At 42.4% G+C, this 72,089-nt stretch overlaps 1 protein-coding gene across 1 annotated transcript; it reads right to left on the bottom strand.

Moving 5' to 3' along the window:
• Positions 1–47,912: 47,912 nt before the first annotated feature.
• Positions 47,913–71,794, bottom strand: LOC129704049 (pancreatic triacylglycerol lipase-like). Its single transcript, XM_055646918.1, has 13 exons — positions 71,741–71,794; positions 71,612–71,660; positions 64,614–64,768; positions 60,053–60,175; positions 58,624–58,758; positions 58,423–58,531; positions 57,199–57,318; positions 56,994–57,113; positions 56,731–56,849; positions 50,845–50,974; positions 50,637–50,748; positions 49,472–49,639; positions 47,913–48,069 (listed from the first exon to the last, which is right to left on the bottom strand). Exons 2-13 carry the CDS (start codon positions 71,658–71,660, stop codon positions 47,997–47,999), a joined length of 1,413 nt encoding a protein of 470 aa, XP_055502893.1. The 5' UTR covers positions 71,741–71,794; the 3' UTR covers positions 47,913–47,996.
• Positions 71,795–72,089: the final 295 nt, after the last annotated feature.

The raw sequence follows: 72,089 nt of genomic DNA, 5'->3' as shown, positions 1-72,089 counted from the left end.
GTTCCCCCCCTGACCTGCGTGGGTTTTCTCCAAGATCCTCCCACACTCCAAAGACGTACAGGTTTGTAGGTTAATTGGCTTGGTGAATGTAAAAATGACCATAGTGGGTGTAGGATCGTGTTAGTGTGCGGGGATCACTGGTCGGCGCGGACCCGGTGGTCCGAAAGGGCCTGTTTCCGCTCTGTAGCTCTAAACTAAACTAAAACTAACAGGAGAGAACACTGGACCTTCTTGGTCAGTTTATTATTTTACACTTAAATACATTACACAGATCACAGAGTGTAAAATAAAGCTGGCAAGCCGAGGTCATACAAGAAACGGAGGAAAACGGGAGACAATTTTATTCAGCAACTCCGTTCTGGCAGAACATCTATCCTGTGTTAAGAAACCTAACTTTCAGGGGATTTAAATCTTGAGTTCAACTTCTACCTGAATTTAATCGTAAGGCAGCAACTCTACCGCTGTGCCGCCTAATTGCAAAGGGGGAAAAAAAGGGAGAAAAGGGAGAGAAAGGTGGAGAAAAAAAGCAAGAAGAAAATTTAGAGACAAAGTCTGAGGCAGGGGTAGATACTGAAACACAGAAATAACTACCGGAGCATTGGCAGCAATGAGTGGTCATAGATTATATATACCCCCCCCCCCCCCCCCCCCCCCCCCCAAATGGAACAAGAAGTGTTCCCATGAGAGTTTAATTTATAGTTCCTTTTCTAAGTTAGCTTTTATTTAAATACTGTAGGAATTTACCACAAAGGCATCGGCAATATTTTGTTTCAGCTCTATTAGTCTCAGGACTTGTTAGCAGACTGAGAAACCTATACAAAATGTAAAAACCTCTCTTTTTACAGACAAATTGTTTGCATCTTTAACTCCTATTCACCTGCGTCATGGCTACACAGTTTTCAAGGCTCCCTGATAAAGTATTTATAATAGTTGGTACAATACATTAATGGAATAATGCCTGGGTTTACAATTATAGATACAAGAGAGGAATGCTGAGTGAAAGAACTTGCTCTTGCACAAATTCCCCTCTTTTAACAGTATCTACAATAATCCCAGGAGCAAATAACCTTTAAGAGAGCTGTAACAATGTTAAACTGTGACATGGAAATGTTCATCACATTGCCAACCCGATGCAATCCACCAAGATTTATTCTTTTCCCATTTTGAATGGGAGCACAAAAGCTTGCTGTTGGCTGCAAAAATATTCAAAGCAATATCGAGTTGGCAGGCAAATGAAGTGAAGAGCATAAAGGATGCAGTTGCATAATTGGCGCAGGCTGAGCATGTATCAGGACAATATTCTTGCCATTTTGCATTCTGTGGTTTGATGAGCTGAACAGGCAGGAGAATGAGTTTGTATAATTGCAGCACTCGGAGGACGATCAGAAAAAAATAGCAGAAGCCACTTCATGTTGGACAATAACGCAGAATTGAACAACTGCGACATGGAATATGCATTATTGCTCATTTAGTGCTAGCGTCTGTTTAGCTTAGAGATACAGCACGGAAACAGACCCTTCAGCACACCAAGTTTGATTGATTGATACTTTATTGTCACATGTGCCCTGGTGCTGTAAAATTCTTTGTTTTGCATTCAATACACAAGTACGTATAGGGCACCAACAAAGTTACAAAAGTATTCAATATAGTCCCGGGTCCCTCTTTGTTCTCGCCGGCACGTGCTCAACCGACCGACAGTCTGTGTCAACCAGCGATCCCCGTACATTAGCACTACCCTAGCACTACCCCACATCTTTGGAATGTGGGAGGAAACTGGAGCACCCGGAGAAAACCCATGCGGTCACGGGGAGAACATAAAACTCCGTAAATGGTTTCTGCCGCTCTACCACTGCGTTACAGTGCCGTCCCAAGGTCGTAAGGCTGAGTCCTCCTCCATTAGCAAAATCAAAACACCACATCCAACCTAACTTTGCAAATCACAATTATATACAAATATGCGAACATGTGACCCAAACTCAGGAAACCCTTTCATACATCCTCCACCCATTCAATAAGATCATGGCTGATCAGATTGTAACCTCATCATATTCCAGTCTGACCACAATAGCCTTTCACCTCTTTGCTTATCAAGAATGTATTGAATTAATTCCTAACATTATTCATTATCTCTGCTTCCATTATTCCATAAAATTTAGTAATAACATAGGGAATAGGAATCAGCGCAAGCCCTATGATCTTTTGAGTCTTTGCCATTCAATGTCATGCCTGATATGAAGAGTCTTAGCATAAAAGCATTGACTGCAAATGTCAAAGACTAGAGGGCATTACTTTAAGGCAAAAGGGGCAAAGTTTAAGGTAAGTTTATTTACACCGGGGATACTGAGTGCCTGGAACATGCAGCCAGGAGTGGTGGTGGAGGCAGAGATGAAAGTGGCATTTAAGAGGCTTTTAGATAAACAAATGAATATGCAGGAGGATGTGGATCACATGCAGGCAAAGAAGATTAGTTTACTTTAGCATCATATTCAGCACACACGTTGTGGGCCAAATGGCCTGTTCTTGTGCCGTACCATTCTAGGTTCTATGTTATGCCCATTTCCATCCACGGACACTGCCTGAACTGCTGAGTTCCACCAGCAATTTGTTTTTGGTTCAAGATTCCAGCATCTTGTGTCTCAATAGCTTGTCTGATCTTGGCCTCAGCTCCATTTTCCTCTGCATTGATTAAGGAGACTGGCCCCAGTCTGTCACCACTCCAACATCTCAGCAGTGGACAATTATTTTACAGGTTTAATAAGTTTTCATTATTTCTCTGACGTGGTTCATACCTGAGGGAAGAATTATTTCAACGATACCAGGTTTTATCATTAAGTTTTACCAACGTTTCAAGGAGAAAGGAACCGAAGAAGGATCTTGATCTGAAACATCCATGTCCACCAGAGTTGTTGCCTAAATCCCTGAATTACTGCAACACTGTCGAATGCACTGGATTCCAGCATCTGCCCTAACTTATGTCATCATTTGACTGAGGAAATGCAAGTGAGATGAAGTGAATCTCAGGCTTCCTTTTTAACTTCTCCTCTCTATATGGGCGCAGATCTTATGCTCCAACCAGTGTCTGGCGGAGAATAAGTCAGAGACATGCACAGGTGTTTCACTCCAGAGTTAAAACACTTTTGATTGTTGGTCTCCCACAGAAAGCAGACCTGAGTTGTAATGGAGATTTATCGAAAGGGAATAGACTGGTATAATTACACCTCTCTGATGTTAACTTCTTCCTCACCCAGTGGAAGAGAATTTCAACCCCTCCTCCTGTAGCAGGATCTTCAGTAGGATCCGAGACGGTCAGGGATTGAGGGTTAAGGGCACACAGAAGGTAGAGATGAAGCAATGGGAGTGGAAATGCAAGCTAAATAGTAGGTGTCAGGACTCGGGATCTTATGGGCTGTGGTCCTATTTCCAGTCAGAGCAGAAGCCTGCATGGTGTAATTGTTCTCAGCACTTCCATCCATGTGATGCAGGCTCACATTGAGACAGGCAGATGCGCCAAGTGCTGTTAGTTGCTCACTTGACCTCACTATTTAGATAGGTGAGGTGGGGTGGTAGGAGGGGTGGGGGGTGGTGGGGAATGTGAGGGAGAGGGGACAAGTGGAAACTTACCAAATAATGAAAGACCTGGAGAAAGTAATGGAGATTTATTTCTCCATAATGAGCCAGTTCCATTAATGAGCCAGTCTTTGGAAAGTGAACCAAAATGTCACACACGTGACCAGATTGCATCACATAAATACATTAAAACAAATCTTGTAAGAGATTTATCTTATTCATTCCAATTATGAATCATATATACAGTACAAAACAATATACCTGTAATGCTTTAAGAATTAGAAATGTATTCCATAATTTTTCATATTTTTGGTCACACACGTAACGAAGAATGCGCCTAATGGGAGAGTCTAGGACGAGAGGGCGCAGCCTCAGAATAGGACGTACATTTAGAATAGTGATGAGGAGGAATTTCTTCTGCCAGAGAGTGGTGAATGTGTGGAATTCATTGCCACAGATGGCCTTGGATGGATATTTTTAAAGCAGAGATTGAAGGTGTGAGTCTGAAGAAGGGTCCCAACCCAAAACGTCACCCATGCTTTTCATCCAGTGATGCTGCCTGATTCACTGGTTACTCTTGCATTTTACCTCTATCTTTGGTGTATACCAGAATCTGTAGTTCCTTTTCCATCCAAAATTGTGATGCTTGCCAGTGATCCACTGAGTTACTCTTTTGCATTTGTTTGCCTCTATCTTTCAGTGTATACCAGTCAATCTGTAGTATCCTTTCAGCACGGAAACAAAATCTGAGTGAATGAACAAATTTTTTTCAACAGTAAAGATGCACTCATACCATAAGCCAGGTCACTTTGTTTCTCATCCATGTTGTTTCCCAATTTATTTTTAAATGTCACCTGAGTTTTGTTATGCACGGGTACAGTAAAACCTCATTTTAACAGACCTCTTTATAATGGATTTCATCTATAGCGGACGGCTGCCCACACCACCGCCGGCTCGCATCACCTCCCCACCCGCTTCCAAGCCGTGCCTTCTGCCACCACCACCATCACCACAATGACCCTTACCAGCATTCAGGCCACCTGCGGGCCATGTTCATTGACTTTGCCAATCCTCGTCTCTCCCTCGGCTGCCAGCAGGCCGGTGAGGTTAATTCACCCAGCTTGTGACCAAAAACCAAGTAGTGACCCAACCAAAAATGTCACCTATCCATGCTCTCCAGAGATGTTGCCTGACCGTTACTCCAGCACTTTGTACCCTTATGTGTATCAACCAATAACCGCAGCAGTTGGTTTCTATTACTTATAAAATGATAATCTCTTATAACCTCTTACTCAGTTATGGAGGACGATTGGCAATAACGGACACCACCCCCCCCCCCCCCCCCCCCCCCCCACACCCCACACACCTCCCCCCCCCCCCGGCTTCTTGTTTCCACTATAACATGGGTTAACCGTACATTTTGTTTGCTGAGGAGTTGTGAAAGGAAAGGAACATTGTGCAGTCATCACCAAACATATCCACTTCGGATCTTATGGTAAAAGGAAGATCATTGCTTGGAACTAATGACCTGGAGTAAGAATTATTAACCTCCAGCAATTACTACCCTTCCAAGTATGGCGCAGCCATTTTTTTTTTACAAATACTTTATTTAAAAAACAAGATCAACATACAAAGTAGTATATTATTCATATCAAATACTGCCTGTATCGGCAGTTTACAAACAAAGACAAAAAATTCAAATTAAAATCCTGCCATCCTTATCTATAATACAATCGACCTCCCGCGGCGAATAGCGTTCGTGAAAAGCCTCCAGCGTCCCCGTGGACACAGCGTGTTCCCTCTCCAGGCACACGCGGGCACTGACGTAACCCCGGAAAAGGGGCAACAATCGACCCCTGTGTGGCCGTCGACTGCCCGCTGCCTGGACCCGTGAATGGCCATCTTGGCCAGGCCCTGGAGCAGACCGACAGGGAGACCCCCTCCTTCCTCCCGACCCTCCCCCCTCTGCACCGGGTGCCCAAAAATCAATAGTGTCAGACTGAAGTGGAGCCAAAACTTGAGGAGCAGCCCCTTCAGATACTCGAACAGGGGCGGCAACCTCTCACACTGCATGTACAAATGGTGCACAGACTCCTCGTCCCCACAGAAGTGACAGGCGGCGGACAAGTCCGTGAACCGGCTCAAGTACCTGTTACAGGCCACGGCTTTGTGCAACACTCTCCACCCCAGGTCCCCGGTGTAAAGGGGGAGGACTCCCTTATAGAGAGACCTCCACTGGGGACTGCTCCCATTGTCAGGTGGTAACACGGACCGCCAGGGCGTGTCCGGATGGAAGACGAGGGCGAGGAAGTGGAGATTGTGCTGGAGCAGCCTGTACAACTCGCGTATCTCCGCATCGCAGAACGGCACCCTGGGCATCTCGGAGAGGCGGCTCATGTTACGTGGGGCCTGCTCTCGGAGAAGGACCCGGGCCATGGGTCCTATGAACAATTCCGACGGAGCGAGGGTAAGCCCAGCCGGAATTGCTCGACACCCACCGTGACAGGGTGAGGACCGGTCACCCTCGCAGCCACAACACCCCCCTCCCCCTGAGGAGCAGCGCCCTGGCTGAAGGCGACCAAATTCCTGGAGGTCGCGGTAAAAGCCAGGCAACTCCCGTCTAGCACGTCGGCTCATACCCGCTGCCGTGAGCCCTCCTGAAGGCAAATCAAGGAGCCATGGGAGCCCTTTGATGTCCATTGACCAGTTTCACCAGGGTGCCTTGATTCCGCACTTCGTCAAATATTGTCTTGGTTTTAAAGACACTCAACCTCACCTCCCTATAGAACGTCTAGCCCAAGACTGTGAAGAGACCTGAAACTAAGTGGTCTTGGCAAAACTCATTCTAGGCATCTATTATCAATGAGTAAGTGCTGCTTATAGTACTGTCAATGGCAGCATCCATCACTTTACTAATGATTCATAGCATTACTCAATGTTTATTAAACTTAAAGTATTTTGATCCAAATTAAATGACTAACAGATTACCATCACCGTTTAGTTTCCAGGTAATGAAATTGCTGTTCTTCCGAGCAAAGAATGCCAGTACTGTTTGCGATTATGTAAATGCATAGGTCACATTATTTTATCTCACTCTCCGTATCTGTCTGTGCATTACTTTTATAGGACCTGATTAACTGTCTGCTCTATCGAACCAGAAAAAAATATCACATGCTGTTGGCAACTAGCTCCCTATCTCAATATGATAATTATCAGGAGTAAAATATGGTTGTACAAATCTGAATGTTCTTGACATAAATAACTTGAAGACACCACCTTGTATTTAAATATGTCCGAAATTGATATATTTAAATTGTCAAGGTAATACATAACAGTGGAAGTTGATCAAGGATCTCAAAGTGCATGACTACGCATCCCCAAAGGTGCCAGAATGTGTTGAAAAGGTGTACACGATGTTTCTATTATTGGCTGTGGTATAAAATATCAGAGCAGAAAAATCATGCCAGATTTGCAATATATCAATCGTTAGGCCACAGCGATAACCCCAGCTGGAGACGTTTTGCGATACAGAATATATTTAGTTTATGTATACCCTCAAAAACCATGCGTGAAATATAGCATGACTGTGGAATGTGTATTAACCATTGCTGGTGGTTGGATGTTGTTCATCTTCAATAAGGGATGTTTGATTGAATCCGTCATCTTTGATACTCGCTTTACTAAACGATGACTACGGGTTCTTTGCTGGTGATGAATTTGTGGTGTTACTGCTGGTGGAAGTACCATGGAAGTAATTAAGTGTGAGATAATGGGGGATGGGCTATAACGACAGGTATGGTGGATATATTGGTGAGCAGTAAAGTATAAGGGTGGAGATATCTCTGAGAGCAAATGATAGAGTTGAGGCTCTGGACCAGCTGATAGAACAGACCAAGGCAGATCTTGGAATGAGGAAGGCATGACTATTGCTTGCAGTAGATCAAAGACAGAAACATAAATGCGTCTAGTTGTATAACAAACCATATCTATAACATAACACCTGAAAGGTTGGTGAAATCAGAAACTCTGTACAGAATTACAAGTATCTTGATGACCTCTTGATATGACCCATAAGGCTGTGAATGAGAGAGGGGAGATTTGGTCAGATTCCCCTTTTTCTCAGCCAACACAGTCAGAATAGACCAGATGGATTCTTCCTGTGCCGCGAATATCTATGACTCCACGATTTCGCTAATTTCTACTGATTACTTGTCGCTTCTGAAGCGTCCCAAAAGCCTGCAGTTCAGTTCGCTCTGCTTTTGCCCTGCACACCATTTCAAAAGCATCCTCACTTTGCAGTTGCTCAGACTTTGTTGTTAATGACTCTCCATCAACATGAAATGTTTTGAGTATCACAATTTTTTTCTAATGCTGAACAGCAGAGCAGCAGTGGAGGACATTGACAGCATTGCCAGGCCAGGCTGAACCCAGCAACATCGATCCAGTGCCGTCTACGGGACAACGGGGATTTAAGGCCAAAATATGGCTTTATACTTTAAAAAACTTAGTCACAAATTGGCATTGGAAACATGGTGACTCTTTGTATACTGCCTCAGTGAAATCTTTTGTACTTTTGTACTTATTTATGAAAGTGTTTATCTACAGTGTGAGTCTACTGAATTGTATACAAAACAAAGAATTTCACCGTATCTAGGTCCATGTGACAATAAAGGACCATTCATTGAACCATTGATTAGTCAAGCCAAGTCAAGTTGAGATTTTTGGAAATCTGATATAAAAACGGAGAATGGCAGCAATATTCAACAGGTCAGACAATACCTGTGGAAAAGGGAGCATTTTATGTCATTTTATGTTGCTCTGATAAAATGTCTTAAACCTGAATCATTGACCCTATTTCTCCAGTGCCTGATCTTCTGTATTTTCCAAGCCTTCTCCAATTAGAGATACAGATTGGAAACAGGCCCCTCAGCCCAGCAGGTCAGCACTGACCAGTGATCCCCGTACACTAGCACTATCCTACACACTAGGGACCATTTACAATTCTTACCTAAGCCAATGAACCTACAAACCTGGATGTCTTTGGAACGTGGGAGGAAACTGGAGCTCCTGGAGAAAACCCACGCAGTCACAGGGAGAACGTGTAAATTCCCGTACAGATGGCACCCATAGTCAGGATTGAACAAGGGTTTCTGCACTGTCAGGCAACAACTCTACTGCTGCGTTACGGTGGTGCCTTGTCATGTACCCAAGTACAGTGAGGTAGAAGTATAATGAACATGTCGCTAGCTGCAGCATCGCATAGAAACAGACAACACACAAAAGCACAAGTTACACATTACTGAGGATATTACACAACTTGTGTAGACCCTGCTTGGAGCAGTCAGGCACACACCTTCTCTGTGTATCAACACCAGCTAACAGGTTTATCCTGCGAAGTTTAATGGTTAAAAATTACTGCATAAATTCAAATCCATATGGCTAGAAGCTCTTTGCCAGTTGATGGCATTAACCCCACTATATAGTGGTGGCAAGACATAATATCATAATATCTATATATTACCAAAACTCTCATCTTGTTTGTTTGTATGTATGCGTGCGCGCGTGTGAGTGATATTCCAAAACCCCATCAAAATGGTACACGATAGCGCTACAATTGTTGGCCCACCTTACTCACCATTGTCCGGGGATGTAAAAAAAATAAGTTTGTTCGGATTTATGCTATATTTTACGTTATTGACATTTTAAACTTTACAAAAAACACTATCACTTGCCTTGCGCATCAGCAACGTTTGACATCACAATGACTTCACAATGAGATCCCAAATCTCATTTACATTAAAAAATCATGATTTAAAAAAATAAAATCAGTTTTCATCAAATTTTCATTAACAGCTAACATTGTTTAGGTTATTTTAAAGAAAAAATGCGATTTTTATTGAGATTTCCACAAAAAGAAATATTGAGATTTTCATTGTGGAGGGGGAGGGGGGGGGGTTCATTTAAAGTGGGGAGGTGAGGAGGGAGGGTGGGGGGGGGAGGGGGGTAGAGGGTAAGGAGGGGGGTGAGTGGGGAGGTAGGGAGTGGAGGTAGAAGGAGAGGAAGGCAATGGGGAGGAGGGGGGATAGAGGGAGAGGAGATGGGAGTGGGGAGGTGAGGAGGGAAAGGGGAGGAGTGAGGAATAGAGGGAGAGGAGAGCAGTGGGGGAAGTGAGGATGGAGAGTGGGGGAGTGGGATAGGGGGGAGGTGAGGAATGGGGGAGCAGGGAGATAGAGGGAGAGGAGGGGGGTAGGGAGGAGAGAGGGTTTATGGAGGGAGGGAGTGACTATGGATAGGGAAAAGAAGAGGGAGGGAGAGGTGAGAGAGTGAGTGGGGCAGGGGAGGAGGAGGAGGGAAAGAAGAGGGATGGTGAAGGGGAGGGGAGGGCTGGGGAGAAGGGAAATAGAGGAGGATAGGGGTAGGGAGAGGGATGGCGAGGCGCAGTTGGGGGAGAGTTGACGTGACTCGCGTCACAATGGGGATCTCTGGCGTCACGACGGGAACCCATCAGCCGCGCCTGCGCAGTTGGGGGCTATGGGAGAGTGATGGAATATTGCATTTGGGGTATGGGACCCAACAGGTCCCACTTGGTCTAGTCTACCTTAATAATTCACTTTGGTTGATTTATTTAGGGCCAAATACATTTATATAACCCTTCCACTAGATGTCGCTGCAGACCCATATTTCATGACCAATAAAGAAGGGAGCAGGTTTCAAATAAATGAATGCAGACACTGTCACTGCTCTGAAATAATTGGTTTTAAAATATCAGTCTGGGGAATAAAGTAAATAAATGAAGTTTAAGATTGAAAACAAAAGTGCTTAAGATTTTTAACCTTTAAGTCAACATGCATAGTAAAGACATTGAAAAGCAATTGAATGGAAATGAGTGAAAATGAGAAAGCAAGATATAGAAAAATGGAATCAACATAAATGTTTTGATTATTTGCATCAAAGATTCTATTGTCATTTCCAGCTGAAAACATCACTGACAAATGTTGGCTCAAACAGTATATTTTTATCTTGAGACCTCAGGCAAGCTGTTTACTTTTAATTTGTAGTCTGATCTGCGTGAGCAAATAGTCCTCCTATGGGAAGAACATATCAGAAAACTCAGTTATATACAGTAACTTTCAGTGGGTTATGTTATTGTCTTTACCTTGAACGGTTTTGAGAAAATTTCAGTTTCGCCCATTTAAATGTTAGGTGATAATGTGAATTAAGTGCCTTTCAGATAGGCACATGGATATGCAGGGAAAGGGGAGACATGGATTATGTGCCAGCAGATGAGAGTTTATGTTGCCATCATGTTCTGCACGGGCATTGTGGGCAAGATGGTCTGTTCCTGTGCTGTACTGTTTCATGTTTTATGAATTTCTCATTTCTTCATAAACCAATATGGAATATCCAGGAATATTTGTCATTGGGAAATTGTTACTCGGGAAATTGATGAGGGTAAAGCAGTGGATGTTGTGTATATGGACTTCAGTAAGGCCTTTGACAAGGTTCCTCATGGAAGGTTGGTTAAGAAGGTTCAATGGTTGGGTATTAATGGTGGAGTAGCAAGATGGATTCAACAGTGGCTGAATGGGAGATGCCAGAGAGTAATGGTGGATGGTTGTTTGTCAGGTTGGAGGCCAGTGACGAGTGGGGTGCCACAGGGATCTGTGTTGGGTCCACTGTTGTTTGTCATGTACATCAATGATCTGGATGATGGTGTGGTAAATTGGATTAGTAAGTATGCAGATGATACTAAGATAGGTGGGGTTGCGGGTAATGAAGTAGAGTTTCAAAGTCTACAGAGAGATTTATGCCAGTTGGAAGAGTGGGCTGAAAGATGGCAGATGGAGTTTAATGCTGATAAGTGTGAGGTGCTACATCTTGGCAGGACAAATCAAAATAGGACGTACATGGTAAATGGTAGGGAATTGAAGAATGTAGGTGAACAGAGGGATCTGGGAATAACTGTGCACAGTTCCCTGAAAGTGGAATCTCATGTAGATAGGGTGGTAAAGAAAGCTTTTGGTTTGCTGGCCTTTATAAATCAGAGCATTGAGTATAGCAGTTGGGATGTAACGTTAAAATTGTACAAGGCATTGGTGAGGCCAATTCTGGAGTATGGTGTACAATTTTGGTCGCCTAATTATAGGAAGGATGTCAACAAAATAGAGAGAGTACAGAGGAGATTTACTAGAATGTTGCCTGGATTTCAGCAACTAAGCTACAGAGAAAGGTTGAACAAGTTAGGGCTTTATTCTTTGGAGCGCAGAAGGTTAAGGGGGGACTTAATAGAGGTTTTTAAAATGATGAGAGGGATAGACAGAGTTGACGTGGAAAAGCTTTTCCCACTGAGAGTAGGGAAGATTCAAACAAGGGGACATGACATGAGAATTAAGGGACTGAAGTTTAGGGGGTAACATGAGGGGGGACTTCTTTACTCAGAGAGTGGTAGCTGTGTGGAATGAGCTTCCAGTGAAGGTGGCGGAGGCAGGTTTGTTTTTATCATTTATAAATAAATTGGATAGTTATAAGGATGGGAAGGGAATGGAGGGTTATGGTCTGAGCGCAGGTATATGGGACTAGGGGAGATTATGTGTTCGGCACAGACTAGAAGGGTCGAGATGGCCTGTTTCCGTGCTGTAATTGTTATATGGTTATATGGTTATATGGGGGAAAACCGATACAGAGTAGGCAAATTGCCTTCTTTTCTGAGGGATAAACATTGGAGAATGCTAGGAATATATGGAAGATCAGGCAGTAGAGAGAAATAGGGTTAATGTTTCAGGTTGAAATCATTTCACGGCACAGTGGTGCAGCGGTAGAGTTGCTGCCTCACAGCACCAGAGACCCGTGTTTGATCCTGACTACGGGTGCTGTCTGTGTGGAGTTTGCATGTTTTTCCTGTGGGTTTTCTCCGGGTGCTCCAGTTTCCTCCCACTCCAAAGAAGTGCGGGTTTGTAGATTAATTGGCTTCTGTGAATTATCCCTTGTGTGCAGGATATAATTAATGTACAGGTGATCACTGGTCAGGGTGGACTTACCGGGCCGAAGGGCCTGTTTCTTTGCTGTATCTCTAAACCAAACTAAACATTTTATCAGAGCAATTCATTGATATGAAATGCTCCTCTTTTCACAGACGTTGTCTGACCCTTCTGAATATTGCCAGCATTCTCTGTTTTTATATCAGATTTCCAACATGTGTAGTTCTAAATCCAGTCTAATGAATCAGTTGAAGGTTTCTATTCTGCAGGCTATATGTTTCCTACATGAATGCAGTCTCATTCTATACTCTAGCACGACAGGGTCCACAATGTAACACTGTTTACAATACAGGCAAAAAATAACACTAGAAACTGCTAAAGAAAAGGCTTTAACGAGGTGCAGGAAATAGAAAGATTCACAGAACTGTCATAGCTTCCTGAGTTTGGAATTAAAATACTGAATCTATCTGGATTACATATTAGCCAAATTATCCAGAGAGGATAATTTACAGTGATGTTTTGTCTCTTGGCAGGGTTCCAACCACATTGGCACAGGGATTAGATCTACTAACCTTTGAACATTTGATGCTATTTATTGTAGCTTGTGATCTCCTGAGCTGATCACACATAATTGTGCCCGATTTCAAGTAACTCAGCATGGCAGTCTCGCTAAACCTGACCAATTATTGCATAGATTAGCATTTTTTCACATTCCCGGCATAGTTTTACTGGACAATATAATTTTGCAGCCAAATAGACTTTTCCTTGCCATTGAATGGGTCTGTTGCTGAGAAAGCAAATCAGAATCTCCTTGGTTTAGGGGAGGGAGGGTGGGGGAGGGCAGGGGGGGGGGGGGGGGTGGGATGAGGAAGGGGGGAGATTGATTGAGGGAGGGGAGAGAAAGAGAAAGAGAGAGAGAGAGAGGGAGAGAGAGAGAGAGATGGGGGAGAGAGAGAGAGAGAGAGAGAGAGAGAGAGAGAGAGAGGGGGAGGGAGAGGGGGGGGGGGGGGGGGGGGGGAGGGGGAGAGGGGGGGGAGGGGGGGGGAGGGAGGGGAAATGGGGGACAGGGTGGGGGAGGGAGGGTGAGGGAGAGGGAGCGGAAGAGGGGGAGGGGGAGGGGGGGGGGGGAGGAGGAGAGGGGGGGGGGGGGGGGGAGAGAGGGGAGGGGGAGGGAGAGGGGGGGGGGGAGAGGGGGGAGAGAGAGAGAGAGAGGGGAGAGGGAGGGGACAGAGAGAGAGAGAGAGAGAGAGAGAGAGAGAGAGAGGGGGGAGAGAGGAGGGAGAGAGAGAGAGAGAGAGACAGAGAGAGAGAGAGAGAGGGAGAGAGAGAGAGAGAGAGGATGGGAGAGAGAGAGCGAGAGAGGAGGGGGGAGAGAGAGAGATAGAGAGAGGAGGAGAGAGAGAGGGGGGGGTCGCATGGTTTTTATCAAAGGACTTGCGAGAGGCGCGACTGGCAGCACGTTGGGTTTGCAGCGGGAGGGAGGTAGGGAGGAGAGGGAAGGAGGATGGGGAGAGGATGGGGGAGAGAGAGGGAGAGGGCGGACCTGAACTCGGTGAGCGGACGGCTTGGTCGGGGCTGACTTTGGGCGGTGTGGAGAGCCTCGGCAGCTCTTGCATGACGATTCCCCGTGTCCCTGTGATCAACGGAGGAATTTCAGGTTTCCCAGAGGGAGTAATGCCCTGCGCGACAATAACTGCTGCTGCCATGTTCTACCATCGGGTGGGGGAAACGGAGTGGTCTAAGAAGCAAGCCGGTGGCCTCCGGTGTGGATACTTGGAATGAAAAGTGAAATCTCTACCGAAATGGAAAAAATCAGGGCGTTTGTGGGTCGGGTGTTGGCGTAGCAACGAATCAAAGGCTGGCAGCCACAAGTCAGAAACACACACAGCCAGCCGGCCAGACACACACAGAGTTTTAATATTATATAGATAACATTCAGAAGACGCTGGAAAATCTGCTATTCTGTCACCACCAAAGTCCCAAAGGTGCCAGATTAATGAAGTTTTATGGGAATATGAGGAGAATGAAAGTGGAACGAGTGAAAATATGTGCCGGATAATTGATCTAGGTAATTAATCTGTGTCTGGTTTTGCGGTTTAGTGCACAAAAATGGCAAAATGAAAAAAATACTCTCAAAAGCAATTAATAACATTCAAAGAATTAATCTGAAAATGTAAGTATTTGTTCTGGTCCTACAGAGCCTCTCCATTGACTGCATGGGCTTGCTGTTCCTGTGCCAAATCTAATCAGACAAAGCACTGGAGAATCGCAGCAAGTTCACGCTCCATGAGGCATCTAATGTCACAACGCTGTCGGGAAAGCCTCACGGTGAAGTGGAGGGCAAGATCAGGACTCATCAATTAGTGAAGGAATCCCAGACCGTGTGACACTAATGTGGAGGAGTGAAGGCACTTTGCACAGAACTGTCAACTTCTCCCGACAAGTTGAAGCCCAGTACAGTCACATTGCATCACACGCTGCAGGCAAAGTGGCTATCGACCTTCCTAAACTACAGGAGGATAAAGCAGTTCCTCAGCTGAAAGGTGAAGGCACTAAATTCTTTCTCAGTTTAGTTTAGTTAATTATTGTCACATGTACCAAGGTACAGTAAAAAGCTTTTCTTGCATGCTATCCAGTCAAAGAAAGACCATACATGATTACAACCAAGCCGTCCATAGTGTATAGATAAAGGATAAAGGGCACAGCATTTAGTGCAAGATAAAGTCTGATAAAGTACAATTAAAGATAGTTCAAAGATCTCAAATCAGGTAGATGGGAGTTACTCTAGCTGATGAGAGGATGGTTCAGTTGCCTGATAACAGCTGGGAAGACACTGTCTCTGAATCTGGAGGTATGCGTTTTCAAACTTCAGCACCTCTTGTTTGATGAGAGAGGAGAAAAGAGAGACTGGGGTGAGACTGGTCCTTGATTATGCTGGTGGCCTTGCCAAGGCAGCGTGAATTGTAGTCAGTGGAAAGGAGGTTGGTTTATGTGGTGGTTTGGGCTGCATCCACGATTCTCTGCAATTTCTTGCAGGCTTGGATGGATCTGTGCCCAAACCATGCAGTGATGAATCCTAATAAAATAATTTCTACTTTCCATCACTATTTCACAGGTGGGTTTTTAAACATAGAATGAGACTTTAAATATTTTCACAAGATGGTGCTATTAATAACATAACCTACTTGGATGGACTTTCCCATCAGCCCGTGGTTAAACTATTGGTTTAAGGTTCAGTTTCATTTCTAGCTTTGACACCTGAGGTGCACTCTAAAATTAGTGCCAGCGTGAAACTGTGGCCATTTTCAATAGCAATGTGAATGTATGAGTGTTCCCTAAATATGAAACCAAGAAGTAAGATATATATCAGAAACCAAAATCATTTTTTGTTATATCTGTACACTGTGGACGGCTTGATTGTAATCATGTATAATCTTTCCACTGACTGGATAATACACACCAACAATCTTTTCACTGTACCTTGGTACACGTGACAATAAACTAAACTAAACTAAACTAAACTAAACTAAACTAAACTAAACTAAACTAAACTGAGCTAAACTAAATTAAACTAAATTAATTGTTACATATCAGTACTCACATTGGCACACTCAAGACAGTGTTCTCACGTCACCTATCCATGTTCTGTAGAGATGCTGCCTGACTACACTGAGTTACTCTAGCATTTTGAGTCTACCTTTTGATTTTGTCTGCCTGATTTGTCGTGACATTGTTAAAGCAGAAACATATTTTGTCAATGGATCTGAATACTTCTGGGCAAAGCCACTTTAGATTAAAATTCAATGAATCATAAAATGGTAGAATCATAAAATCTTTATCACTCAGGATGAGGTGATGAGGTCCAGCCTGCTCTCTGCAGAAGCCTTTATTCAATCTCTGTTACCCTGCAATTGTTTCTCCAATTGACTAGGTGAGCAAGAGCAAAGGGCCCAGGTATGAGATGAGGACTAAGGACCACTAAGGACATTTAGAGGGGACTTGAGTGAGAATGGTTTTCCACCCAGTGGGAGGTTGCAATCTGAAACATACTGCCCGAGACAGGTGCTCCGACAATAACAAGCATCAGGGGGAACACTTGAATTGCCACAGATAGACATAAAATGCTGGCGTAACTCAGCAGAAGAGGCAGCATCTCTGGAAAGAAGGAATGGGTGATGTTTCGGGTCAAGACCTTTCTTCAGTACACACTGCCTGAAATCTTGTCACAGTCACTGTCTGGCGTCTTGAAATGCCAAGACGTGGTAGGTTTCAAACCTAGTCAGGTAATGGATATTAGTATAGAGACATATTTAGCTGATGGCATGGAAATGATGAGTGGAAGTACCTGTTTCTGTACTGCATGCTTCTATGACTACAATTATCTATTCAAGTCTCTTTCAGTAGCACCAATTGAGTCTGCTCCCACCACTCTTTAACTCAGTGAATTCAAGATTATCTTATCTATCTATATATTTTTAAAACTCTGTGTGTGTGGGGGTGTACGGCATTTTGCCTTTGATTCGTTACTACGCGAAAACCAGACACGAAAACGCCGAGATTTGTATCATTTCGCTAGCGATCTTACTTTCCCACTCCTTGGTCAATTATTTCTCCAGATTTTAAGTAAAATTGATCACAAAACTCAAACAAAGCTCAATTTTTAAGATCTAAATGGCTCTTACCAGCTGCTGATGTCACAATGCCCACAGGCCGACCAATCCAAGCAGCTTCTCTCTCTCTCTTCATTTGGCAGCCCGGTCCCACTTCGAACCACGGAGGCGTATGGAGTCATGCGGGGCTGGTTCCGACATCATACTCACCAATCAGCTGGGCAGGAGGCAGGCCGGCTGAATTTGGATGTCGCACGGCGTCGGGCGGTGACGTCATCACTCAGTGGGACGCCGGGCTGTGATGTAATTGCGCAACACCAAGCGCCAGGCGTACGATATCAAGACGCTGCGTATGCCCGTCAAGACGCTGAGTACACCCTCAATGCGCCTGCGGGCCGACAGGCCATTGGCGCGCGGGATTTTTGGACAGTGCAAGATTTTTGTAGCCCCGCACGATGTCGGTACCAGCCCCCCACAACCCCATACGCCTCCACCGGCTCCGCGAGGCTGTTCCCCACCTCCCTGTCCTCCCTCCCTGTTCCCCCCTCCCTGTTCCCACCCCTCTCTCTTTCCCACCCCTCTCTCCCTCCTGCTTCCCCCTCCCTCTTTCCCCCCCTCCTCCCCCCCTCCCCCCTCCCTCTCCCTCCCCCTCCCCTCCCCCTCCCCCTCCCCCCCCCCCCCCCCCCCCCCCCCCCCCCTCCCCCCCCCCCTCCCTCTCCCCCCCCCCCCCTCCCTCTCCCCCTCCCCCTCTCTCTCCCCCTCTCCCTCTCTCCCTCCCTCCCTCCCTCTCCCCCCTCTCTCTCTCCCCCCTTCCCTCTCTCTCTCTCTGCCTTCACTCTCTACCCCCCCCCCCCTTCCCCTCCCTCTCTAGATGCGCCTGCGAGTTGGGGGCTATGCTTCAGTAGATAGGCCGATTATGGGGTTAAAGGAGCAAATTAATAATATTAATATATTAACAAGGGGGGTAGTTAAAAAGTCAAAGTCAAAGTATCCTTTATTTGCCATTCACACCTTTAGGTCTGAACGAAATGTTGTTGCCTTGCAGTCATACATATAATAAAATAACAAAACACACAACAAACACAAATTTAACATCCACCACAGTGAGTTCCTCCTCTCTGTGATGGAAGGCAAAAGTTTTATGTCTTTGTCTCTTCCCTCCTTGTTCTCCCTCTGCGCTGAGGCGATCCAGGCCTCCGATGTTGTGACCCCACCGGGTGATGATAAGTAAGTCCCGCGGCTCAACCGTGCTCCGCGAACGGGCTGGTTCAAATTCCGTGGCCCGAGGTGGTCGAAGCTGCCGATGCTGCCACCCTCCAGCGGATGAAGCTGTTGCTGCAGGAGCTCCGGAAAAACAGGTCTTCAACCTGTGACCATGTGACCTCCTGACGATGAGGTCCCCTGAGCCCGCAGCCGAACCTCCGAAGTCGGGTCGCCGCCGCCGGAACACTGCCCCAGCCCCGAGTCGGGCTGTGTGTGTGCGCGGGGGGGGAGGGTAGTTAGTGGTGTGGGGGGTTGATTAATGTGTGACGCTACATGCCACCCCGCCGTCTCAACCCCACGTTGGGGGAACTGACCCAATGGTCTAGTTATATTATAAAACTATGATCTTGGATGTTTACTTGTGTGTTTGCTTGATTGAACTTTTTCTTTGATTCACATCTCCCCGAAAACCCAACGTGGTAACGGTGACATTTTTACATATTCCGGTAGAGATTTACCTCATGATTTAAAAAACCCTCATCTGAAAAATGTATTCATTATTTCCCGAATTTTTTAAATCAAATTGTTCATCAATATGACATCTTTTTAAAATCTAACAAGCTGAAGCGAGCTGGATGATGTCACAATGCCTCTGCTCCTCACGGCCAGCTGCGCTGAATTTTCAACGCACAGCCCCCCTGTTTTCCCCGAGGTGCCAGTTACCTGACCCGGCTGCCCTGCCCCCCCCCCCCCCCCGGGCTCTGGATTTAAGCACCACGACAAGTGATCAAGTCGTGCTGAGCGCTCCGCTGGGCACCTTCAAGTTCTACAACATGGCTGCGGTGGTCGTTTTTGCAGCGCGGCCGCAGACAAGCACAGTGGAAAAGTGGAGAGGGGAGGAGGAGAGGGGGGGGAAGAGGGGGGAGCAGGGGGGGAGCAGGGGGGAGCAGAGGGGGAGAAGAGGAGGAGAGGAGGGGGAGGAGAGGGGAGATTGAGGAGTTTGAGGAGAGGGGGGGGGAGGGGAGGGGACCCTCCCTCTTCCCCCCCCCCCCCCCCCCCCTCCCTCTCTCCCCCCTCCCTCTCTGTCTCCCCTTCCTCTCTGCACCCCCATCTTCCTTTCTGCCCCTCCCTCCCTCTCTGCCCTGCCCCCCCCCCCCCCCCCCCCTCTCTAGGGAGTGGTGAACATTGGGACGTATGGGTGAGTGGTGAAGTATTGTGTTCGGGAACCAGCCCTCCCCATGTGATGCCGCAACCCCCCCACTCATTCAATCTCTACCCCCCCCCCCCCCTCTCCACCGCCCCTCTCTAGCCATGCCTGCGCAGTTGGGGTTATGCGTGATTGGATAGGGCGGGGAGTGGGGTAAAAAGGAGCGAATGAATAATAGTAATGCAGATAATACAAGGGTCAAGAGGGGGGTTAGTGTGTGTGTGACGCCGAAGCCCCCCCCCCCCCCCCTCCAGCAACCGCGCGCGTTGAGGGAACAGGACCCAATGGGTTCCCCTTGATCAGGGCCGGATTTAGATGAAGAGAGGCCCTAAGCTATTTCACTTGTGAGCCCCCCCCCCCCACCACGATGAGAGGACCATGACTCCCCGACACTGACAGTGTGACACTTTTAGATCCTACTGTATGTTGTCATTAAACAGTTGGTTTTAAAATACATATTGGATTCACCGCGGAGCGGGCGATGCCTTACCTGGATCGCCATTTGAAGCTCTGGAGTGTTGGGCCTGCTGCTTCAACATCATGGAGCTGTGGTTTGCGGAGCTCCCAGCCTCGGGCCGCGCTGATTTTAATATCGCGGAGCCCTGGGAACCCTTTGCCGAGGGCCCGCCAGCGTGAATCTCCGCCCAGCTCAGCCTGTGGACTTCGGGAGCCGCGGTCTCCGGTAGGAAGTGGCCGATTCGGAAGTCCAAGCCGCTGAGAATGTTCTCCCGTTCCGACGTCGGATGGTGACCCCCAAATGTCATTGTACCAATGGCCATGAGGGGGAGGGGGGGGGGGGTCCAAGAGGAGGGGGTCCATTGGAGACGGGAAAAGGGATCATCAATGGGGGTGAGGACTCCTTCCCATGGAAGAACGGTGTGAGGTGGAGGCGACTGATGAATAGCTCCAAATCGCGGCGGGCGCGGAACCCATTGAGCTGGGGACGGAGCGGGACAAAGGTGAGGCCTCTGCTGAGGACCGACCGTTCGGTATCTGAGAGGGGGAGGTCAGGGGGGATGGTGAACACACGGCAGGGATGGGGGTTGGGGCCGGAGGAAGGCAGGTGAGTGGACTGAGGCCAAGGCTGGTGGAGGGGTGGTGGGTGGTCAGGGGGTAGAGGGGTATGAGGACTGTAGTGTGGGTGGGGAAGAGCTGGGGTCACATAGTTTGAGGGGAATAGGAAAGACCCAGTGAAACAGCCACTGAGATTACCAGGGTTGGGGGGGGGGGGGGCTAGCACTAGGACCCAGCGCAGTCACACCCGGGGGAATGGGAATCAACAGCGTGGAAGCAGACCCGGTGCTGAGTCCAGGCTGCAGGTAAGGCGATGGCTGTGGGCTGCTGGAGGGCGGGGGAGTGGAGTCCGGGTCAGCGGGCAAAGAGTAGGAGGCCCACTGGAGTGGGCGGATGGTCGGTGGGGCGGAGAGGTGAGTAGGCCCCCTTAGATCTCGAGGCCCTATGCTTAAGCTTGTCTAGCTTATACGTAAATCCGGCCCTGCCCTTGGTCCATTAAAATTATAAACTTTTCCTCACATCAACCTTAGTTCCTTTATCATTTATTCTAAACCTAGCTCTCAATCCTTCTTCCAGCAAGAACAGTTTCTCATTATTCACTCATCCTAAGTCTTACATGATTTTGAAAACCATCTAATCACCTCTCTTGTTTGAGGACAATCCTGGCTTCTGTCCACATATGCAACTCATTTTTCATCCCATCAAATGGCATGGTATCAAATCAAATTTGCATATCCTCAGTTGAGCCATAAAATCTTTATGAGTAATTTACATAATTCAGCACCATTTGTGGCCAGACCAATGTCAACAGTAACTTCCAATTCTTAGGATTCTACAGCTAGATGGCTATAAAGGAAAGGATAGACATAAAATGCTGCATTAACTCAGCAGGTCAGGCAGCATCCCTGGGGAAATGGGATAGGTGACGTTTCATGTCTGGACCCTTCTTCTCACTGATTGTTGTAAAGTAGCAGAAAGAACTGGAAGCAAAGAAAAATCTGGATAAATCAGAGCTGGCAACAGTTGACCTCAGGCTGACTATTGGCGAGAGACAGACCCGAAACATCACCAACCCATTTTCTCCAGGGATGCTGCCTGATCCGCTGAGTTGCTGCACCATTTTGTGGCAAAAGCCCAGCATCTGCGGTTCCTTCTTATTACATAATGGAAAGGATGGAGTCTTCAGAAAATGTCGAGGGAATCGCAATATTCAATTCAGCAGCCGGTGTGACGTGTCCTTTTTCGCAGAAAATTTACTTCAAATTAATTAAACTTCAAAAGCAGAGGGTGTTGGCTTGAGATGTTTTATTTTAAAATATCTTATTATTTTCCTTTCCAAAAGTACAGTTGAAGCTGTATTTCACGTTTTTGTTTACAGTACTTATTTGTAAAGGATGTGCAGTGAAATTAGTTTTATAAATCTGCTCTATTGCAGTGCAGGTTTCTCTGACACTCTATAATCAGATGGAAAATGTGATTTTCTGCATGGGACCTATGTTCTAGAGAGATGCTAGGAAATGCTGGGAAAGTGTCTGTCCTGGGTGCAGTGGAACTTATTCTTGTACCACCTTGCCTCTTATTCTATCTTTTTTAGTTTACTTTAGAGATATAGCGTGGAAACTGGCCCTTCGGCCCACCAAGTCCGCGCTGACCAGCGATCCCCGTACACTAGCAGTATCCTATGCACTAGGGACAAATTACAATTCTTACCGAAGCCAATTAACCTACAAACCTGTATGTCTTTGGAGTGTGGGAGGAAACTGCAGCTCTCAGAGAAAACCCACGCGGTCTCAGGGAGAACGTACAAACTCCGCACAGACAATGCCAGTAGTCAGGATCAAGCTTGGGTCTCTTGCGCTGTAAGGCAGCAACTCTACCACTGCGCCACCCTGATAACATGCAAGGAAGAAATAAGCTTATACAAAGATTCCTCATGAGGAAGTATTCAACACAAGGGATGCAATGTCACCATGTACATCCGTGGTGACCAGCACACCAAAAGGCTGTGGAGGGAGTTACCTTTTAATGCATAGTTTTCCTGAATGCAATCGATGAAAGAACAGTCAAAATCAGTAATGAAAACATCAATCTGGAAATCCGGTAGCATTAAAGAAAAGCTTCACAGAAGGCAGAGCAAGCATTGAGAAGACAGTTAGTACAATTGCTCCTTGCCAGATGAACCCAATGATGACAGTCTTCTCCCACCCCTGCCCTATTTCACCCATATCCCTCCCACTGGCTTAACATTTCACACACCGTTCCTTTTCTGGCATTCTTTGGCTACTTTTTGTCTCCTGTTGATCAAGAGATTGACCAAAGGTTGATCCAAATCCTGCCCAGGAGATGTAAACGAACGGTACGTTCTGCCCTTTGGTTTGAAGTTTTACTTCTCTGTATGTTGCAAATATTGAATAAATATGTAAATAATCCCTGAAACTAGGGCTGCCCTACCTTTTGAAGAAAACATCTGTCAACCGCAACCTACTTTTTTGAAAACTTCAACCATAAATCATCCACTAAAATAGTACATCTAAACCCCAAAAGGAAACCTGATTGTTTTACTTCCCAGGGTTTTATTTTAAAAAATACAATTGCATGGGGGTGTCCATTCATTTGTCTTTTACTTTAGTTCCTTCTGTATAATTCTCACTCATTAATACTGCCAGCTTTGCTTCAACTCAGCTTTAAAATTCACATCCTTGTGTTAAAATTCCTCTGTAGCCTCTTGCCGCACTTCAGGCCTCCATTGTGTGAAAGTTCAGTATTCCTCCAATTCCCCGCATCTCTCCAAAGGGTATGTTTAAAATCTATTTGAAGAAGGGTCCCGACTTGAAACGTCACCTATTCATTTTCTTCTACAGATTCTGTCTGTCCCACTGTTCCTGCAGTTTGGTTTTTGCTCAAGATTCCAGCATCTGCAGTCTTTTGTGTCTCTGCAATAATTGCAGTCAATTTTTAATCTGCTGTGATTCCCATGGAGCAGGTGGGACAGTTTACTGCAAACTTGATGTGTCAGGTTCTTCCAATTTCTGACATATTTCTTCTCAAAATCTCCATCAGCCTGTCCGAGCTTACAGACCCACTCCACTTTCAATTTCTCTCCAATCTAAAATGAAAAGATCTCTGAGGGAAGCAGACAGAAATTCAACAAACAACTGGTTCTGGTACTCTTGCCAATGCGCAAATAACAAGCACTGGACATTACTACCAAGAGCATCAGTCAGGCACTGAGTTGAACTATTAATCAGGGATTGTATTTACGTATGGCATTAATCTTATTGATCCGAATGCAAAAACATAATTTCACTGTACTTTGGTACCAATGATAATAAAGAACCATTGAACCATAGAAGCATTGAGGCGGCAATATTCAACACTGGCATAGGCTTTATTTGCTTTGTTTCCTTTATTTCATTTGATACTTTGCAAAATAGGAGACATTATGGGGAAAATGAAACAAACAGTTTGATCAAAAGTGCAAGTGATAATAGCCAACTTTCTGGTTTCCCAACTGCTGGCTGGTTAATTTTACAACCATCATCCAGTGAAACAGCAGGAATCATTCAGTGCATTGGGTTGTTGCGGGACTTCATCTACGTGTGTGGATTAATAATTAGGTTTAGGTCTGGAGAAAAAAGCTAAGGCCCACACAACTTCAGCAAAGCCTCCTCCTTCTTCCTCCAAATCCCTGCTTTTTTTCCTCGCTCTTGCTAGCCTTAATTGTGCAAGTTCAGCCAAATTCATATGATCAGCAAGATTTAATAGTGTATAATACATTAAAATATTCAGTTTTTTACTTTTCCTGTCAAAATGAATGATCTCACATATTCCTGTGTTGCCATGGTCTATCTGTCATCTCCTTGCCTACTTCTTTATTCTGTCTGTATCCACTTGCAGACTCTTGGTGTCAAAGTGGCTTTGTTTTCTATCTAGTTTCGGTCTCATCGGCAAACTCAGAAATATTATGCGGCCCCCTCTCTTCAGTCATTGTGATAGTTCATCAATAGCTGAAGCCTAGACACTAGTCTCTGAAGTACCACACATACTGCGGTTTGTCAAAGTGAAAATGATCCATTTATCCCCAATCTCTGTTGGCCAAATCATCTATCCATAATAATGTGTGTCCCTCGACACTCCATCTTGCCCTGTGGCCCTTCAGGGCAAGATGGAGGGTCACCGACCACCCCAAAGGCTGGTCGGTGGGTGGGACCAGGAGGGAACTGGGGACGTCAGATGCGAGGAGCAAGGGCCTGTAGGAGGGTGAACTGGGGTAAGGCCTCCAGCACCTTCAAGGTCAGCTGCAGGAGGGACCCCCCAGTGACACGGAAATGGCTGGACGAGGAGAGGAGAGGAACGTCGGTTTACAGGACCTGCAGCAGTACATCGAGCCGCAGGCCAACCGGACTTTGGACTTTGAATAATGGCGTCAAAAAATGTGATGCCCGCATGTGTAATATATGCAAAAAGAATTTCACTGTGCAGTTGCATATGTGACAAATAAAGCACTATTGGACCATTGAACCATTGAATGTGTATCATCCTAGGGGGCCTGAACTGTTGAGTCCCTCCAGCAGTGTGTGTTTTGCTCAAGATTCCAGCCGTTTCTTTAATCTCTAATATCAATACAAATTTAATCCTGAAATGTGCAGGAAGGAACTGCAGATGCTGGATTACACTGGCGATAGACAGAAAATACTGGAGTAACTTAGTGGGACAAGCAGCATTTCTGGACAATAGACAATAGACAATAGGTGCAGGAGCAGGCCATTCGGCCCTTCAAGCCAGCACTGCCATTCAATGTGATCATGGCTGATCATCCAAAATCAGTACCCCATTCCTTCCTTCTCTTATTATGCCTTAACTCCGCTATCCCCAAGAGCTCTATCTAACTCCCTCTTGAAAGCATCCACAGAACCAGACTCCACCGCTCTCTGAGGCAGAAAATTCCACACACTCATAACTCTCTGAGTGAAAAAGTTTTTCCTCATCTCTGTTCTAAATGGCTTACCCCTTATTCTTAAACTGTGGCCCCTGGTTCTGGACTCCCCCAACACTGGGAACATGTTTCCTGCCTCCAGCATGTTCAAACCATTAAGAATGTGACATTTTGTGTCATGACCCTTATTCAGGTTAATTATACCTATTTTAATTATTCATTATGTGTTACTTGGTACCTTTCAAATTCAAGTCATTAATACATAATACGTAGATTGGAATGAAAATGACACTAGGTACCATCCCATGTTCAGCCCCTCTGACCATACCCCTCCACCCCAGGGAAACACATTCATATTTTCTTATGGCATTAAAATAATTATTGTTCGGTTCAAATATATCTATCATTGGAGGTCTGAACCAGAGTATTGATCCAATTTCAATGTACTCCCAAAACACAAGGAAAAATCAAGCAAAAGTAGGTGCACGTCAGGATTTTATGAACCAATAAATGGTTCCAGTGTTGAATAAGCATTAAAGCTGGAGGCTATACTACTTAATTGAAGCACAGAAGCCACTTGCTGGTAAAGACACTTGTGTTGGAGTGAAATGCTATTGCTGTTATAACTATATTTTCAAATATAGTTGACCCTAACTCTAAATCATGAGATGCGTCCTAAAATAGGCATCAATTTTTACGGCTTCCCTTTAAATATACCAAACCAAAGTGGAATGGGATTCACAATTGCTTCTGGGAAAATAAAATTAGAATCTGTTATGTGAAATGATGTTTTAACCTTTTGTAGGACTCATCTAGAAAGGGGCAAAGTACTTGCCAAACAGGCAAATTCCTAACATTGGAAGCTGTAAAATTATTTTCGACTGAAATGTGGCATATAATGCACCATCAATATCTGAACGTTGAGCGAGTGTATTTGGTAATATCACATAAACCTATATTCTTGCAGAGAATTTCAGTTAATATCAGTTTAATCTGTAGGAAGGAACTGCAGATGCTGGTTTAAACCGAAGATAGACACAAAATGCTGATGTAACTCAGCGGTACAGGCAGCATCTCTGGATAGAAGGAATGGGTGATGTTTTGGGTGGAGACCCTTTTTCCGACTGATAGGGGAGAGGGAGATACAAAGATAAGGAAGTGTAAGGTGCGAAAATGAGACAAAGGGGATGCAGAAGGTCAAGGAGAGTGTAGAATAGATCATTGTTAGCTAGGAGAAGGTAACAACAAGGCAAGCAGAGGTAAAATATAATCGAGGACAGTTCGACTGGTTGGAGAACTGGGAAGGGGGAGGGGATGGAGAGAATGGGAAATTGAATGGTTAATTGAAGTTGGAACAGTCAATATTTAGGTATGTTACAAAACCTACCTGAATCGTGGCTGAGCAGCTGCCCCACCCCTTGTGTGCTGTTTAGAGGGTGCGGGTTTAAAACGCGATTTTTACTAGGCTGTTGCAATCGAAAATGTTCAGCCTAGTAAATCATTAACGGAAAATCGCTGAAAGACCCCGTCGCAAAAGGTATTATTAGTTTTTATGGCCTTGTAAAATAGTTAGAGTAATTTAAAAATCACTCTCTAAACTCGCAACCTCTCGCAGCCCCAGGGTTTTATAAAGCAAACAATTAAAGGTATGTACCTTATTTTAACATTAAATGGGCATGTATATAATCCTGTTTATAAAGTTTTCTATAGCGAGTGGCTCATTTTGGGCTCTTTACATCCCGCAGTATTTTTCTGGGCATTTGAGGGCACAAATCCAGCGCAATGTGAACGTTCTAAACCAGCGCGTTCACAGGAACCCACTAGAAAGCCGATTTAAATTGACTTTAATTTAAAGCAATTGAACACTAAATTCCTTCCAATTGGCCTATAAATTGATGTAAATGAGATTTAAAAATCATGTTTTATTGTGAATTATTTGTGAATATTATTTGGACACTTAGGCTATTTAAAAATGTTAATCATTTATTAAGAAATGGATAGATGTTTAGATCTAGTAAATTGAAGTTTGAAATTAGCTACAATTGGGTAACTAACTAATTATATGCTTTAATTTCAGGTCATCCAAGTAAGATTATTTTATATTTGTTTCAGAATGGTTCAATCTATGATAACTGAAAATTTCATTCAGTTCTCTTAATTTTTAAGAAGGTTATGTGCTTTTGACTGTCCACGATCACAGCTTTTTTGTTATGTCCATAGAAAATCAATAGGGAACAAGATGCTAATTTCCGAGTATGAAAATGGCCATAACTTTTTTATTACTTGAGATATGAAAGTGAATTAGGTGTCAAATTAAACTTATTGTTATGCTTTATCTGATGGGATAAATTGCAGACTTGATGTTTTAAATCTCAAAATTTTGTAACATTGCTACAATATTCATACTGCTGGGGTAAAAGCTGCCCAAGCCAAATATGAAGTGTTGTTCCTCCAATTTGTGCTGGGCCTCACTCTGACAATGGATGAGACCCAGGCCAGAAGGTTCAGTGTGAGAATGGGAGGGGGTGTTAAAGTGCTTAGCAACCAGGAGATCAGGCAGCTTTAGGCAGACTGAGCACAGGTGTTCAGCGAAACGATCAAAGAGCCGATATATAGGAGTCCACACCTGGAACAGCAGATACATTAGATGAGGTTGGAGGAAGTGCAAGTGAACCTCTGCCTCGCCTGAAAAGACTGTTGGGGTCCTTGGACGGAGTTGAGGGGGGAGGTATAGGGACAGGTGTTGAATCTCCTGCGATTGGGGGGGAAAGTACCTGGGGGTGGTTAGGGTGGGAAGGGACGAGTTAAACAGGCGGCTGCGGTGGGAACGGTCTCTGTGAAAAGCACAAATGGGTGGAGATGGGAAGATGTGGCAAATGGTGGGTGGGTTCACAGTCCAGGGCAAACTGCACCCTTGTGGCATCGAGGCATGATTCAGCAGGAAAAGGGCAACAATTTCACTGAAGTGGGTCCAAACCACTAGGTTCACGTCACGATTATGCAGAGAATTTTCATTGAATAATATGTAAATTGGTATTGTGGTCCTAATACAATATAACAGAGCGTAATTTGATGTAATTCCAAGTACAACCTTCTGATATTGTACAATTTCATTCTCTTAAATGCAGTAAACCAGAGGCTAATTTCCATTTGAAACCGGCAGCACAATTTAGAAAACAAAATGCAAAATGTATTGAAATTGATCATAGGTAGAAGAAATATTTATGAGGAAATATTCATGGAAGTGACATATCTGATTCACTAATGGTCATGCTGCAAGTGAAAGTCTATCCCAAAAATGCATAATTTATAATAGTTTCTCTGAGAAAAAAGTCTCCACTTACTGTTTATGGACACAGATTTATTTTTTTCCTTTTCTCATATTGCAAAAATTCAGAAGCCAATCTGGTATTTGACATTGTGCATGTATCTTTGGGTCTAGTATATATACAATTGATATTTACAACCTCATTGATAGACTAGGATGTTGCGGCAATCATCCTTGTCCATCTAAATGCATGTATATCCTATCACTCAAAATATTCTAATAACTTTCCGACCACTGGTGTTAGTCTCACTGACCTATAGTTCCCAGGCTTTTCCTTACAGCCCTTCTGAAATAGAGGCACATTTGCCACCTCACCCGTATTTAATAATGACTCGTATATCTCAGCCAGGGCACCTGCAATTTCCGCTCTAGCTTCCCACAGTGTAGCAATGTTACAAAATTTTGAGATTTAAAAAATCAAGTCTGCAATTTATCCCATCAGATAAAGCATAACAATAAGTTTAATTTGACACCTAATTCACTTTCATATCTCAAGTAATAAAAAAGTTATGGCCATTTTCATACTCGGAAATTAGCATCTTGTTCCCTATTGATTTTCTATGGACATAACAAAAAAGCTGTGATCGAGGACAGTCAAAAGCCCATAACCTTCTTAAAAATTAAGAGAACTGAATGAAATTTTCAGTTATCATAGATTGAACCATTCTGAAACAAATATAAAATAATCTTACTTGGAGGACCTGAAATTAAAGCATATAATTAGTTAGTTACCCAATTGTAGCTAATTTCAAACTTCAATTACTAGATCTAAACATCTATCCATTTCTTAATAAATGATTAACATTTTTAAATAGCCTAAGTGTCCAAATAATATTCACAAATAATTCACAATAAAACATGATTTTTAAATCTCATTTACATTAATTTATAGGCCAAATTGAAGGAATTTAGTGTTCAATTGCTGTAAATTAAAGTCCATTTAAATCGACTTTCTAGTGGGTTCCTGTGAACGCGCTGGTTTAGAACGTTCACATTGCAGTGGATTTGTGCCCTCAAATGCCCAGAAAAATACTGCGGGATATAAAGAGCCCAAAATGAACTATTCGCTATAGAAAAGTTTATATACAGGGTTCTTAAGAAGCCCCCTTTAATGTAAAAATAAGGTACATACCTTTAATTGTTTGCTTTATAAAACCCTGGGGCTGCGAGAGGTCGCGGGTTTAGAGAGTGATTTTTAAACTACTATAACTATTATACAAGGCCATAAAAACGAATAATACCTTTTGCGACGGGGTCTTTCAGCGATTTTCCGTTAATGATTTACTAGGCTGAACATTTTCGATTGCAACAGCCTAGTAAAAATCGCGTTTTAAACCCGCCCCCTCTAAACAGTACCAAAATCACACACACGGGGCTGGGACAGATTCTCAACCACGATTCAGGTAGGTTTTGTAACATACCTACTATAAATAGGTCATGTTTGCTACACCACTCGCCAAAATATAATTGCTCACCTGAGTATGGTGAAAACACACCTGAGGTCATCATTAACAAATGTTGAAAGATTTAGGTTTCAGGTTAGGTTTATTATTGTCACTATACAGTGTAAGGATAATACTATACATTAATACAAACAAATCAAATTCAAGTACACCAGGGCAAGCAAAGGGGAAAATACAGTGTGCAGAATATAGTTCTCAATACTGTGGCACACCAGTTCAATGGACAAAATGTAATGTCCACAATGGGGTAGAGGTGAATCAGACAGTACCCTAGCTTATGGAAGGACCATATGAATGAACTGAACATATTGGAGTTACTATATTACACAATGTAATTAATATGCTTTCAAATGTAAATATATAGCTTAAGAGGTACAATTTTTAAAAGATGACATTTTTTTGGAATCGGCTGAAGCTAATCATGTGTAAAAGACACTCTCAACTGCATTTATCCTTAAATAATGACAACTTTTATCACAATGGTCTTGTTTCATGAGTGGCATATTCATATGAATGATTTTTTGAATTGCTAAAAATAAACTTAAGTAGGTGCTTAACTGTCATCGAAGTATAATGGAAAGCCCTCTTTCATTGCAGTTAATGTTTGAGTTATTACTAATACTCGTTCTTCTTGCCTAATCGTTTTAAAAATCTATTACACACAAGGATTCCAAATATGTTTTGAGTTGTAATTTACAATAACTTACTCTTGTGCTCTTTAATAAGTGAGGGTGTATTTACTGTTCAAAAATGATTTTATATTCACCAATACTGGGTAGGGAGAAACTATTCAGCCACAACAAAACACATACAGTATAACAGAGTGAGATGAAAGTTAATTATTTTTTCTGTTTTATGTTTGGACTCTGGGGAACTTCAACCCCCACAAAGTCACCCCCTACCGCATCAGTGCCAAGTTTCCATTTCTCCATGCTGTCTTTCTAAGTGATTAGTTGAAGCAAGTTGGTTAATTGATACCAAGTTATGATAGCTTTCTAATCCACCGTCTTGAACTTAGACTGTCAGTTCTTAAGAGACTCTCTGCCCAAATGTTGATTTGGAGAAAGTAAATTGGATGTGGCTTAAAGATGCCACATGGTGAAAGGTCGTCTCGAGGTGCCGCAATCCATACCCAACAGCAAGCCTGGCTCACCGCAGCGTAACCGGGAACCAGTCCAGAGAGGAAGCCGCCAAGCCCCACCCCTTCTCACCCCATGAACCAGAGAGGAGGGAGTTGGAATTGTGGGCTGGTAAGCAGACCGGCTGCAGGAGGCAGTGCAGTGCACCTCGATGATGAAGTGGGCCGTTGGAGGCTCTGCCGCAGCCTGGGGCTCGGCTGGATTGGGTGCCAATCCAAAAGGCCAAGCACCCTGGACCAGGTGTGCTCTGCAGCTGCACGGAACAGTAGCACATTTAACATCAACCGGGACTTGAAATTGGTGCCAAATCAGGCGACTCTGTATACTGTTTCAGTGTATGACTGCTATACACTTGTACTGTATCCGGGATGCTTATATAAGATGTATCTAAGTGCGTATGTATAGTGATACCTATACTGAAATATATACAAAAATGAATGTCACCGTACCTCGGTACATGTGCCAAATAAAGTATCATTGACCCATTGAGGCAATCTTTTAAAGGGGACATGCACTCTAGTTGCAAATCGTAGGAATTTTAACCAAGAGGAGAAGTAAAAGGGGACAATTTCTTGGATGAGTCAGTGGGGGTCCTGCTCTCTGAGAAGGGGGAAGATCATTCTCCCCCCCCCCTCCCCTCCCGCACCCCCTAGGATGATGCTTTACTTTGGAGTTTGGACTGTATTTGGGGGCAATGGTGAAATAATTTTAATAAGCACTTCTGCTGTCAATGTAAAAATCTTACCTGTGATCACAGCTGGCTGTCAAATCCACAGTCCCACTGTTCCCAATACTATGCTTTTCCTGCAATCACTACACCACAGTCCATCCCACTTCAGAATCAGATTCAGATTAGCTTATTGTCCCAAACACCTGGATGCAATGACATTTCTTGTTTGTATGAAACTCGTAGAATAAACAGCATGCACGATAATGATAGCTACAATCATAAATACAATGACAAATGTAAAGTAGCCGAATGGCAGTGCAGTCTGAAATAGTATCAAATAAACGTGTGCAATAATGCAATAACTAAATGAGTTTGAGTTAAGAGATGGAGTATGTGGCAGCACCACCGGGAAGGGAATGAGATAGAGAATGAATAGTTCTGGAGAATTATATTGTTTGTCTTCCCCACTGGATGTTTGGGCTTTCAAATTCCTGTAGAAGAGAAAAAAGAGAATGGCCAGGGTGCCAGGTATCCTCGGCGATACTTCCAGGTTTTCTGATACAACATACATAGAAACATAGAAAATATGTGCAGGAGTAGGCTATTCTGCCCTTCAAGCCTGCACCACCATTCAATATGATCATGGCTGATCATACCATGAAGATGCACTAGATAGAAGGAAGTGATGAGCCAGTGATGGCTGTGTTTATGGAAGCACTATTTGGAAGCCTGATAACGGAAGATGTCACCTATAAAAATGAACTATATATATTGGAGTTACTAAATTACACAATGTAATAAATATGCTTTCAAATGCAACTGCAAGTCTGTGTTTAACACTCTCTGCAAATTCAGGCAGTCCAAGCTGAGATGCATTCTTTGAGAATACTTTCTATAGCACAGCTGTGGAAGTTCCAGAGAATCCTTGAGTCCAGAAGGATTCTGTCAAACGTCCATTGCTTTAGATCACCGCTTCAATGTAATGGAATCAAGTTAGGTTGCTGGATATTTAGAAACTTGAAGCTGTCGATTATCTCTGTAGCAGCTCCATTGATGGGGATCCAACTCCCCCCCCCCCCCCCCCCCCACTTTCTTCAGTCAACAACCAGCTCTTTCATCTTGCTGATGTTAAGGGCTAGGTTGCTGCCCAACACCATGATGTAAGGTTTCAGATCATTCTCCTGTACTCCGTTTCATCGTTGTTGTTTATTCAATCAACAGCAGTGGTATCATCAGTGAAATGAAATGTCAAGTTGGCGTTGTACTTGCCCGCACATTCATGGGTGCACAGGGAATAGTGGAAGTGACTGAACACATACCGTTGAGGAGCACCAGCGTTGAGGGTCAAGGTGGAGGAAATGTCATGACCAATTTTAACTGACTGAGGTCTGCTGGTCAGTAAGTCCAGAAGCCAGTTACAGGTGGAGGATCCAAGGTCAAGGTCCAGGAGTTTATTGGGGAATTTATTTGGTATTATGCTGGTGAAGGTTGAGATGTTATTAATGAATAGCATCCTGACGGCTTTTCAAGTTGTCAAGATAACCCAGAGCTGAATGTAATGCAAAGGAGATAGCTTATGCCTTAGAACTATTTTTCCTGTCTGCAAATTCCAAGGGGTCGGGATTGTACCCAACACTGGGCAAACCTTGGCGTGATCTTTGATTCCACCCTCTCCCTTGAGCCTCACATCCACCATGTCATTAAAACCTCCTTCTTTCATCTACGCAACCGCGAAACTCAGACCCTCTCTCACACCGCCCGCTGCTGAAAGACTCATCCATGCCTTCATCTCGACTGGACTATTGCAACTCACTTCTCCTTGGCATCAGCTCCACCTACATCAACCGACTCCAACTGGTCCAGAACGCAGCCGCCCAACCCATCACCCATACCAAATCCTGGCATCACATCACTCCAGTCCTCAAACATAGAAACATAGAAACATAGAAATTAGGTGCAGGAGTAGGCCATTCGGCCCTTCGAGCCTGCACCGCCATTTAATATGATCATGGCTGATCATCCAACTCAGTATCCCGTACCTGCCTTCTCTCCATACCCTCTGATCCCCTTGGCCACAAGGGCCACATCTAACTCCCTCTTAAATATAGCCAATGAACTGGCCTCAACTACCCTCTGTGGCAGAGCATTCCAGAGATTCACCACTCTCTGTGTGAAAAAAGTTCTCCTCATCTCGGTTTTAAAGGATTTCCCCCTTATCCTTAAGCTGTGACCCCTTGTCATGGACTTCCCCAACATCGGGAACAATCTTCCTGCATCTAGCCTGTCCAACCCCTTAAGAATTTTGTAAGTTTCTATAGGATCCCCTCTCAATCTCCTAAATTCTAGAGAGTATAAACAAGTCTATCCAGTCTTTCTTCATAAGACAGTCCTGACATCCCAGGAATCAGTCTGGTGAACCTTCTCTGCACTCCCTCTATGGCAATAATGTCCTTCCTCAGATTGGGAGACCAAAACTGCACGCAATACTCCAGGTGTGGTCTCACCAAGACCCTGTACAACTGCAGTAGAACCTCCCTGCTCCTATACTCAAATCCTCTTGCTATGAAAGCCAACATACCATTCGCTTTCTTTACTGCCTGACAACTTCACTGGCTTCCCATCTCCCACCGGATCACCTACAAAATCCTGATCCTCACCTACAAAGCCCTCCACCATCTGGCCCCCCCCATATCTCACTGACCTCCTCTCCCCCTACCAACCCTCACGGTCCCTCAGATCCACATCAGCTGGTCTCCTCTCCATCCACAAGTCCAACCTCCGCAGTTTTGGGGACAGAGCCTTCTCCAGGGCAGCTCCCAGGCTCTGGAACTCCCTCCCCCAACTGATCCGCCATTCCGTGTCCCTCACCATCTTCCAGTCCCGCCTCAAGACCCATCTCTTCACCTCTGCCTATCCTTAGCCCCACGTGCCGTCCCTTTTCATCTGTGCATTAATTGCCTCATACTGTGTTTTGTATTGAATTCTGTATTTACTTTGTGTACTAGTCATGTCTCTACTATTTATTTCATTCCCCTTACGTGTTTTTCCTCTACCTGCTAAATTTTTGTAAGGTGTCCTTGAGACTCTTGAAAGGCGCCCATAAATAAAATTTATTATGATTATTATTAATGTTGGCCCATCTCAATCTCTGAAAGCACTTTATTATGGTCAATGTTAGAGCTACTTGAGCAGTAGTCATTCAGACGTCACTTTATTTTTACTTGTATGTTTCCTTGAAGTAGATATGTTTCCTTGAAGTAGATGGGGATAGTAGACTTTTGAAATGAGATATTGAAGGTGTCAGCCAGTTGGTTGATGCACAAGCTTAGAATCCACAAAATACATCCAGGCTAGCTGCTTTCCAAGAGTGTATCCTCATGAAAGCAGATCTAACGTCTGCCTTTGAGATGTATATATCAGAGCCAGCAGAAGATGGAGTGATGGGCCTTGGTGGAACTTTTTTTGTCAGTTCAAAATGGAGATCAAAAACATTGAGCTTACAGATGCGTCGTGGCCTAAGCTCACTCCCAATTTCACTTGTCACCCATTGTGGTATTCAGGTCCTGCCACAGTCGCCTCATGATTTTATTGAATTGAACTTAAAGCTTAGTTTAAAGGTACACAAAAATGCTGGAGAAACTCAGCGGGTGCAGCAGCATCTATGGAGCGAAGGAAATAGGCGACGTTTCGGGCCGAAACCCTTCTTCAGACTGATCGACTGATGGGGGGTGGGGGGGAGAAGGAAGGGAAAAGGGAGGAGGAGGAGCCCGAGGGCGGGGGGATGAGAGGAGACAGCTCGAGGGTTAAGGAACGGGAGGAGACAGCAAGGGCTAGCAAAATTGGGAGAATTCAACGTTCATGCCATCCGGATGCAAGCTGCCCTGGCGGAATATGAGGTGCTGTTCCTCCAATTTCCGGTGTTGCTCACTCTGGCAATGGAGGAGACCCAGGACAGAGAGGTCGGATTGGGAATGGGAGGGGGAGTTGAAGTGCTGAGCCACCGGGAGTTCAGGTAGATTATTGCGGACTGAGCGGAGGTGTTCGGCGAAACGATCGCCCAACCTCCGCTTAGTCTCCCCGATGTAAATCAGCTGACATCTAGAGCAGCGGATGCAGTAGATGAGGTTGGAGAAGATACAGGTGAACCTTTGTCGCACCTGGAATGACTGCTTGGGCCTTGAATGGAGTCGAGGGGGGAGGTGAAGGGACAGGTGTTGCATTTCTTGTGGTTGCAACGGAAAGTGCCCGGGGAGGGGGTGGTACGGGAGGGAAGGGAAGAATTGACAAGGGAGTTGCGGAGGGAGCGGTCTTTGCGGAAGGCAGACATAGGGGGAGATGGGAAGATGTGGCGAGTGGTGGGGTCACGTTGGAGGTGGCGGAAATGGCGGAGGATTATTTGTTGTATTTGCCGGCTGGTGGGGTGAAAGGTGAGGACTAGGGGGTTTCGGCCCGAAACGTCGCCTATTTCCTTCGCTCCATAGATGCTGCTGCACCCGCTGAGTTTCTCCAGCATTTTTGTGTACCTTCGATCTTCCAGCATCTGCAGTTCCTTCTTGAACACTTAAAGCTTAGTTTAGTTTAGAGTTACAGCATGGGAACAGGCCCTTCTGCCATCGACTTCATGCCAGCCAGTAATCACCCATACATTGGTTCTATCCCTACACACTATGGACAATTTATAGAAGCGAGTGAGCCTGCAAACCTGCACGTCTTTGGGATGTGGGCAGAAACTGGAGCACCCAGAGAAAGCCCATGTGATCACGGGAGAATGCACATATTCCACACAGACAACACCTATAATCAGGATCGAACACGGGTCTCCACCACTGTGCCACTGTGCCACTGTGCCACTTGTTCTGGAAGTTTTCTAACCATCCCTGAGAGCCCTGTAGAGATCATGTTCTTGTACAGTACAAGGCCATCCTTCTTGAAAGCTTCTTTTGCCTATTTGCCCACCCTGCCTATCCTCCTCTCACCAATGTTGCAGACTTTCCACCCCCTCTTTGACTCATATCCTTCCGAAACCAACGATGATATTCCTTTTGATACTTTCAACAATTGGAGCTGGATTGAATCACCATATTGAGCAATACCACCGCAGTTGGCAGACAAAAGGGATTTTAATCTGACGATGTAACATTAGATTTAAATTGAACTCTAAAGTGAATGGAGCATGATTTTGTCTGTGGCATTGACCAGACTTGACCTTACATAAATGAATTATTTTGTTTTTGATTTAATTGTGGCCTTTCAATGGGTCTGCTGAAAGGCATGTGTTTGATTGTATAATTCCTGGATGAGTAAACCTTCCAGTAGCTGCTAATCATGTGGCATTGACCACAATTCAGTGACTGAAAGTGGTTGAGTAATTAGATTTTTCTGGTAATAAGCTGAAATATAAATGTGACATTCCAATTCTTGATCAGTTAAAAAATATTACCTTTGGAATGAGTGTCATAATGTCAGGAACCAAAATATTCATATGCGGTTTCCGGATTATATTAATGGCAGAGACTGGGAAGAATAAAAGGAAGGAATAAAAGCAGTGACGCAGAGGTAGTGTTGCTGCTTTACAACGCCAGAGATCCGAGTTCAATCCTGACTACAGGTGCTTACTGTATGGAGTTTGCAATGTCTCCCTGTTGGTTTTCTCCAGGTGCTCTGGTTTCCTCCGAAGATGCACAGGTTTATAGGTTAATTGGCTTCTGGAACTCGCAAATTGTCCCTAGAGTGTAGGATAGTGCTAGTGTATGCAGTGATCAAAGTCATCATGGACTCGGTGGGCCAAAATGCCTGTGTCCACACAGTATCTCTAAAAGTAAAAAGAAGTAAAAGTGAAAGAAGTGTTGTGTGACGGTAACATCAAAGTACAAAGGTGAGAGAAATCAAGGGAAATAGAATAAAGAAGTGAAGCCATGAAAAAATACCATGTGCATAAGAATATTTATATAGCAACAACAATAGAGAGGAATTCGCAAAACTGTTAAGCACTTTAAACAAAATTAAGCTAACAGCAATGATGAAGCATTGAGGTATGAGGCTTGGCCAAAAGAGAGTCAAGAGTCAAGAGTACTTTATTGTGATATGTCCCAGATACAACAATGAAATTCTTACTTGCTGCAGCACAACAGAATATGTAAACATGGCACACTGTAAACATTATGTTAAATGAGAGAGAAAAACAGTTCAGTGTGTACACATACTCACAAGTACACACACACACACACACACACACAAACATATATATATATGTATATATACGTAACTTCTGATAGCCCTTGCTTTCTCTCTCCATCCCCTTCCTTGTCCCAGTTCTCCCACTGGTCTTACTGTTTCTGACTACATTCTTTGTCCCGCTCCCTCCCCTGACATCAGTCTGAAGAAGGGTCTCGACCTGAAACGTCGCCCATTCCTTCTCTCCAGAGATGCTGCTTCACCACGCTGAGTTACTCCAGCATTTTGTGTCTACCCTATATATATGTGTGTGTGTGTGTGTGTATATATTCATACACACACGCGCACAAATACATACACATAAATTACAAACAATAGTAGTGCAATAATAATAATAATAATAATAAGAAGAAGAAGAATAAGAATAAGAATAAGAATAATAATAATAATAATAGTCTATTGTAGTTCAGAGCTTATTTGAGGTTGTAGTGTTTAATAGCCTGATGGCTGTAGGGAAGAGCTGTTCCTGAACCTGGACGTTACAGTTTTCAGGCTCCTGTACCTTCTTCCTGATGGCAGGGGTGAAATGAGTGTGTGACCAGGTTGGTGGGGGTCTCTGATGATGCTGGCTGCCTTTTTGAGGCAGCGATTCAAATAAATCCCATCGATGGTAGGGAAGTCAGAGCTGGTGATGGACTGGGCAGTGATGGACTTCAGAGAACTACTGAACAGGAGGAAACTTATTCAATCTTCATACTGGCAAACTAGGGTGGAAGCATTTTATCACTTCCCACAGCTTAAATCAGGGATGCAATTAGGCAACCCTGTGTTCCCCAAAGGATCAGACTGACACGTGGTAGGAAATGCTCGGAGCAAGTTCCATCGTGTGATTGACAAAGGAAACATTGCCTGAGGTACTTTAGAGATGGGACAGCCTCCTGCTGGGCCAGGCAGCATCCCTGGAGAGAAGGAATGGGCGACGTTTCTGGTCGAGACCCTTCTTCAGACTGAACTGTATCTTCAGACCACTGTGTTTCTACAGGCATAGCATTATAAATGAAAGTATCTCCCTGATGCCATGAATTTTACTGAGCTTTATACTCGTCATCTCAGCAGGTGGTGCTGTGCGGTCCACGTTGCCTGAAGGTTTATCTTTTAAGATACATTTCAAGGTGCCTATAAATGAATATATTAATGGTGTAGAAGTGAGGGTGGGAAATCAATTACAAATTAGAAGCATAAAAATTAAAATATTGAAACATAATTTTTTTTAATTTAATTTGAAAATCTTCAGTCTGAAGAAGGGTCTCGACCTGAAACGTCACCCATTCCTATTCTCCAGATATGCTGCCTGTCCCGCTGAGTTACTCTAGCATTTTGTGTCTATCTTCAGTTCCTATTAAATCTTTCCCCTCTCACCTTGAATCTATGGCCTGTGGTTCTTGATTCCTTTCCCCTGGGTAAAAGTTTCTGTGCATTCACCCTATTAATTCCCCTCATGGTGTTATACTCGTCCATATCATCATCCCTCAGCCTCCTGTGCTCCAAGTTAGTGCCAACATAATTACATTGCACAACTGTGCCCAATGGTGCCTCATAGCCTGAGAATACTACAATGCTTCAGACACAAAAGATACAGTGTGTGTAATGCAACCCACAGCCGTCACTTCCCAGTGATATGAATCCAGTTGTATCAGTACCACAGCAAACGTCATGTGTTTGTTTTAAGTATTTTCCTGGTATTTCTGAAATCAACCCCCTTTGAGTATAGTACCCATGCCTGACAGATCTGTAACGGTTGCATTGTTTATTCATTTTCCCGTTATCTATAAACCACTGTGTTTCTACATGCCTAGCGTTATAAATGAAAGTATCTCCCGATGCCATGAATTTTACTGAGCTTTATACTCGTCATCACAGCAGGTGGTGCTGTGCAGTCCATGTTGCCTGAAGGTTTATCCTTTAAGCTACATTTCAAGGTGCCTATAAAGCTGTAGAAGTGAGGGTTTTTAAATCAATTACAAATTTAGAAGCATAAAAATTAAAATATTGAAACCTAGACTTAATTTTTTTTAATTTAATTTGAAAATCTCTGAGGTACTCTATCCTATTAATTACTGTGTAGTCTCGCAATAATTCATGTTGTTTAATGCAGCCTATTCAGTTCTCTTGCATACTTCTGCTTTGACCATTTCCCAATTATTTCCCATTACACACATACTAATTTTCTCTTTTTAGCAATTTATTTTGAATTCATTTAGGCTTTAGTTTAGAGAAACAGTGTAGAAACAGGCCCATCGCCCCAGAGTCCATGCCAACCAGCGATCCCTGTACACTAGCATTATCCTACACACTAGGAACAATTTACAATTTTACTGAAGCCAATTAACCTACAAACTTGTTGAGTTACTCCAGCACTTTGTGTCTTTCAACCAGCCTGTGCAAACCTGTACTGTCCCTGTCTGCTTCAAAGTCTCCATTATTGGCCCTGTACCCAAAAAGGCAAGGATTACTGGTCTTAATCGCTACTGGCCTGTCACACTGACCTCTGTAATAATGAAGACCCTTGAAAAGCTTGTGCTGATCAAGCTGAAAAATATCACAAACTATTGCATATTGGGCCAATAGATCTGTGGATGATACAGTAAACCTGGGCCTGCACTTAATCCTCCAGCACCAAGACCGCCAGGGGACCTATGCGAGGATTTTGTTTGTTGATTTTAGCTCTGCATTCACCACCATGTGCCAGAGGTACTACCATAAATACAGAACAGAACAGAACAGATCAGTATGACCATATACCAATGAATATATATACACACGTAAGTGACAGGAAGTGACACAGCTGGTGTCCTGGTGCCATCACGACAACCTGGAGCTCAATGCTCTTAAGACAGTGGAATTGGTTGTAGACTTTAGGAGAGCTCCCCCTCCCCTCACCCCAGTCACCATCAACAACACCACAGTCACATCTGTGGAGTCTTGTAAGTTCCTGGGAACCATCATCTCCAAGGACCTTAAATGGGGGGTCACCATCGATTCCACAGTCAAAAAGGCATAACAGAGGGTGTACTTCCTGCGGCAGCTGAGGAAGAACAATCTGCCACAGGCAATGATGGTCCAATTCTACACGGCCATCATAGAGTCTGTCGTCACCTTCTCCATCATGGTCTGGTTTGGCTCAGCCACCAAGCACCACATCCAGAGGCTGCAGAAAATCGTTCGATCAGCTGAGAAGGTTATTGGCTGCAACCTTCCCTCCATAGACGAACTGTACACTGCAAGGGCCAGGAAGCGAGTGGATAAGATCATCTCTGACCCCTCTCACCCTGGCCACAAACTATTCGAAGCACTTCCGTCTGGACTGTCAAAGCTGCCACAGCCAGACATAAAAACAGTTTTTTTTCCCACGAGTAGTAGCTCTACTCAATAACAAAAAACCTGTAGCCTCCTTTTGCTCTGGTATTTTATTTAATTCACATGTTTAATCGATAATGTTTTATTATTAATGTTTAATGTTTTATGTGTTTTCCTAACTGTCACTGCATGTCATGTTGTCACTTGAGGGTGGAGCACCAAGGCAAATTCCTGGTACTTGGCCAATAAACTAAACTTATTATTCTTATTGTTCATTCATTCTTACTTCAGTATAAACAAGCATCTGTTGTTCCTTTCTACACAAAACAACAATTATATTCCTTTCTCTTACTTCAAACTTGATTATCTCTTCGGAGACATCTAGCACTGTCCAACTAGAACAATGGAAAGATGAAATGACTTAACACTGACGTGGATCTTGTCATTGCACAAGCGAAGCAGCTAATTAATACGTTCAAAGGCTTCATTTATTTCTCTGTACTGACAATCTCCAGTGCCTCTCTGTAAGTGTAAACATCAGTTTACCTGATATTTGCAAAGAATGGAACTGAAAGGGATCCAAGCTAATTGAACAAATTATTCAATTTCATTTTAAAGATTATTATTTTACTGCAATCACAGTGAATCTTTTGTACAATGTTTGCAACATCTACTCAGAATTGGGCAAAGGATTATAGTTGTTTCTTAAAATCGCTTAATAATAATAATAAACTTTATTTCGGACTCAAGGTCCAGACAAGGGACAACATTACATAAAAATGCATTGCACATTAAAAATATAATAAAGTACATATAAAATCTTAGTATATCACTTATAAAAGCATCATAAATTATATATATTAAAAAAAACACAATACATGAATTAAAAACCAGAATAAAAGAATGATCAATGTCCTACAAAGAGACAACAATACCAGTGTCTCCACAACTGGGATTTGTAGCGTGTAGTGCTAAACCTTATGGTTGACAATAATTACATTTTTAGAGCCATTTATCCTGCAAATGAATTTATACATATGATTTCTTAGAATAGCTTCTAAAGTACTGACTCCTCAGATTCAGATTCAGATTCAATTTTAATTGTCATTGTCAGTGTACAGTACAGAGACAACGAAATGCATTTATTTGCATAGTCTGGTGGGCATACCAGTAGGCCAGAATTCTCACAATATAGTTAGGCACCCCTCTTTGACTCATTTTAACAATCCTGCAGCCACAAACATGTTACTAGCTCTACACCATCTAGGTTGCCTTCACAGTGTTCTCATGGCATCATTATATGGCATCCTTAGTCTCTGAATTCTTGTCTTTCCATAGTTCGACCACAGGTGTGCAGTGTAGAGTGGTGTGCAATATGCTTTAAATAGCAACATCTTCACCACATCTGCACACGCACCAAACGTACGCAAGAGAATATTCGCCTGTACATACAGCTTGCGTCGTTGCCTATAAATATCCTCATCATCTGTCATTTGTTCTGTAATAAAATGCCCCAGATATTTTACCTTGTTACAGACACTAAGATTATTGTCAGACAATTTAAAATCAGGACATTTTAGACATTTATCCTCTTTGGTTCTACAGATCACAACAGCACTCTTACAAGCATTATATTTAATATCATGTTCCACACCATAAACAGAAGATATAGTAAGGAGCTGCTGTAGACCAGCGCTAGATGGACTAAAGACCACAAGATCATCTGCATACATAATATGGTTCACTAAAATATTACCAATCATGCACCCAGTATTACATGCTTTCAATTGTTTGGACAGATCATCAATATAAAAATTAAAAAGGACTGGGGACAAAATTCCCCCTTGTCTAACACCATTGCTAACCCCAAATTGAGCTGAGTCCCTATTGCCCCATTTTATTTGCATAGTCTGGTGGGCATACCAGTAGGCCAGAATTCTCACAATATAGTTAGGCACCCCTCTTTGACATTTTAACAAACAGCTTTCTGTGATTAACACGGTGAAAGGCTTTGGAAGCATCAATAAAGCACATAAGGATTGAAGAGTTTTTGCCTCTATATTTGTTTACAATCTCCTTTAAGACATATATGCACAAGTCAGTGCCATGTTTAGCTTTAAAACCAAACTGGTTATATGTGGAATTACCAAACTCATTTATTCTATCCAGCAGAAATCTTTCTAAAACTTTTGACAATATGCTGGCTAAAGCTATGGGTCTGTAATTAATTAGGCTACCTACTTTACCAGCTTTGCCCTTAATGACCGGCACTAACAGAACAGACAACATTGAGTCTGGTAACAAGCCATGAATCATAAAGCCAGTAAAACAAATAGCAAGGAGAGGAGCTATCCTCATACTCGCATGCTTAAGATGTTCAGCAGAAATATGATCCAAGACACTTGTTTTGTTGTTGGACAGCTTGTTCATGGCATGATACACCTCATGTGACATAATCACCATCGAGTCATTACTCTCAATATTATCCACCCTATACAAGTCACCTTGGACACTGTTGAATAAAGTCCTATAATGTTGTCGCCATAACTCCACGATATTAGCTGTTCTGGAGATTCCATCTACAGTACATGGTAGAGATGTTTTGCAACTGTTAAGAGCTCTCACTTCTTTCCAAAAATCAGTAGCATTGTTACTTAGCAGCTTCTTAGCCATGGAATCAGCCCTCATAGCTTGCTCATTTTTACAGATGAAGCGAATAGCATAGGTATACCTTGCATTAGTGAGCTTCTTGTACTCAAACACATGCCCCTGTCTGGGTCTACCTGCCACAGCCCATGATTTAGTGGCTTCACGGGCTTCAGCATGATACTCAGCTACATACTGATTCCAGCCAGGCCTGATGTTATGTGTCTTATTTTTATGCTTGCAGTAGGGTTACTGCCTACATATAGTACACAATATATCATTATACATGGAGCAGATATCTCTCCTATGCTTCATATCCTTACAATTAACATTACTACACATTATTGCATCTTTAGGTAGATGAATACTGCTTAAGGATTTATCTGTATGGGCATAATAGGCTAGGATGTCTTTCTTTGTGAGGGCTGACCAGTCCAGTTTTTCTGTATTAAAGCTATTTTTATCTCTGGATACCATTGGTATGTGTTCAACATTTATTGTCATAGCAACAGGTATATGATCAATCATTGCTGCCCCGTACAAAATGCTGATACACCCCAAGGAGGCATGTGCATCAGCTGTACTAATACAGTGGTCCAGCCATGACGTAGTGTGCCAGGCCTCCCTAATATAAGTATAACTATCTGTAGGTAAAAGCACTTTGCTTGACAATATTAAATTATTATCTTGACAGAACTGAGCCATATGATTGGCAAATAATGAGTTCCTATCTGAGATATCGGCATTCATATCCCCAATGGCGTATACACTACAATAATTATTGTTTTGAATGAAAGAATAGATGAAAGCAAGCCTATTTAAATATTTATCCTCATTCTGATGGCATTCGTAGGGTGTATACTGATATTCAGGATAACAAATTCCTTGTCGTTGTGAGCAAAGTGTATGGCAATACACCAGTCAGCATCAAGCCGAACCACATTTATTGATGAGACAAACTTCTTGTTCCATAGAATAGCCACTCCCCCTGGTATCCTACCTCTGATTATTCCCATGCCAAGGTCAGTTGTAGACTCCCCAGCCCCATGAAAGTTGTCATTGAGAGAATTGAGTTTGTCCAAGTCTTGCTTCGCTAAGAATGTCTCTTGCATACATAGTATGTCACAGTTTTCCTGAAGATTGTCAACAACTGAGCGGCGAGCTTTATCCCCTGCGCTCTGGCCCAAATGCAGGCCACGACAGTTGTACGATAGTACCCGAATGTTCATTTAGCGAGACTAGTGAATGCCTCTAGCACCAGCAGGCACACTCATTCCCCCCCGCAGCAAGCGCAGTGCTTGATCCGATGACTCCAACCCTGCGCGGCTCGTAATAGCACCGGACAAATGCCCCTTCTGGCCAGAGCTCCGGATTGTACATTTTGCCAACCTCATTACATTCCGCAGATACTTTAAATGAACTGTATCTACTGTGTACAGTGTAAATCATTGGACAGGTAACCTCACGGCCAAGTTTTTCTTTAAGATACACAGATAAAGTTTTGGTGTCTGGGTCCGGTGAAAATTTGGAGTCAAAAACACTCACCAGCTTAGTCTTGATCATTTTGATGTTACCCGCAGCTCCAGTACCAATAATAGGCACAGTGTTACTGGATTTCTTTCTCTGCCCGGTGGTAATAGTCCGGCCCACAACAACAACCGCATCGTCAAATTTGCTGACGACACTACTGTAGTCGGACTTATTTCAAAGGGAGACGAGGCAGCCTACAGAGAGGAAGTCCTGAAGTTGACAACCTGGTGCTCAGAAAACAATCTGGCTCTGAACACCAGGAAAACAAAAGAGCTCATTGTCGACTTCAGGAGGCACAGCACCGACTTAGTCCCCCTACATATCAACGGCGAGTGTGTGGAGAGGGTCAACACCTTCCGGTTTCTCGGCGTCCTTATCTCTGCTGATATCTCCTGGACAGACAACACGACAGCGGTCATCAAGAAGGCTCAGCAGCGGCTGCACTTCCTGAGGGTTCTCAGGAAGCACAACCTGGACTCTAACCTGCTGCTGACCTTCTACCGCTCGTCCATCGAGAGCCTGCTGACATACTGCATTACAGCATGGTACGGCAGCTGCACCATGGCAGACAGGGAGAGGCTTCAGAGGGTAACTAGGACAGCACAGAAGATCATTGGTTGCCCTCTCCCCTCCCTGATGGATATTTACACCTCCCGCTGCCTTAGCAGGGCAAAGAATATCATCAAGGACAGCTCCCATCCTGCGTTTGGACTGTTCGACCTGCTGCCCTCTGGAAGGCGCTATAGGTGCATCAAATCTAGGACAAATAGACTCAGGAATAGTTGTTTTCCGAAAGTCATAACTACTCTTAATTCACACATGCACTGACTTCACAGCCCAACACCCGGACTTCCATCTATTCTATCCACGTACTGAAATTTGGAACTGTAATGTGTATTGTAACTGTAATTTTTAATATTTTTTAAAACATTTTTTAATATTTAATATAATCTTTAAACATCTGCCTAAGAATACTACCTATTCATCCTTCACCATTTTGCCTTTATAGATATGTATATAGCGCCGCAGAATTGTGCACCTATCCCCCCCCTTCCCCCTTTTGTTTTGTTTTCTGTTTCTTGTTTTTTGTACTAAATTATATGTATGCACTGAGTACGAGCTGCTTTTAATCTCATTGTACATGTATAGTGACAATAAATGGCATATCTATCTATATCTAGTGCTTAAGATATGTTACGTTATTGGTTGACTTTAATAGGTTGAATTCAGGCATTTGGGATGACAGTTGGGCCAGATATCAAGGCATTTACCCATTTAAACAGCAGCAGGTTCACAAATTGTGCATGTTCTGCAAGATGCATAGATATCTAGATCTAGCTGATGTTTGAAAACGCATACCTCCAGATTCAGGGGCAGTTTCTTCCCAGCTGTTATCAGGCAGCTGGGTAGTCCTCTCATCAGCTAAAGTGTGGTCCTGACCTCCCATCTACCTGATTGGAGACCTTTGATTCACCTTTAATCGGACTCTATATTGCAATAAACGTTTTACCCGTTATCATTTATCTGTGCACATCATGTATAGTTTTCCCTTTGACAGGATAGCATGCAAATAAAAGCTTTCCTTTGTACATCGGTACATGTGAGAGTAATAAACTAAAACTCCCGTTAATTTTCTCCGCTGTTAGTCACCAAAACAGAGAAAGTGATGGAACCCAGTCTTAATGAAATTGCCAGCAGCACACTGGAAGATTTTACTAAGCACTAAATTTATAAATATAATCATTTCTACATTTTTTTAATGTTTTTTGTAAACAACTAATTATTTTTAAACCATATCCTTGAATCCTTTTTGGACAGCTCTGGATGTCAGAATATTTAAGTTTATTAAAACAATTGATAGGTTTCACAGCTGGCACAGCTGGGGAAACAGGACTTTGCCAGCAGTCAAAACTTTCATGTAAATTTCCTAGGTAGGGCTTCCTCACTTTGAGTTTTCTATCTTGTCCCAGTCAGACTATAGCCCTTGAGTTTGGGGCATTTTGAACCAGTGAGATGGTCCTGTATACCAATTGTAGGCGGGCACAGGTAGAGAGACACGCAGGCCAACACAATTAGGCCCAATATACTCAGAGAAACACAAAGCAAACTGCAATCAAACTGTACGACCACTTTTATTTCCAAAAGCTCAAATTAAATGAACAAATACATCTCTTTTAAGAATTTGAGCAAGGCAAAACAGTTTGTAGAATATCTTCACCTTTACCTCCAGACCCACAAAATTTAAACCTGAAACATAAAATATTATCTTGGAATAAATAAATGTATTTTAAATACACAAATCAACAGCATTTCAATATTTCATCAACTTTGACTAAGAAGGACTATAAAATAGTATGAATATGCTTTGATGTATTCTTGTGAGATCATTCATAACAGCAACTGAAACTACACACACACATATTTCTTTATGAAGTCTAAATTAATTATATTGCTCTAGTGAGAGTAGAGCAATTTATTTGGAAGCCATATACTTAAATGAATGTTGTGTCCAATAACTTTAAATTAAGCACCAAAGATCATAAATGTACATTGAATCTCTTTTATTGTTTGTAATGATTCCCTGGATGGAATGTCAGATGTATATTAGCCAAAACCAATTTAAACATTTCACTGATCCGATTTTGGACAGATTCCTTATGTAGGTTTAGGTCCTGATTTCAACCAGTCGTGAGATACGGGTGAAAGGAAATGAGCAGCAAATTCACCCTGAACCTGTTAGCGGAACCTTCCTGTACTTCAACTCTTCAATAGCTGGAAATGCTGAGTGAAGGAAGGCAGCATTTGTGGAGAGTGGGGATCTAACCAGATTTATAGGTAGTCTCACTTTCAGGAAGGAACAGATCATTGGTTGGGTTTTGGAGGTCCAGATTTGGCTGGTAATGTTGAGTGGAGAACTTGGATTTTTCCCTGGTGTTAATGAGAAATTGTATTCAAGTTTTGAAGCCACATGACAAAGGTCAACATGTGCAGAGGATGATGAAGGGCTAACCTGGTATTGAGGGTAATGTTGAGAAACAAGCATTCAGAAATAACTCAAGAACACTTAAATACTCTGATGCAGAGATTCAGAGGAGGGATGAGTTGCTTCTTATTTCTGAATGAATTATATTTGAAGTTACGTTCAACATTAACCCTAAATGTTTCAACTTAAATCTGACCCTTAAAATTGTAGATATACTTGAATATCATTTCACTCAATCCAATCATTTCACTCGATTTCGCAACACAGATTTTAAAAATTAGCTAAGTGTTCAAAAATAAATTACCTTCAATATATTGCAATGATTTTAGTTTATTTTCAGGAAAAGTATATGGAAGTTTGACTTTTACGTGAGGGTGACTGGGCAATGTATCATGTTATTTTACACCAGCTAGTAAATGCAGTTCATTTGCACGTTTAATCATATTAGCAGGGTGTTTTGGGATTTCCATCTTCCAATATAATGGTTATTTACCTAATGGTGAAATGGGAACACTATCATACAACTTGTTTTTAACAGATTTCCTACATCTAGTGTACAGCAGATGTATTCTGGACATACAACTCACACACAATATTGTCAAAATGTCTAAACCAATTTTGATAAGTCAGACTTGTTCAATAATTTAAGAATAAAGGTGTACTTGCATTTTCTGATCAAATATTCTTAATACTGTGATAGATTCTGCTCCAATTTTGTGCCCAAAAAGGTTTGGTAACTTATTATTCCAGAGAAATTTGACTTTCGTAATCGCCCCCACATCCTTCTCCACGTCAATGTCAGCTGTGAATGTTTTTCCATTCTCTAACAGAGCTCTGCAGAGCAAAATATATTGGTCAGTGTCCAAAAATGAGCCAATTTAACATGCACAGATAATTTTCCCATACCGTAAACCCATGGTTTCTGACAAGAAACCATAAAAAGAAAACTTCAGGATTCACTAGATTTATTGGGTAGGACTTTGGCAGATTCCCTCATCTACTGTTTGGCTGTTTCTCCAGGATTATGACTGATCTGTTGAAGTTGCAGCAGGAGGCCAGAACTACCACAAAAACTCCAGCCATGCAAACCTAGTAATTTGTAACAATGCATCAAAAAGCCAAGTAAAATGAAAACAGCTGGACTGTTGCTAAAAACCAACTTGATCACAAATGCCATTAATTGAAAGCAATTACTCAGTCTCCTCCAGCTTGATCCATATATTCTGCACTTTGCCGTTGATTCCTAATTGCATGCTAAGTTGGTGAAAAAATAATAAATTGCAAGAAATGTTAGCATCTAGAGTGTGCAATGAATATTGCCCTTGTCAAAACAGCCCACACCATGGTCAACAGGGTGGTGTAGCGGTAGAGTCGTTGCCTTACAGAACCAGAGACCCGGATTGGATCCTGACTCTGGGTGCTGTCTGTACGGGGTTTGTACGTTCTCCCCGTGACCTGCATGGGTTATCTCCAGGTGCTCCGGAATCCTCCCACACTCCAAGGACGTAAGGGTTTATAGGTTAATTGGCTTGGTAAAATAGTAAATTGGCCTTAGTGTCTAGGATAGCGCTAATGTGCAGGGATTGCTGGTTGGTGCGGACTCAGTGGGCCGCAGGGCCCGTTTCCGCACTGTATCTTTAAAACTACAAAACCTAAAACTAAAACACAAGAACAGTTTTCATATTATAATTACATAAATGATATAACAAAAAAACATCAGTTTTATTGAATGAGTTACTTCAGCATTTTGTGTCTACCTTCTTGAATGATATATAGCCACGCCATTACACTATTTACAGCATTGGCCTCCTGACTACAGTCATAAACTTACTGTGCGATTCGATATTGTCGAGTGTTTCCATTGGGACCATATAAAGCCACATTGAAGAATCCTCTGATTTTCTTGGTACTGGTAATTTTAACCAAAACCCTATATCTCCAACCTGTGGTACGAGATCAAATTTAGAGATTTCACTGCAGTTTCCTTGTAGTGTGTATATTTAAAAGCAATCTGAAAGTATTTGGGAAGATATACATACGTGCAAAAGATGGAGCATCAGCAGTGTTCAGATAAAAATTAGGCTCTGTTGTAGCATTTCCAAGAGGAAAGGTATCAGCATAGTGTCCCATTTGTGGGCAACCTTCTGGTAGACACTTGAAACAATTCCCCTTAGAAAAGAAAATACATAGTAAAGGCCTCTTCAATGGCAGCTGCCTTCCTTTGTGCATTAATAATCAGTCCTCAAAACCACAATGAAGTTTAATCTAATATTAATAAAATAATATAAAACCAACAATCCATTAAACTTTGATCTGTGAGCTAATAGTAAAGACCTTTTGTGCCATTTAAAGGAAAAAATGGACTTCAAAATCTCAGAGGCGCATAGGTTACAACAAGCCATGAAAGTACCTGTGCTAAAATATTACCTTCAAAACACCACAAAAAGCAGATGTGCACAAAGCAGATTTAGAGCTATAAAAATATGATCACATTAGTATTTCACACTGAAATGTCAAGGTCAACTCTAATATTATGGCTTTATTATCCCCATTTGCTCCTTATTGCACTGTGGTGAACAACTGATAAACAATAGTAGACCATGAAACAAAATTGAGCTAGAAATTTGGCTAACATATGTGTGTTGAACTCATTACCTGAAATTTAACACGTGACTTCAATGTTATGTCAGCTATTTTGTGCATATAATGTCTAAGGGTACATCTGTGCCGTGTGTTTATGGCATATTAAAGATGGTTAGTTACTGGCATTATCAGATGCAAACTGCCTCCTACTTATCTATTTATAAAAAAACGTTTCAGCCCTTTGAAATAACAGTCACTATAAACATCCGCTAGACGGCTTCTCATAGGAAAATAGGATAACCTTTGATTGTTTCATTAGATTGGTGAAATGTTGCACGCTACATCAAAGCATATTTTGCTTTCTAATATTTTTTTAAATACAGAAACAGGATATAAGTGCTGTGATATTGCAGCCCCAGGCTGTGAAATCCTACAAGGACCGTTTATATTAGTTGTCACCCCTTCGAGGATATTGTCCAGAGTTGTTGTAACTGTGACTTGTGGGTTCAGAAGATTTGTATGTCAGTAGATCCTGTGCAACGCCTGTGAAAAATTAACCTGGCTGCTTAGGAAAAACAAATACTGATTGAATATGCGGTCTCTTAGACAAGTGGTAGGAAGTCATAAACCTTTTGCGATGCTGCTTTCACTGTAAGATAGCTATGTCATCAAAGCCCCAAATGAATGATATGCTTGAGTTGACAAAAATAAAGGAAACACTTTACAAGAAAGTATGGAGAAGAGGTCATAACTTCAGGCCAGAGACATGGGTTCGATCTTGACAATGGGTATTGGCTGTACAGAGTTCGTACGTTCTCCCTGTGACCAGGTGGGTTTTCCCTGGGTGCTCAGGTTCCTCCCACATTGCAAAGACTTACAGGTCTGTAGATTAATTGGCTACTATAAATTGCCCCTAGTGTCTAGGATAGAACTAATGGGTGATCACAGGTTCGCATGGATTTGGTGGGCTGAAGGGCCTGTTTCCATGCTGTATCCCTAAAATTAAAACTAAAACATTGCACCCATTGTAAGGTTGCCATTGAGATGTGGATTTACAAGCTGTTTGTACACTGGAAGCTAAAGCAAATTTAATGGTGTGGAGCCATCATGGTAACATTACAGCGACATTTTTTAAAATGTAAAAATGACAGCGCACGCAAAAGTATAACTGAAAAAAGGTTTTGATTTGATGTAAAAGCACAACCTTTTGGAAAGTTGTAGACCACCTACCAAATCAAGTAGAAGTTCACAATCTTCCTGCAACAGGCAGTATCAATGCTGACACATCCACACTGTCCAAAGAAGCCCCAGAAACTCAGAGCAACATAGAAACATAGAAAGATAGAAATTAGGTGCAGGAGTAGGCCATTCGGCCCTTCGAGCCTGCACCGCCATTCAATATGATCATGGCTGATCATCCAACTCAGTATCCCGTACCTGCCTTCTCTCCATACCCTCTGATCCCCTTAGCCACAAGGACCACATCTAACTCCCTCTTAAATATAGCCAATGAACTGGCCTCAACTACCCTCTGTGGCAGAGAGTTCCAGAGATTCACCACTCTCCGTGTGAAAAAAGTTCTTCTCATCTCGATTTTAAAGGATTTCCCCCTTATCCTTAAGCTGTGACCCCTTGTCCTGGACTTCCCCAACGTCGGGAACAATCTTCCTGCATCTAGCCTGTCCAACCCCTTAAGAATTTTGTAAGTTTCTATAAGATCCCCTCTCAATCTCCTAAATTATAGAGAGTATAAACCAAGTCTATCCAGTCTTTCTGCATAAGACAGTCCTGACATCCCAGGAATCAGTCTGGTGAACCTTCTCTGCACGCCCTCTATGGCAATAATGTCCTTCCTCAGATTTGGAGACCAAAACTGTACGCAATACTACAGGTGTGGTCTCACCAAGACCCTGCACAACTGCAGTAGAACCTCCCAGCTCCTATACTCAAATCCTTTTGCAATGAAAGCTAACATACCATTCGCTTTCTTTACTGCCTGCTGCACCTGCATGTCTACCTTCAATGACTGGTGTACCATGACACCGAGGTCTCGCTGCATCTCCCCCTTTCCCAATCGGCCACCATTTAGATAATAGTCTGCTTTCCCGTTTTTGCCACCAAAATGGATAACCTCACATTTATCCACATTATGCTGTTTCTGCCAAACATTTGCCCACTCACCCAGCCTATACAAGTCACCTTGCAGTCTCTTAGCATCCTCCTCACAGCTAACACTGCCCCCCAGCTTAGTGTCATCCGCAAACTTGGAGATATTGCCTTCAATTCCCTCATCCAGATCATTAATATATATTGTAAATAGCTGGGGTCCCAGTACTGAGCCTTGCGGTACCCCACTAGTCACTGCCTGCCATTGTGAAAAGGACCCGTTTACTCCTACTCTTTGCTTCCTGTTTGCCAGCCAGTTCTCTATCCACATCAATACTGAACCCCCAATGCCTTGTGCTTTAAGTTTGTATACTAATCTCTTATGTGGGACCTTGTCAAAAGCCTTCTGGAAGTCCAGATACACCACATCCACTGGTTCTCCCCTATCCACTCTACTAGTTACATCCTCGAAAAATTCTATAAGATTCGTCAGACATGATTTACCTTTCGTAAATGCATGCTGACTTTGTCCAATGATTTCACCACTTTCCAAATGTGCTGCTATCCCATCTTTAATAACTGACTCTAGCAGTTTCCCCACTACCGATGTTGGACTAACTGGTCTGTAATTCCCCGTTTTCTCTCTCCCTCCCTTCTTAAAAAGTGGGGTTACGTTTGCTACCCGCCAATCCTCAGGAACTACTCCAGAATCTAAAGAGTTTTGAAAGATTATTACTATTGCATCCACTATTTCTGGAGCTACTTCCTTAAGTACTCTGGGATGCAGCCTATCTGGCCCTGGGGATTTATCGGCCTTTAATCCATTCAATTTACCCAACACCACTTCCCGGCTAACCTGGATTTCACTCAATTCCTCCAACTCCTTTGACCCGCGGTCCCCTGCTATTTCCGGCAAATTATTTATGTCTTCCTTAGTGAAGACGGAACCAAAGTAGTTATTCAATTGGTCCGCCATATCCTTGTTCCCCATGATCAACTCACTTGTTTCTGACTGCAAGGGACCTACATTTGTTTTAACTAATCTCTTTCTTTTCACATATCTATAAAAACTTTTGCAGTCAGCTTTTATGTTCCCTTTCATAATCTATTTTTCCTTTCCTAATTAAGCCCTTTGTCCTCCTCTGCTGGTCTCTGAATTTCTCCCAGTCCTCCGGTATGCTGCTTTTTCTGGCTAATTTGTACGCATCATCCTTCGCTTTGATACTATCCCTGATTTCCCTTGTTATCCACGGATGTACTACCTTCCCCGATTTATTCTTTTGCCAAACTGGGATGAACAATTTTTGTAGTTCATCCATGCAGTCTTTAAATGTCTTCCATTGCATATCCACCGTCAACCCTTTTAGAATTAATTGCCAGTCTATCTTGGCCAATTCACGTCTCATACCCTCAAAGTTACCTTTCTTTAAGTTCAGAACCATTGTTTCTGAATTAACAATGTCACTCTCCATCCTAATGAAGAACTCAACCATATTATGGTCACTCTTGCCCAACTTCGGGCCAGTGGATAGGGGAGAACTTCGGGAGGATTCCTCAAAAAGGTGTGAAAAGGGTGTATCCCAAGATATTTTTTCTGTCCTCCTGCCTCCCATCACCTGAGCTTTTCCCCATGAAGAAACATTCTGGCAGATCTCGATTCCTGCCATGCTCCCTCCTCACTTGAGCTGCAGCAACTCCCTCCTCCCCATCTCGGCTCAACCAGCGGCCACACCAAAAAACTGGCAAGACCCCTGGTATAATTTCCAACGTGCAGGCCCTCATGGTGCAGCAGTCTTAGAAAGTCATAAATTAAATGTGATTCATGAGTGAGTGAGTGGAAAGGCTTCAGAATAGAGAAAGAAAGATGGCTTGTTTTGTTTCGCAAAATCATAAATACTTTCCATTCAAATGTATTTACAAGAGTGCAGCAGCTGGCTCCTAGAACAATTCATTATTTTAGAATCTAATATTGGCTAAGGAGAAAGCCATATCATTGAGTGTGCCAAGGATCTTAGTAGACTTTACCAATTGCAGTCTTAATTCAAAGTTACTTAATTCAAATAATCTAATTATTACATTCGTTTTACCCAAATTCCCATTTTCCCATGTTGTTTATAATCATAGTCCTACAGTTATACAGTGTAGAAACAGGCCCTTCGGCCCAACTTGCCCACACCGACCAAAATGTTCCATCTACACTAGTCACAGTTGCCTACGTTTTGGCCATATCCTTCTAAACCTGTCTTATCCATGTACCTGTCTAAATGTCTCTTAAATGTTGCAATAGTACCTCCTCCAGCAGTTCATTCCATACATTCCCCACTGTTAGTTCAAATTGGTGAATTATTGAAATTGGGGCATGATTCATTTTTAATAAAAAGTAATTGTTCAGATTCAGATTCAGATTCAATTTTAATTGTCATTGTCAGTGTACAGTACAGAGACAACGAAATGCATTTAGCATCTCCCTGGAAGAGCGACATAGCAAACGATTTGAATAAATAATAATAAGTGTCCTGGGGGGGTGGTGATTGGCAGTCACCGAGGTACGTTGTTGAGTAGAGTGACAGCCGCCGGAAAGAAGCTGTTCCTCGACCTGCTGGTTCGGCAACGGAGAGACCTATAGCGCCTCCCGGATGGTAGGAGAGTAAACAGTCCATGGTTAGGGTGAGAGCAGTCCCTGGCCATAATTGTTATAAAGGTATGCCTTACATTACTGTCTACAGATTTCAGCATAAACAAAGAAATGACTCAATGGTGTTTGAGGTTTGTTAGGATTTGATTATGAAGTAGTGGCAGGATTTTCCCATTGAAAATTATAGTATTAAATATTCACTGCACAAGATCAAAAAACTCATTTTTTTTTACATAAAAGGAGGTCCTTTGGCCAATTAAGTTTATGCCAGCTCTCAGAACAATTCCATCAATCCTTCCACTTACATATCTGTTAACTAATTTTCTCTCAAGTACACATCACCTCTGCCCATTTCTTCCCCATCCACTGAGACTTGAGGTGATTTGCAGTAATCATTTAAGCTGATAGCAAACATGTCTGAGATGTGGATGGCAAATGGGGTCTAAACAGGCAATTGCCTGGAAAACATGCAAACGCCACATGGACATCGCCAGAGGTCAGAATGAAACCCAGGTCATTGGAACCATGAGGCAGGTGTACAACTGTATAGTACCACTTCTAGTCATGCAATGATTAAGAGAAATTCAAATAAATAACTTACTGCTGTAAAATCATCATAGTTGTTACATGGAATTCCAAAGAACCCATCTTTACTTGTGATGCTCTCTGTATAATATTTATATGACCGTAAGTGGTTACAAGCTGCAAAGTTACGAGTGCCTTTAAAGGAACCAGCAAACATTTGTACAAATTATTCCAAGAAAATACATTGGTAAATCAGTTCTTACTAACTAAAGGATGAGTACAATATGACAAATGATATTTGATGGTCAAAACATGCACGGTGTTAGTAAATACTTGTACCTTCCCAAATGCCATCAATGTCAATAATTGTTGAAATAATATTTTTGTCACATCCTGGCATCAATTCTCCACCATTTGGATAGAAGTCAAGATGTCCACTAGGTTCAAGTAGTCCAAAGCCTGTCACATTAATTAATTTACAATTAGAAGGCAACAAAAAAAGTAATGGTTTAATTACTCCATGATAATCCACGGAACATCTTACCAACATAAGGAATCAGTGGAGCACCATTGGTGTGGATGACATCAACAAACAATGCATCAGAACGGTCCACTCTAACTTCAATAGGTGTATTCTTAAAAAAGGGCTTGGCAGGATCCAGAGCTGTGGTGGTAAATAAATTCAGGTCAAACTTTGGTCAAACCAAGCAATTCCCTATGATTTTCCATAGGCATTTTGATTATTTTATGTTAGAAATATTACATGCAGAATATACTTGCGTTTACATTTTATACCCAGATGCTCATTGCGCACATATTCTTCAAGGTGTAAGTAATTTTAAAAAGAGGAGGCTAATTCCTGAGCAGAAAATATTGAGTAAAACTCAAATTTATTGCATAAATATCAATCCTTTTTTATGGTCCCAAGTAGCTTATATATCCACAGTTCCATAGGGCCCATGTTTCCTACCAGTACTGAGGAATATTAAATTAAAAACAGAATGCTGGAAATACACTGCAGATCAGGTCACACATTTCAGATCAGCCAACTTTATTCACAGACTTTGATTTAAATAGCAGGAGCTAGAAATTAATCTCATCTTTCTATTCTGCTCTCATTTCTGTTGACTTCAGTGGAATCATAATTCAGCAATAGCAGAGTTTTGATTGTATCCTGCGGAATGTACAAATTTACAAGTTGCATCTAGTGTTAGTTTATACTCCTGGCGTGAGTACCAGTCCCATGGCTGTTGTCATCAGAGTGTTCATCTCTCTGTCAGATTGCCAATTAGCACCAAATTATGTATAATTTTACACAGTGCAGGCTGGAACCTAATTCGACAATTTCCAAAATTATTTCACACAAAATCCTTGAAACTGGCAGATGCAAATCACCTGATTCTCATCTAGATCCAAATCAAATTCTAATTCCACAGTTGAATGCCTAAATTCTAAACATTTGCATCAATGAATTCTCTTGGCTTTTATAAAGTATTGTTTCACATTTCTGTCTTTTGCACAAACTGTGTTGGCTAATTAGCTATCTGCTCTTAGACAAAATGAGTATGACAGCCCTCATCTATTGTGCATGCACTGAAGAACACTGACTCCTAGCACCAAAACATTACTTTGTTTTGTCACTGTCAAAGGAATTCCTTGGGGGACGATTCCAACTTCGCGGTAGAAAACAAGTGCTTAAAATATAGGAGAATAACTTCTGATTTCAGTTAACATTATTTTAATAAGTTGTTTTTGCTGAAGTGTTTACCTGTGATTCTTCCAATCCCTGGGATTCGCTTCCCTGCTTCTCCGGCAGCATGGGCGCCAAGGCTATGGCCAATGATGTGAGTCTCGGAACGATTATAGTTAAAATTTTTCTGTTCATACATGAATGTATAGACTTTAATCCAACAATTCTATTCCTTTTGGAATTAAATTTATTGCAACCCTTCAGTAAGTCTAACATTACCTCCAACACCTCAATTAGGTAGGCAATTTCTGCACCAACAACCCGGACGTTGTTTGAAGCTTGATCGTATAAAGTCAGTGAGCCACGTAACCAGTTAACACAAATGCAATTCACATCTTCCACTTCAAACATTGCCTTAAAAATAGATCAATAGATTTTAAACTTTAGAGATACAGTGTGGAAACACAACAATCGGCCTACCAAGTCCAACCTGACCAGCGATTATCCCATACACTAGCACTATCCAATACACTAGGGACAATTTACTACAATTCACAAAAGCGGATTAACCTACAAACCTGTACATCTTTGGAGTGTGGGAGGGAGATCCGGAGCACCCGGAGAAAATCCACGTGGTCACAGGGAGAATGAACAAATTCTGTACAGGCAGCACCTGTAGTCAGGATCGAATCCGGGCACTGGCACTGTAAGGCAGCAGCTCTACCACTGTGCCGCCCTATAAATAATAATAATAAACGCAACCTGACCTAAAATCACACATTAAGATGATATGAGCAATGGGGTTTTGTTCCAGTTTTGTGTGGCACTTCCAAATTCAGCTATTCTATTGTGCATAAGGCCCAAGACTAATCTCCTGTAACTTTGAAAAGGGGATATTATGGAGAATGTGTAGTGTAGAGGCAAATGTGAGCAGTGTGAGGATAGCAAGACTGAATGCGACTGGGGAGAAAGATGAGAGGAAATATCATTAGTAGGTTAAAGGATAATGACACTACATGGAATCAATTGTAGTGGAAGGACCAGTTGCAGAGATATATAGCAATAGAAAGTATTTTGGGGCATGTTAAATTGAGTAGGTGATCAGAATGAGTTTCAGATACAATCAGGTTGGGGTGTTGGAGAGATGAGCACAATAGGGGTCAGAAAATTGAGGAGTCTTTCAAGGATACACTCTGGAAAAGTTAACGATTTGGAAGAGTTGACTGAGAGGAGAACAGGTGGGTATAAAATATACAATAGATATATTTTGACATATACAAAATACACTGCAGCTTATTGTCTGGCCTATCCCAGCCGCACCTATTAAACCCATGGTCCCTCCCACTGAAGAGTGAATGAAAAGCAGGAAGGGAAACACTAGTGGTCACAGTCGCAAACCATCCTGACTTGAAAAGATATCACTGCCTTTGGGCCTCAATCATGGAACTCCCTACCCCTTGGCTCTGCAAAGATGCCTTCATTAAATGGACTACAGCAGTTCAGGAAGGAGCCGCACTGCCACTTTCTGAAGGACAATCAGTGATGGGCATTAAATGCGCGCCTTGCCACCATTGACTACATCCTTAAAAAAATGAATAAATGCATATTAATAAGAAGATTATTAAAATTAATTTTTACATTAACTTTAAACATTATATAGACATAAATTCATCCTGCATGTTGTATGGACTCCATTTTGCTTTTGTACCTTGCACATGTCACTCAGCCACGATTCCTCTCCTTTGTCTATATAGCCATGAACAACAAACCGTGTTTTTTTTGTTCGGTCAAAATTAGAACTTTCAATTGTTGCAGGATCAACTGTAATTTCCTGCAGAGAAAGTAAACAATAATGGAATTCTACTTTTATATTACATTACTGTTACCTGTTTATGTACTTTTAATAACATATAACATTATATGTAAAGATAGATACAAAATGCTGGAGTACTTCAACGGGTCAAATAGCGTCTTTGGCGAAAAGGACTAGGTGATGTTTCGGGACAGAACCCTTCTTCAGACTGTCTGAAGAGAGTCTGAAGAAAAGTTCCGACCCAAAACGTCACCTATTCCTTGTCTCCAGCGAGGCTGCCTGACCCACTGAATTATTCCAGCATTTTGTGTCTATCTTCGGTATAAACCAGCATCTGTAGTTTCTTCCTAAAATTACATATAACATAGACATCACGGTGGCACAGTGGCAGCCTCACATCGCTAGAGACTCGGGTTTGATTCAAGCCAACACCGACATTCAATATGATCATGGCTGATCATCTGAAGAAAGGTCTCAACCCGAAACGTCACCGATTCCTTCTCTCCAGAGATGCCGCTTGTCCCACTGAATTACACCAGCTTTTTGTATCTGTTATCCAAAATCAGTACCCCGTTCTTGCTTTCTCCCCATATCCCTTGATTCTGTTAGCCTGAAGAGCAATATTTAACTCTCTCTTGAAAACATCCAGTGAATTGGCCTCCACTGCCTTCTGTGGCAGAGAATTCCACAGTTTCACAACTCTTTGGGTGAAAAAGCTTCTCATCTCGGTCCTAAATGGCCTATCCCTTATTCTTACACTGGTTCTGGACTTCCCCAACATCGGGAACATTTTTCCTGTCCAATCCCTTAAGAATTTGTATGTTTCTATAAGAAACCCTCTCATCCTTCTGAATTCCATAAGCCCAGACAATCAATTTTTTCATCATATGTCAATCCCGCCATCACGGGAATTAACCTGGTGAACCTAAGCTGCATTCCCTTAATAGCAAGAATGTCCCTCCTCAAATTAGGAGACCAAAATTACACACAATACTCCAAGTGTGGTCTCACCAGGGCCCTGTACAACTGCAGTTGGACCTCCCTGCTCCTGTACTCAAATCCTCTCGCTATGAAGGCTTTCTTCACTGCCTGCTGTACCTGCATGCTTACTTTCAGTGCAAGGGCACCCAAGTTTTGTTGCAACTCCCCTTTTCCTAATCTGACACCATTCAGATAATAATCTGCCTTCTTATTCTTGCCACCAAAGTGCATAACCTCACATTTATCCACATTATACCGCATCTGCCATGCATCTGCCCACACACCTAACCTATCCAAGTCACCCTGCAGCCTCATAGCATCCTCCTCACAGCTTACCCTGCCACCCAGCTTTGTGTCATCCGCAAACTTGGAGATGTTACATTTAATTGCTTTGTCTAAATCGTTAATATATATTGTAAATAGCTGGGATCCCAGCACTGAGCCTTGCGGCAACCCCACTAGCCACTTTAGGATAGAACTAATGTATGGGTGATTGCACGTACTCAGTGGGTCGAAGGGCCTGTTTCAATGCTGTATCTCTAAACTAAACTAAACTAAATTTCCAAAGCAACAATGTCACCTTCAAGGAAATTCTTTTTAATACAACTCTCAAATTCTTAATGGTGTTTCAATGATGCATGATCACACTGCCTGCTATCATTCACATTTTAGATTTGTTTATGTCACTACATCTTTAAAAGCTGTAAAGTAAAAATGAAATAAAACTTTCCACGAGTAGATGAAATTGCTCCATGTGAGAATGATTTTAATTGAAATGGTAGTTGTAATGACAATTTAGGGGTGGAAGCAGTTACATAATGGAGGTTATGTCTAACGACTGTTGCTTGATGCTCTGTGTAAAATGTCACTAAATTAAAGATCAGGATTACTTGCATAAATATAAATTATTTCTGAATGACAATTCAATTTCTTTGTCAAAACCAGCTCTGGCCATCCAATTTAGATCCAGAAGTTACATTTGGCTGATGTCAACCTTGCTGCCACTCAGAGTTTGCAGGTTTACACTATAGGTTTTAAGGAGGTGAAGTAACCTCAATGCAGAGGGATTTGAAGTTTGCAGATGACACTAACGTGGGTGGTATTGTTGATAATGAAGATGGTTGTCAAAAATTGCAGCAGGATCTCAATTGGTTGGGCAGGTAGGCTGAGCAATGGTTGATGGAAATTAATACAGAGAAGTGTGAGGTGTTGCATTTTGTGCAGTATAAAAAGGGCAGTATCTACCCAATTATTGGTAGGGCTCTGGGAAATGTTGTACAGCAGAGGGATCTAGGAGTGCAGGTGCATAGATCCTTGAAAGTGGCTACAAGGGTGGATTGGGTGGTCAAGAAGGTTTTTGTCACATTGGCCTTCATCATCAGAGTACTGAGTATAGAAGTTGGGAGGTTATGATACAGTTGTATAAGACGTTGGTGGGGCTACATTCTGAGTATTGTGTCAGTTTTGGTCACCGTGTCATAAGAAAGATGATGCCAGGCTGGAAAGAGTGCAGAGAAGATTTACAAGAATGTTGCCAGGATTCTGAGCAGGCTAGAATGTTAATCTTTGGAGCGCAAGATGATGAGGGGTTATTTTATAGTGGTGTGTAAGATCACGAGAGGAATAAATCAGGTAAACGCACAGTCTTTTGCCCAGAGTAGGGGAATCAAGAAAAAGAGGACATAGGTTTAAGGTGAGGGGGGGAAAGATTTAATAGACCCCGAGGAGTTTTTATTCGCAAAGAGCAATGGTTATATGGAACGAGCTGCCATGACTCTATGGGTCTGCATCGGCAGAAATGATGCTTCTATTATTAGCTCACAGGCCAGATGGAATGGTAAGAGAATTAAGGTAGGAAATGTTGGGAGTTATTATAAAGGAATATTGGCAAGCAGGAAAGAAGTTGTCAATGCTCCAAGCAACAAAGCATGGAGATTGGTGCCACCCGTGTGTGCTGACGCTATAATTGTATCAGCCGTTTGACAGTAGAGCCTAAACGTACTCTGTCTAATTTCTGGAGTGCTGTGAAATGACCAGAAATGATTGGATTGTCCATTTGACCTTCCCTACTAAAAGATTGTGCACCAATCTTGAGAAATAGATTTGTTTTCTCGTTTGGATTATATTTACTTTCTCATATGTACTATCCTTTATGATTCTTTGTTTGGCTTCTCGATTTGATTTTAAGTTTTGTCCTTGAGCTCACATGATTTTTCTTCTTCAGTATTTTTTAAAGTGCTTGACAATTCTCTTCCTCGTTTGCACTGATAATGCACCTTTGTCCCTATCGTTTTGCTTAATTTTCCTTGTTTCTACTGCCTAATGTCTTTTCTTTACCTCCTCACAGATTAATATCTTCCTTTTCTTTTCTTTTTTATGATTGATGGCTCTTTACCCCATTTATTTCTCCACTTCTGAGCTTATTTTTACTCAGTGCCTGGTATCATTTGGAATACCCTGAAATCTCAGACCTGGGATTTACACTGACACATTGCACCAGTGCGTGTTCTGCTCACCAGTGCGTGTTCTGCTCTACCAATACACACCTCGACCTTATGGGGGCACTGTACCCTTGATTTATTTCTGTACCTAATTGGAATAGCTTGGTGTGCATTCACCTACATTTGTGTTTTGCTTTTTATGTTCAATGCCCTTCCCTTGTTCTGGCCTTTTCTATTTCCCATAGTTACTCATCCCTCTATCTGTAATTCTTTCATCCCACACCTTCTATTTTTACATGACTTTTTACATCCTACACCTTTTTATATCTCTGCAATATTTTTCTAATGATCTTTAAAACTTAACAAGGTTATATATCTATAGGTCCATAGAGTTATACAGCATGGAAAAAGGCCCTTCAGCCAAATGTGTCCCTGATGACTTAGTCCCATTTATCTGCATTTGGTCTCTATTACTTCAAACCTTCCCTATCCATGTACCTGTCCGAATATTTTTTAAACATTGTGTGCCTGCCTCGACCACTTCCGCTCACACTTGTACTCATCACCCTCTATGTGAAAGCTTTGTCTTCAGATCCCCTTTAAATCTTTCCCTTCATAAACCCAAGCCAGTTAGTTTTAGACTCGACTACCCTGGGAGAAAGGTTATATCCATCTACCCTTTCAATGCCCATCCTGACTTTCAATCCCCCGTAAGGTCATGCCTTATTGCCCATCGTTCAAGGGGCAAATGGACCCAGCCAATATAGTCTTTAATTCTCTCCTCTTCCTCATTCATCTCAATTTTCTTTCCTCCCATTATACCAGTTTTCACTTCCTACTCTTTCCAACTCAAATAATATCAGTTTATTATCAAATCTTCCAATTCAGATATGGGGCAAAACGTTAACATTTTATAACCTTTTAGATGCTGGTGGATCTCTTGGATTTTCTGTTTTTTTCTTTCAATGTGTCAAGTTGTTATTGCATTCAACCTCATTTTAAGTTATGAAAGAAAAGAGTAACATGAACAGTACCTGAAAAGCTGCTGTATTCCTTCTCGTCCAAAGCAAAAACTGTGTGTTAATTTTCTCTGGAGACGAAGGTAGTCTTTTAATTGGTCTTTCTTTTGTTCCACCCCATGGGACATCGTCAGTAAAGCAGCCTATTTTGTTGTAGCAGATTTCCGCCGCTGTAAAGAGAAGTTACTTCATAAGCAAATTTCATAAATTGGGATATATAAAATATATATAAAAGGCAACTTTTATTCTCCTCTCATTTAGCTCAGCCAGTGTTAGTAAGAAGTGAATTAAATCAATGAAGAAAATCTGTCAAAAAGAACATTGAATAGGGAGCTAGACACAGAGTGCTGGAGTAACTCAATTGGTAGGGCAGCATCTCTGGAGTAAAAGGCTGAGTGACATTTCAGATCGGGACCCTTCTTCGGACTCTGAAGAACCAAACCATTATCCATCCTCTTTCTCCAGAGATGCTATCTGACCTGCTGAGTTACTCTTTCACTTTGTGCCTTTCTTTGTTATATACCAGCATCTGCAGTTCCTTTCTACACATTGAATAAGGAGCTATGGACATGGCCTCCAAGATCCCTCTGTACGTCAATACTGTCCCGCTGAGTTACTCCAGCCTTTTGTGCCTATCTTCGGTTTAAACAAGCATCTGCAGTTCCTTCCTACACAATACTGTTAAGGATCTTGTCTTATATTTTCACCTTGCAATCGACCTCCCAAAGTGCAACACCCCACACTTGCCCAGATTAAACTCCATCTGCCATTTCTTCAGCCATTTCTATTGCTGATCTACTGCATATCTCGCGGTAAACTTTGCCAGACCTTCCTCATTGTCTGCAGCTTCATCAATTTTGATAATGTAATGAAAATTAAAACAAATCAAAAACAATGTTTTGAGGAATGGTTTTCAATAAACTATTTTTTTCTCAATCTGTCTGCCAGTGTCAGAGGTAGCAATTTTGCACAGAAAGTTAATGATTTAAAAAGTTAACCACATAATGATGATTTTACACTAAGACATATATATGTCCAGTTACCTGGGCATAATAGGTTTAGGGAATAGTTGTATAACACTAGGGATAGTCTGGCTGATATCTATCCTTCAATTTATATATATTGGCATGTTACATTTTATGTACAGCTTCATATAACCATATAACAATTACAGCACGGAAACAGGTCATCTCGGCCCACAAGTCCGCGCCGAAAAATTATTTTCCCTTAGTCCCACCTGCCGGCATTCATACCATAACCCTCCATTCCCTTCTCATCCATATGCCTATCCAATTTATGTTTAAATGATACCAACGAACCTGCCTCTACCACTTCCACTGGAAGCTCATTCCACACCACTACCACTCTCTGAGTAAAGAAGTTCCCCCTCATGTTACCCCTAAACTTCTGTCCCTTAATTCTGAAATCATGTCCTCTTGTTTGAATCTTCCCTATTCTCAAAGTGAAAAGCTTGTCCACATCAACTCTGTCCATCCCTCTCTTCATTTTAAAGACCTCTATCAAGTCCCCCCTTAACTTTCTGCACTCCAGAGAATAAAGACCTAACTTATTCAACCTTTCTCTGTAACTCAGTTGTTGAAACCCAGGCAACATTCTAGTAAATCTCCTCTGTACTCTCTCTATTTTGTTGACATCCTTCCTATAATTGGGCGACCAAAGTTGTACACCATACTCCAGATTTGGTCTCACCAACGCCTTGTCCAATTTTAACATTACATCCCAGCTTCTATACTCAATGCTCTGATTTATAAAGGCTAGCATACCAAAAGCTTTCTTTACCACCCTATCTATATGAGATTCAACCATCAAGGAACTATGCACTATGGCGTCTCCCATTCAGCCACTGTTGAATCCATCTTGCTACTCCTGCATTTATACCCAACAGTTGAACCTTCTTAACCAACCTTCCATGAGGAATCTTGTCAAAGGCCTTACTAAAGTCTATATAGACAACATCCACTGCTTTACCCTCGTCAATTTCCCTAGTAACCTCTTCAAAAAATTCAAGAAGATTAGTCAAACATGACCTTCCAGGCACAAATCCATGTTGACTGTTCCTAATCAGACCCTGTTTATCCAGATGCTTATATATATTATCTCTTAGTATCTTTTCCATTAATTTGCCCACCACTGAAGTCAAACTAACAGATCTATAATTGCTAGGTTTACTCTTAGAACCCTTTTTAAACAATGGAACAACATGTGCAGTACGCCAATCCTCGGGGACTATTCCCGTTTCTAATGACATTTGAAATATTTCTGTCATAGCCCCGGCTATTTCTACACTAACTTCCCTCAATGTCCTAGGGAATATCCTGTCAGGACCTGGAGACTTATCCACTTTTATATTTTTCAAAAGTGTCAGTACTTCTTTTACTTTGAAACTCATAGTATCCATAGCTACTCTACTAGTTTCCCTTACCTCACATAATTTAATATCCTTCTCCTTAGTGAATACCGAAGAAAATAAATTGTTCAATATCTCCCCCATCTCTTTTGGCTCTGCAGATAGCTGTCCACTCTGTCTCTCCAATGGACCAATTTTATATCCCTAGTTATCCTTTTGCTATTAATATAGCTGTAAAAACCCTTTGGATTAACTTTCACCTTACTTGCCAAAGTATCCTCTTGTCTTCTTTTAGCTTTTCTAATTTCTTTTTAAGATTCTTTTTACATTCCTTATACTCCTCAAGCACCTCATTTACTTCATGCTGCCTATAATTATTGTAGATTTCCCTCTTTTTCCGAACAAGATGTCCAATTTCCCTTGATAACCAGGGCTCTTTCCAATTTTTACTGTTTCCTTTCAACCGAACAGGAACATAAAGATTCTGTACTCTTAAAATTTCCCCTTTAAATGTCCTCCATTTCTCTTCTACATCCTTCCCATAAAACAAAATGTCCGAGTTCACTCCTTTTAAATCATTTCGCATCTCATCAAAGTTAGCCTTTCTCCAATCAAAAATCTCAACTCTAGGTCCAGTTCTGACCCTCTCCATAATTATATTGAAACTAATGGTATTGTGATCACTGGACTCGAAGTGCTCCCCAACGCATACCTCCGCTACCTGTCCCGTCTCATTTCCTAACAGGAGGTCCAGCACTGCCCCTCCTCTAGTAGGTACCTCTATGTATTGCTGCAAAAAACTATCCTGCACACATTTTACAAACTCCAAACCATCCAGCCCATTTACAGAATGTGTTTCCCAGTCTATGTGTGGAAAGTTGAAATCTCTCGCAATCACTATCTTGTGCTTACTACTAATATCTGCTATCTCCTTACATATTTACTCTTCCAATTCTCGATCCCCATTTGGCGGTCTATAATACACCCCTATAAGTGTTGATACACCTTTCCCACTTCTCAGTTCCACCCAAATAGCCTCCCTAGATGAGCCCTCCAATCTATCCTGCCAAAGCACTGCTGTAATATCTTCCCTGACTAGCAATGCAACACCTCCACCTCTTGCCCCTCCAATTCTATCACACCTGAAGCTACGAAATCCTGGAATATTTAGTTTCCAATCACAGCCCTCCTGCAACCATGTTTCACTGATCGCCACAACATCATACTTCCAAGTGTCTATCCAGACTCTAAGCTCATCCACCTTTCTTACAATGCTCCTAGCATTAAAATATGCACATTTAAAAAACCCCCCGCCTCTTATTCTCTGTTTATTTCCTTTTTCTTCTTTCTCCTCTTGTGTCCGAGTGCTTCCCTTTTCTGCTTCCTGCCTCCCATTCTGTCTACTAGCTTTCTCTATTTGAGTCCCTCGCCCCAACCATTCTAGTTTAAAGTCTCCCCAGTAGCCTTTGCAAATTTCCCCGCCAGGATATTGGTCCCCCTCGGGTTCAAGTGCAACCCATCCTTTCTGTACAGGTCCCACCTTCCCCAAAAGAAGTCCCAATGATCCAGAAACTTTAATCCCTGCCCTCTGCACCAGTCTTTCAGCCACGCATTTATCCTCCACCTCGCTCCATTCCTACTCTCACTGTCGCGTGACACAGGCAGTAATCCTGAGATTGTTACCCTTTTGGTCCTTTTCCTTAACTCTCCTCCCAACTCCCTAAATCCTCCCTTCAGGACCTCTTCCCTTTTTTTACCTATGTTATAGGTACCTATATGTACCACGACCTCAGGCTCCTCTCCCTCTGAATTCAGGATATCTTGGACGCGTTGAGACACCATGGAGGCAGACCACCATCCTGGTCTCCCAACTGCGTCCACAGAATCGTCTATCCGACCCCGTAACAATAGAGTCCCCAATTACTATTGCCCTCTTCTTTTTGGCCCTGCCTTTCGGAGCAACAGGACCGGTCTCTGTGCTGGAGGCCCGTCCGCTGTCGCTACCCCCGGGCAGGCTGTCATCCCCATCCGTACTCAAACAGGAGTATTTATTTGCAAGGTGTACCGACATTGGAGTACTCACTCGTCCCTGCCTCTGCCCCTTGCCCTTCCTTAGCGTGACCCACATGTCCCTCTCCTGTGGTTTTGGAGTGACCACCTCCTTATAACTCCTCTCTATGAGCTCCTCACTCGCCCTGACCAGACAGAGGTCATCGAGCAAATTTATACCAAATGTATGACATATTCACCCTATGACTCAGCCCAGACTATCACACAAACCAACCTCCCTTCCTTTGATTCCATTTATACCTCAGGCTGCCTCGGCAAGCCCATTGGCATAATCAAGGACAAGTCTCACTCTGGCCACTCCCTCGTCTCCCCTCTCCCTTCAGGCAAGTGGTATAGAAGTGTGAAAACGTACACCACCAGATTTAGAGGCCGTTTCTTCCCAGCTGTTATCAGGCAACTGATCCATCCCACCAACAACTTGATAGCGGTCCTGAGCACCTAATTGGAGACCCTCGGATTATCTTTAATTGGACTTTACTGGATTTTATCTGGCAATATACATGATTCCCTTTATCATGTATCTGTACACTGTATCTCAATTATAATCATGTATTGTCTTTTCACTGACTGGTCAACACACAACAAAGGCTTTCCACCATAACTTGGTACATGTGATAATTAACTGAACTAAAAGTAAAACTAAAGATTACATCATTATTCATGTCTTTTCTGCTTGCAAGGACTTTGCATGCACGGAATATGTGCTCCTTTTGTCTCAAATTGCCTCAGTATCTGCATCGCCACCGTATTTTGGTCATAGGAATTGTGCTATTATCAATCCAGGTTCTATTCTTTCTTGGTCAAACACTGGTCAGTAAACTAATTTTTCTACATATATTTACGCCATCGATGGTACTAATTCTGAGATTTGAGCAAGTGCCTGAAGTGTTATTGACCAACTGTCCAGATCCAGTTTCTGATTTTCACCTTTTCCCTACATCAAAATTATTGAACCTCTTTTAACATTGTTTTGATTATGTTACTTGGGGAAAGGAGTGTAGGGACCTTAAAAATGTATCTGCACAAATAATGCTATGCCTTATAGCACGATTACAACAAGTAGGTATGTTACAATATTTACCTTCAGCGGCGCTGCAATTCTGCCACTAGCCATGTGCACGATTTTGGCGCGTTTGAGGGGGGGGGGGGGGGGGGGGGGGGGGGGGGGCGGAAGGCAGGTAGGGCGGGGTTAAAAACGCGTTTTTGTCTTACCTTGTCCTGGATTATATTTGGTTGGAGTGGAAGATTTTGTTGAAGAATCGTTCCGACGGGCATTCTGTTTATTTTATTTATTTATTTATTTATTTATTTTAAATCGCCCGACTCGTTCAGCGCTGGAGTGATTTTAAAATCAGCTTCTGAAGCCGTCTACGCCGACAACGGGGACAGATTTCATGTAGGCGACAGGTAAAAGAAAGCGGTATATTTTTATGTATAAAAGTGTTCCTTAAGATACCTTTAGTTCATATTTTAAGCTGCGAAATGGTGATTTAGTCCCCATACCAACGGGCAGTGTTTTCCATGCAGGTATGGGGATCTCAGTCACTGCAAACCGCAACATTCCAAATGGTCACGTTCCAGAAAAACCCACAGGCAAGTTGATTTAAATGGCCATTAATTTACAGGTATTAAACTCCTTCCATTTGGCCTATATATCCATGACAATGAGATTTAAAAATTATGTTATATTGTGAATTCTTGTGTGAATGTTATTTGGACACTTAGGTTATTTAAAAATGTTAATCTATTCTTAAGAAATTGATAGATGTTTAGATCTAGTAATTGAATTTTGTAACTAGCTACAATTAGGTAACTAACTAATTATATGCTTTAATTTCAAGTCATCTAAGTAAGATTGTTTCATATTTGTTTCAGAATGCTTCAATCTAAAATAACTGAACATTCATTTTAGTTCTCTTAATTTTTAAGAAAGTTATGGCCATTTGACTGTCCTTGATCACAGCTTTTGTGTTAAGTCAATGGTAAAGCAATAGAGAACAAGATGCTAATTTCCGAGTATGAAAATGGCCATAACTTTTTAAATACTGAAGATATGAAAGTGAATTAGGTGATAAATTAAACTTCTTTTTATGCTTTATCTGATGGGATAAATTACACTTGATTTTTTAAAGCTCAAAATGTTGTAACATTGCTACAACAAGGTAGAAATTGTTTTGTTGTATATTATATCTACACAACTTCTTTGCAGTTAATTCCTCTGCTCATTTGCCGAGTTTTGCAACCTGTGACAAATATGTCAAAAGCTAATTTGTCAAACGGAAATGCCCAGATTAATTTGGAGAGTCAAACAGCGGAAAGAATAAATTAAGGAATCATGCCATTTGGGAGAAGAAATATTAGATATAATGTATTGTTGTCTTGACAGTAACTTGATAACAGTAAGACGAGCAACACCTTTATTGGGAGGCACGTGCTGCAAACTTGATCAAAAAAAGCACACCGCTGAAGGAACTCAACCGATCAGGTATCTCTATGGAGGGAAATGGACAGGCAACGTTTTGGACCGGGACCTTTATTGGGAACACTGTTTTAATCTCTATTGTTTTGTTCTTACCTTTCACCACATTGCCCAAAGTAACTGCTACGATTACAAGCCACAACATCTGCAAAGAAATGTGAAAGAAGAAGTTACAACATTATCTTGACTGAAAAGTAACATATTTAAAAATTCTACTTTACTGACATCAGCAGATGGCTCAGCTTGACAACAGCAACCAACTGAAGGCTCTTTACAACATGCTTACACATATATATATATACACCATGTTCTTGTTTGCTTTGTAGCTATTTTTATTCATGTGAAACAGACAGATGACAAATTAATTCCATGAGAAACTTCAACCAATGAAAATAACTTTATGAGTGCAATACGTGGATGATGTCACAAATTGATATTTTGAATTTGGAAACATTTCATGTTTTGTTTTCAAATTGCTTATCTCTGATATAATAAAGTGATTTATATGGGTGCAAGCTGCCCGATATTGTTTAAAGCTGCAATAAAAATTATCACGCTGCAGAAATAGTAAATA

The sequence above is a fragment of the Leucoraja erinacea genome, chromosome 15 (genome assembly GCF_028641065.1).
Source record: "Leucoraja erinacea ecotype New England chromosome 15, Leri_hhj_1, whole genome shotgun sequence".
NCBI classification, from domain to species: Eukaryota; Metazoa; Chordata; class Chondrichthyes; order Rajiformes; family Rajidae; genus Leucoraja; species Leucoraja erinaceus.
This window is presented reverse-complemented; position numbering and strand designations above follow the sequence as displayed.

Bases quoted from the DNA above. Each gene is read 5' to 3' on its own strand.
- LOC129704049 (XM_055646918.1), bottom strand. From the start codon at position 71,660: ATGTTGTGGCTTGTAATCGTAGCAGTTACTTTGGGCAATGTGGTGAAA. The intron at 60,176-64,613 runs GTACTGTTCATG...CTTTCTCTGCAG, and splicing joins GGAATACAGCAGCTTTTCAG to GAAATTACAGTTGATCCTGC. The intron at 58,532-58,623 runs GTAATGTTAGAC...ATGTATGAACAG, and splicing joins ACCTAATTGAGGTGTTGGAG to AAAAATTTTAACTATAATCG.